At 37.5% G+C, this 62127-nt stretch overlaps 4 protein-coding genes across 12 annotated transcripts; all 4 read right to left on the bottom strand.

The window, feature by feature from the left end:
- Window positions 1-60: 60 nt before the first annotated feature.
- On the bottom strand, window positions 61-13778 carry LOC117287940 (E3 ubiquitin-protein ligase Midline-1-like). Of its 4 annotated transcripts, XM_033768585.1 has the most exons (3): window positions 4632-4689; window positions 1994-2305; window positions 61-1009 (listed from the first exon to the last, which is right to left on the bottom strand). In XM_033768585.1, the coding sequence occupies exons 2-3, from the start codon at window positions 2289-2291 to the stop codon at window positions 477-479; spliced, it is 831 nt and encodes a 276-aa protein (XP_033624476.1). In that variant the 5' UTR covers window positions 2292-2305; window positions 4632-4689; the 3' UTR covers window positions 61-476. The 4 variants fall into 4 exon arrangements, with proteins under 4 accessions (XP_033624476.1, XP_033624475.1, XP_033624474.1 ...); XM_033768584.1 differs by lacking the exon at window positions 4632-4689 and adding an exon at window positions 13761-13778 and having other exon boundaries at window positions 61-2305; XM_033768583.1 differs by lacking the exon at window positions 4632-4689 and adding an exon at window positions 13019-13075 and having other exon boundaries at window positions 61-2305.
- A 7169-nt stretch (window positions 13779-20947) lies between these two features.
- Window positions 20948-26716, bottom strand: LOC117287937 (E3 ubiquitin-protein ligase TRIM71-like). The gene is made up of 2 exons (XM_033768573.1): window positions 26633-26716; window positions 20948-23461 (listed from the first exon to the last, which is right to left on the bottom strand). Exon 2 carries the CDS (start codon window positions 23445-23447, stop codon window positions 21492-21494), a length of 1956 nt encoding a protein of 651 aa, XP_033624464.1. The 5' UTR covers window positions 23448-23461; window positions 26633-26716; the 3' UTR covers window positions 20948-21491.
- Window positions 26717-30155: 3439 nt separating this feature from the next.
- Window positions 30156-55535, bottom strand: LOC117287939 (tripartite motif-containing protein 55-like). 2 transcript variants are annotated; one of them, XM_033768580.1, is made up of 2 exons: window positions 53828-55532; window positions 30156-33704 (listed from the first exon to the last, which is right to left on the bottom strand). In XM_033768580.1, the coding sequence occupies exon 2, from the start codon at window positions 33688-33690 to the stop codon at window positions 31873-31875; it is 1818 nt and encodes a 605-aa protein (XP_033624471.1). In that variant the 5' UTR covers window positions 33691-33704; window positions 53828-55532; the 3' UTR covers window positions 30156-31872. The 2 variants fall into 2 exon arrangements, with proteins under 2 accessions (XP_033624471.1, XP_033624472.1); XM_033768581.1 differs by lacking the exon at window positions 30156-33704 and adding an exon at window positions 45193-47336 and having other exon boundaries at window positions 53828-55535.
- LOC117287938 (tripartite motif-containing protein 45-like) lies at window positions 38764-47332 on the bottom strand. 5 transcript variants are annotated; one of them, XM_033768577.1, is made up of 2 exons: window positions 47323-47332; window positions 38764-41614 (listed from the first exon to the last, which is right to left on the bottom strand). In XM_033768577.1, the coding sequence occupies exon 2, from the start codon at window positions 41612-41614 to the stop codon at window positions 39782-39784; it is 1833 nt and encodes a 610-aa protein (XP_033624468.1). In that variant the 5' UTR covers window positions 47323-47332; the 3' UTR covers window positions 38764-39781. The 5 variants fall into 5 exon arrangements, with proteins under 5 accessions (XP_033624468.1, XP_033624470.1, XP_033624469.1 ...); XM_033768579.1 differs by lacking the exon at window positions 47323-47332 and adding an exon at window positions 41996-42397 and having other exon boundaries at window positions 38764-41415; XM_033768578.1 differs by lacking the exon at window positions 47323-47332 and adding an exon at window positions 41996-42397 and having other exon boundaries at window positions 38764-41419.
- Window positions 55536-62127: the final 6592 nt, after the last annotated feature.

Genomic DNA, 62127 nt, shown 5'->3' on the forward strand with positions numbered 1-62127 from the left:
AATACAGGATACAATGATGTGATTTGTTTGTGAATGTCTCATGTCGTTTATGTTTGTGTAAATTTTGTGTAAATTGGGTCGAACAGATCAGTTGAATTTTAAAAAATATAAAAACGAGAAACTTTTTCATTTATATTTGTTGACAGCTATTTGTTGACAGCTGTTTACAGCTATATCGATCTACATAATATAATGAAACAGCTTTTCATTAAGTTCAAGCTCCACTCATCAATTCTACGCTTTTCTTTGTGCAGAAGTGTCCCCAATTTCTATCTCGCTCTAAACTTCATTATAGGTCATTTTAGGTGAAGTATTCTCCTTGGTCTTCATGTACATTATTACAAACTGTGTCTGCTATTGTAACGTTGTCAATCTGAAACCTGGAAATTGATCGTTGCTACTCCCAATCAATGCGTTTACTGGTTTTTTTTCTAAGATCATTTATGTGTTGTCTTTATGAACCAATGGGTTTTCATTTAACGTGTCACGATTCTGTGATAAATAAAAAGGGTAGACGCCCAAAAAATTGTTTTTTCTATTACTAACTTACCCTGTTGGGTACATGTGATTGTGTCCCCATCAGTCTGATTGATATTGATCCATTCAACATGTGTGCCCTGATCTGCACTAAGATGTTGGATTCTTTTAGGATAAAGTACATAGATATCGCCCCCTGTGTCACAACATAACCCTTTATCACATTCGGTAATTGTGGTTTCAATTTTCTTATTACCTTGATAATCAACAATTATGAGCTTCTTATTGCAAGTATAAATGATTCTCTGGTTACTCACGGCCATGTACTTATCAATCCCTGGAGCAGACAGTGTTCTGATGAGGGATCCATCGGGGTTGTGTAGAGAAACCTCTCCCTTGTCTTTATAACCCACTGCTATCAGATTGTTCTCATCTACTGCAAGGCATGTGGGTTTACTGCCAGACTCTTTACCTGGAGTGAACTGATGAAGAAGCTGAAACTCCTTGTTCAATGTCTTGACATTAGGATTGTCTAGAACAATGAGATGGTCTTCATTATTTACTGCAATAGCAGTGGGTCTGGATATATCTTTACACTTAATTTGTGAGATTGTTTTAAAATCCTTGCCAAGTTGGCGCAGTATGTTAATTTGTGAACTCGATACAGTTACAATATCACCGGTGGAATAGGATGACATACAGCGAGCAGGCACTTCCACTTCACACATTAATTCCCAGTTTTCTTTGTTAAGAAGTGTCCCAAGTTCAACCTCATTCTCAACTTCACAAAAAGCAATAAAAGAGAGGTCATAGGTCAACTCTTCTTCTTGGTCTTCATGTACAATGACATCATGTTCATATTTGTTGAAAAATTCTTGTCTGTTCTTTAAGATTTCCAGACGATTGTTATTAGTCATTATGCCGTGAGTGTGAGACATTGTCTTCTCTGCAAATTGCAATTTTGCCAGATTCTTTTCCTTTTTTTGGTACATCAATTTGGCACTTTGTTTTAATCTTATTTCTTCTCGTCTAGTTTGTTCAAGTTTCTGTTCTGTATGATAAGAAATATTATTATTTGTTTCTTGAAACAAGCAGCTCAGTCTCTTGCGCATTGCAGCTATATTGAATTTGCTTTTTTGCAATTGTGCGACACCATTGCTTGCTTCAGTTTGACAAATTTCAACAGCTGTTAATAAATCAGTCAGATTGTGCATTGGCTGTTTATGCTGTTGAACGGCACAGAGTTTACAAGTGAGTTGCTCACACGTCATACAGTAGAGGCAGAGCTCTTGAATGGGATGGATGTCACATCTTGAGATGTTCATCTTTGATTCAGTTTGGGTTTCATCAACTTCTTGCAATTCAGCCAAAGTTTTGATCTCATGATTCTTCAGTGCAGCTAAACGTTGGTGTGCTTTATGACACTCCAGACAGAGATAATGTTCACAATTAAAACATTGTGAAATTGCCGCGTTTTCCTCATCACAAGCCTGACACATGACCTTTGACTCTTCACCTTGTGGAAGCTGTTCCTGTTTGTTGACCTCCTCCACTAGGGCAATCAGTAGGTAGTTGCTTTGTAATCCAGTCACTCCATCGAGTGGTAAGATGGTTTCTTTCTGGCACAGAGGACATTTTAGTTTATTAGTGTCAGGATTTTGAGTTTTCTTCAGTTCTTGGAGACATTTGAGGCAGTAACTGTGTGAGCAATCCAGGTTTTTGGGTTGATTGTAACGAGTGCAGCAGATGGAACACTCCAAGTGTCCCAGTATGACTTTACTGAGCAGTGGATCTGTTGAAACTCCTTCCGCCATCTTGAAATTGTGATCTGAAGAGATTTATAACGATATAGAAAAACATTTTGAAAACAAATTTAAAGCATTTGTACTTTTTGTGACACAAAACACATTGTCCACAGATTTCCATTAAACTTATTCAGTTTGAAAGATTACTTGCTGAGGTGCTGTAGATTTTGAGAAACGAGTAAAACAATGGCACGAACATAATTTCCGTCTCAGTTTTACCATGTAAAAACGTATTTACCAGTTATGGTATATCAGGGAGGTTTCGCACGGATACACATACGCATACATTTAGCTATCCGTAACCGTTAGCAGCCTTTCTGTTATTTTGCAATCCCACAGTTTTGGTGGCGCTTTTTTCGACACTATGCACTAAACTTTTCGTCTTTTAAAGTCTTTAGAAATCTAAAAAAATTACACGTTCATGTTCAATGATTCTTTTTAAAACCAGTATAAAAGCTGGAAGTTCACGTGTTTTTTACGGCTTAAAAAAAAAAGATATGTTAACAATTAAATACGAGAACGATTTAGAGTTTTGCAAAATGGAAAAGTCCTTATGGTTTGCAGCAGTCTTTCTAGAACACTTGTGGTGATTCTGAAAAGAACCAAATGGTCGTTTATAAACCATCGATGTTTATAAACCTGTTTCCTTTATGTCACACCAACACTTTCAAATGTGGCTGCCTGGTCACCTAAGAGCAATCAACTCAACAACAGAAATTGTGTCAAAAAAATAAAATAAATATAAATAGGTTGAAAACAAACTAGGATAAAGGAGAAGCGATAACCCGTGATGCCCTTTGTGTTAATTCGACCCGGGATAACGTGGTATTTGCTTTTACCATACTAAAAGTTTGTCTGTACACAGGTTAGGGAAAAAAACAAAATTAAGCAAAGCTTAATGACATTTATGGACGCTGGTCGTTGATCATTTACAATAGGCAAAGATCAAACTAAGGCAGTGGGGGAAAAATAAAGTAACAAACTAACTATGCCTAAAACTTGTGCCAGCTAATGGGTGGTTACATAACCTGTAAGAATTGGTAAAGCAAAATACAAAGGCGGTGATTAAGGAACTGAAGTACGAAGCAGTAAGGCTTGGTTGCCATTAATGGAACCGGTATGGGAATTTCCCCGCTTTTCCCCTTGAAGGGTTTTTCCGGGTTTTTTGCCCATCCCATCTTAAGCAAATAAGTGTAGTACTTGTTGAATGTCGAGTGTACAAGATAGTGATATGCTTCAAACATAATAATAAAATAATAATAATAAGACTTATAATGCGCACATATCCACCCTGCTGGGTGTTCAAGGCGCAGTAAAACCAAAAACAAAACAAAAACAAAACACAACACAAAGAAAAACAGACACAACAAAATTAGTCATTGAAAAACTGTGACATAAGATAAGTTTTGACAAGAGACTTGAATTTTGCAGTACAAAGACAAGATCGAAGATTAAGTGGTAGAGAGTTCCAGATGCGTGGAGCGGCTGAAGAAAAAGACCTGTCACCCTATGAGTGTCGAGACTTGGGTTCAATGAGGAGAAGCATAGAACTTGATCGAAGATTCCTTGATGGAGTGTAAACTTGAAGCAGTTCAGAAATATAGTGGGGAGCCTTGCCATTAAGAGCTTTGTGGACAATGAGCATCAGCTTGAAGATGATTCGTTGAGAGATAGGGAGCCAGTGTAGTTGTTTCAGAATGGGGGTGATAGAACAGGATTTTCTAGACAGTGTCACAATGCGGGCAGCAGTATTTTGGAGCCGTTGAAGTCGGGAAATCTGGTTGTTAGGAAGACTGTAGAGAAGAGCATTGACGTTGTCAAGACGAGACGAGAAGTAACAAATGCGTGAATGACCTTTTCAGTGGCACTTTTGTCCAAGTACTTGCGAATCTTACCTATATTCCTGATGTGATATGATGACAAACGAACAATGTTGTTGATGTGTGGCTGAAGTGTCATCGATGAATAAAAAATAACCCCTAAGTTATTCACCGACAGCGCGCGCACCGACTCACCTGACTTATTCTCCGGGGCGGTGAGTGGACTATAAGTCAGGTGAGTCGGTGCGCGCGCTGTCGGTGAATTGGCCGCGGTGTGCGTGAAAAGGAAACGAGAAACGTCTTGCACCAAGACTAGTCCTCCAACTAAAGTATTGAAACAAACAGTTGGTTCCAACTAAACGCAAACAATCCCTGTGGATATGAGAGTCCTTTTAAGAAATGCTGATACAAATACATTGTGCACACAAATCGTCTTTCCATTCAAAGGCATTTGTACACTAATATTGATGTTTTGAAGAGAAGAAATGGTGATTGAAATGTCCAGTCTTTTTCCGCAGCGAAGACTTACCTTTTGACACAGAATCAAGTCCCTTTTCTAAACACAGATATCTCCCTGTCTTGTGGTGTATTAGTCAACTATGTCTTGTCGCTGCTGACGTTATAAGTGTGAGCTTACACGCACTCTGGTTGAAACTAGTGGGGCTATGGGAGTGTCTGCATTGTTGCTCATGTCTGTAATTCCCCATCTCTATTTATAGATTGCTGGCTATCGAAGTGTGTTGTTAAAGGCGAAGTACGACATCGGTTATTTTGAGGGGTGACCACACTGGTTATAAATATATTGTTCACAGTTATAGAAATAAGTCTGTCTGACTGTCAGAGTCGCGGAATGAGCGTAGGGCCTACAATACCTATACAAATCACTTCTGATGCATGTCGATTGGCATTTAAAAATAAAAATGCTAAAAGATGCAATTAAGCAATCTCTGGTGAAACATCATTGTTCGTTGTTTTCGTTAAAACATGACTATTGTTAGATAAATAGACACAGGGTGGTTGTATGATGTTTGATTGAAAACTAAGGATAATATTGCTCTGTTTGATTTCGAACGAGTGAAAAACAAAACCCACAAACGAAACAAGAATAAACTTCCCCTTTAAGTCACATGATTCTTAACATTGACCTCTTGTGACCTTATACTGGATCAACATTATGGGCTTGCAGTGTTTGATGTGCTTGCATGACATGTATAGTGATGTGACTGTACATGCACATAGTACGTCCAAAGTTCTCTCAAACCAACTAACTTTGTTTAGAATCAAGAATGTGATTCCTGTTTTGCGGGGATCGCTTCATTTTTCTGAAGAGCCTTTTTTGAACCTGAGTCAGTCGACAAATAAAGCATTTCAAATCTTGCAATTATTATTTATACATTAATTAAAAGTGTGAACACAGATTAACCACACGAATATATGTAGACTCAGTCTACTGCGTTGACACTATTGAGTAGGACCCAGAGAGGGAAAACCTGCATGTCTGTAGGTCTCCCAAACTATCAAAGGAAACCCACCCTTGGTAATTGGCTTTTATACAGCCTATATACACACCCCGGTAGAAATGTGCAGGGTACGGTATTTACAAGTGACACCACTTTTGTTCAAACTCACATATATTTTGGGATCTTTATTGTTCAATGATGCTTTTTCAACATGATTCTAGGAAACTGTCTGCAACGGTAAAATTACAGCATACACATATTCTTTTCCAAGTTGTATTTAATGTTTTACAATAATTAGTACAATGAGTTCCATACCTGATTGAGAAATCTAATACAACATGTTTACAACTCAAAACAGCGATCATGAAACAAACTGTAGCGAATGGTTTAGCCTTTCAATAAAGAGCAGTTTGCCAACAATATCCATTGACTTTTGACATCCTTTAAATAACTAGAGTATACAAACCGGTAACTTGGTAGGTTCATAGATGTGTAAATACTTAAAAACATTAATGACCATTGACCATAACAGCTTACAAGAAAAAAAATGCAGCCGTTGATGTAAAAATTATTTTAAGAAAGGATTCCCTTCGAGGTTATGGTTTGAAAATTTGTTTCAACTGAAACATTTGAAGCTGAGAAACGATTCTTGCATGAACCGTTTCTCAGATGTCTGAGGATTGATGTCCGTTTGCGAACTGTGGTAAGAGATGCAGTTGGTACCCGCTGTCATCTCTCTTAACGTGGATGGATTTGACTTTCATGTGAATATACTGGGGACATTTTCGGCGGCCCTCTCAACAAGTAGACACTGACAAATCAGCTGAACCTTTTACATTGTCCCTTTTTTTTCCGTCATAACTTCGGGCCTTTGTCGCACGGCCACGACCCTGCCGTTTTTTTGTTTTAGCTATTGCGGATACGTGGTTATCTACGCCTTATTATTCGGTGAGCGCTGAAAATTGTACTCTTAACCGATTTACCGCATGGTTGTTGAACGCATGCTTCTTTAGTGCTTCTTTGACAAGAGAATACGGTCATCAATAATATCTTAAAACATTGTGCTGTTTTTAGTAACAAAATGTTTTCAAAAATGAAATTTGACAGCCTTAATAAATAAAAAATAGACACACAGGTTAATAATTATATGCTTTTGAAAATAAAAAGGAGATGGCATTCACAGGCTTTCGTAAAATTAAACGGTTTTCTCCTTTTCTTCTATAAGAAGAGGTCCTCCTCATTTAACTAAGTCCGGTACTTGGGTACATTTTGTAACAGAAAACTACAATGTCCACAGAATTTACATTAAATGGGCACAGTTTGAGGTGCTGAAGTTTTTGAGAAGAGAGTACAATTTCACGAAAGTAATTGTTGTCTCAGTTTTAACTTATATAGCCTAAAACGTGTTTCAGTAAATACCATAACTGGTTAAAACCTTTACGTGCTGAAATAATGTTCGTGATTTAGGTCGTATCAGGGGGGCGTGCACGCGTTTCACAATTTTATTTTAATGTTACCTCCTTTAAAGCTCAGTAGAATCAGTTACTGTTACGTACTATTAATAGAAAGAGTAATTAAACTGGTGCGTTGAATGCAAAATGGTTACAGTAGTAACAGTAATTCATCGCCCAAACGTTTTTTTTGCTGAATGGCGCCCTCTTTTTGTGGTTGATGACATGAAAGCCAGACACCCAGACTCCATGAGCACTAACTGATGCTAAGCTTAGGTGGGTATCTGTTTATCCGCGCACGTGTGCTCCCACTTGACGAAGTGGTGGGCGGCAATGGAACTGTCAGGAAATGGTTTGGGCTGAATCCGAAAGGTAAGTGAGTAACTGAAGTAATTGTTTGTTCGTTAGTTTGTTTGTTTGTAAAGATGATGTGCAAGTCGTTCCTATACATTTGCTGAACAACATAATACATAATTGCTAAACCAAAGTTCAAGCACGACAGGAGTCAAAAATAGTGCAATACATGACAGGTTAGACCAGAGTTGTTGAGCGCAATCTTTAAAGATGGTCTTTTTGAAATTTGCGCAAGCCTGTTTTGAAGTTTGCATGTGCGCAATTTTTTTAACTGAAGTGTGCCTATTATATCCAGAAATTGCGCAGCTGGGATACAAATTGTACAGGAACTACACAGTTTGCGTTACAAACAATTATGACAAAGATCGCGCAGTGTTCAAAGTTTGCGTCCGAGCTACCCCTGCTAAAATTTTAAAATCATGCACCCTTTTGTTGACGAAGCTGGAAATCGAACCAAGTAGTGACGCCCTCTGTTGTTTGAATTGATCCATTTGGTGCGACCTACCAACGATGGATAGTGACTCATTATGTAGACTGGGCCCCTGTCTTTATCCGCAAGCATAAAGACAGATCCCTTCTGGCAGATCCAGTGATTCCATTGGATACAATGATATTGGATAAACGTGCACAGCGACATGAGCTTTTCATCGGGTGCGTTCGTTTAGCTTCCCTGGGTCGACCCCGGTGTGTGGCGTTTTATTTATTTTTTAGGACGAACGTGTGCAGATAATTACCCACGTTCGTCCTGGAAAAAAACCCCGCCACACTCCGGGGTCGACCCAGGGAAGCTAAACGAACGCACCCATAGATGCCCAAACACTCCTATCACGTCCACCATCCATAGAGTTTGACTGCGTATCTATATGTGAAATGATCGTATGTCAAGGGTAAATATACACGCCGGTTTTGAGGCAGGTGTCTGGCGTTATTCACGAGCCTCGAAGTGTGACGTCAGATGTTCAGGCTACTGTTGTTGGAATTGGTTCATGCGAAGGTCTTGAAACCAAGACTAGCTTTCACTTGGGTGCTGTCTGATCAAGTCAAAAGTAAAAAGGATTACAGCACCAATGGATCTAACGGCTACATTGGCTGGTATAAGTATTCTGGCTGGTGGTAAGCGAGATTGTTTGTGCTTAGTTACTTTGTGTGCATAATCAGCTACAACCTGAAATTGGACCTTATAATTATTATCTTATTAATCTCCTGACGCACAATTTAATAAACAGGAAAATATTAAAAGACATTATGGACATGAATAAAACATGGCTGTTAAGGTTTCAACCAAACAAATTTCATTAGTACGACCAATCCTGTGAACATTATTTTTATGAAAGAAGGTAGCTTTATATTGTCAACAAATTTTGACCGTAATTTATGTTGTTTTGGGGGGGTTCATTTAGCCAAATTGCACTAAACAGTGTTTCATCCATGGGACCATATTATTTACAAGAAACAAAAATGATCTTTGAAATCAGTGTAATTGTTTTTCTTTTATTCATTTATTTAGCCATTAAATGTCTTTACTTCAAGTTATAATATTTACAGTGTTAACAAAAAAGTTTAAAGAATTTCTGAAAAAAATGTAAATGTAAAGATAAGTCACAGCTGTCATGTTTTCCTAAAAGTAAGTGACATGTGTGGAGTCCATACAATGGGTCAATATACACATCTAAAATATATAATGTAACATGGAACACATACCACATGTTTCTATATTAATAGACTGAACCAAACAATAGTAACAATAGAAAGTACTGAGTATACAGTGCTAACACACATCGGTGTATGGGTAAAAACAAACACAACCAAAAACACACCATTTATAATATCAATGCATGTAATGCTTTTAAAACAGTAAAACCAGTGACGGGGTTTTTCACTATTTTTTAGTGAAATGTCAAACAAAACAAAGTCACGGGACAAAATGACTGAAGTAAAATGTGTAAAGGCTTATGTTGTTTTTGTATGACAGCATGAAGTTTACGTATGGAATGAAATATCCTATAAATTAATGTGTTTAGTTGCAGTGTCCTAAGCGGTACGTCTTTGCTCCATTAGTTCATAATAGAAAAATACATTCTTTAAAACCATATTAATTAATGTCAACTAAAACACCATCAACCAACCTGTTAATTTATCATAGTATTAAGTGAACATGTTTGTTATTATTATTTTTTTCAATATAAAATATTGCCTCTAATGTGTCTGCTGCCTATATTTACCCAGCTATAAATCAAAATAATTACAAAGAAAGTTTCAGGAGACTATTCTACATCTTTTTATCATGAGACATTGTGGAGAGAGAGATAGATCTACATTATGTAATTTCTTATTATGTTGAAATAAATTCCCAATTTGATACATTTCGGTTTTAGTATTAATCAAAACTGGGGCCCAATTTCATGGCTCAGCTTAACGTAAGCACAGAATCGGCGCTTACGGAAGCAGGGAATTCTGTGCTTACGGCAAGCGTACTACACGGGTTAGCGGCGAATTTTGGCTTCCGCGCGTGCGAACTCCACGTTAGTCTACGCTTACAAGACGTAAGCTGGGAATCGTGATTGTAAGGGAAGAATTTGGCAGAAGCAGGGCAATGAAATTGGGCCCGGGTCGTATGAAGTGAGTGAAATTGTGTTAATGACCACACTTCGCTTATGTAGCTACACTGAGGAATCCTTTACAAAATATTAATCCCAAATACAGGATACAATGATGTCATTTTGTTTGTGAATGTCTCATGTCGTTTATGTTTGTTTTAATTTTATGTAAATTGGGTCGAACAGATCAGTTGAATTTTAAAAAATATAAAAACGAGAAACTTTTTCATTTATATTTGTTGACAGCTATTTGTTGACAGCTGTTTACAGCTATATCGATCTACATAATATAATGAAACAGCTTTTCATCAAGTTCAAGTTCCACTCATCATTTCTACGCTTTTCTTTGTGCAGAAGTGTCCTTAATTTCAATCTCGCTCTAAACTTCATTATATGTCATTATAAGTGAAGTATTCTCCTTGGTCTTCATGTACATTATTACAAACTGTGTCTGCTATTGTAACGTTGTCAATCTGAAATCTGGGGAATGTTGATCATTGCTATTCCCAATCAATGTGTTTACTGGAATTCTTTTCGGAGACCATTTATGTGTTGTCTTTATGAAATGATGGGTTTTCATTTAACGTGTCAGGATTCGGTGATAAATAAAGTGGGTAAAAGTTTCCCACAAAAAAGACTTGTTCGCTATTACTAACTTACCCTTTTGGGTACATGTGATTTTGTTCACATCAGTCTGATTGATATTGATCCATTCAACATGTGTGCCCTGATCTGCACTAAGATGTTGGATTCTTTTAGGATAAAGTACATAGATATCGCCCCCTATGTCACAACATAACCCTTTATCACATTCGTTAATTGTGGTTTCAACTTTCTTATTACCCTGATAATCAATAAATATGAGCTTCTTATTGCAAGTATAAATTATTCTCTGGTTACTCACGGCCATGTATTCATCAATCCCTGGAGCAGACAGTTTTCTGATGAGGGATCCATCGGGGTTGTGAAGAGAAACCTCTCCCTTGTCTTTATAACCCACTGCTATCAGATTGTTCTCATCTACTGCAAGGCATGTGGGTTCACTGCCAGACTCTTTACCAGGAGTGAACTGATAAAGAAGCTGAAACTCCTTGTTCAATGTCTTGACATTAGGATTGTCTAGAACAATGAGATGGTCGTCATTATTTACTGCAATAGCAATGGGTTTGGATATATCTTTACACTTAATTTGTGAGATTGTGTTAAAATCCTTGTCAAATTGGCGCAGTATCTTAATTTGTGAACTCTTTACAGCTACAATATCACCGGTGGAATAGGATGACAAACACCCAGCATCAGCTTCCACTTCACTCATTAATTCCCATTTTTCTTTGTTAAGAAGTGTCCCAAGTTCAAACTCATTCTCAACTTCACAAAAAGCAATAAAAGAGAGGTCATAGATCAACTCTTCTTCTTGGTCTTCATGTACAATGACATCATGTTCATATTTGTCAATCAATTCTTGTCTGTTCTTTAAGATTTCCAGACGATTCGTTTTAGTCGCTTTGCCTTGAGTGTGAGACATTGTCTTCTCTGCAAATTGCAATTTTGCCAATTTCTTATCCTTTTTTTGGTACATCAGTTTGGCATTTTGCTTTAATCTTATTTCTTCTCGTCTGATTTTTTCAAGTTTCTGTTTTGTATGATAAGAAATATGATTATTTGTTTCTTGAAACAAGCAGCTCAGTCTCTTGCGCATTGCAGCTATATTGAATTTGCTTCTTTGCAATTGTGAGACATCCTTGCTTGCTTCAGTTTGACAAATTTCAAAAGCTGTTAACAAATCAGCTAGATTGTGCATTGGTTGTTTGTGCCTTAAGTCTGCACAGAGTTTACAAGTAAGTTGCTCACACGTCATACAGTAGAGGCAGAGCTCTTGAATGGGATGGATGTCACATCTTGAGATGTTCATCTTTGATTCAGTTTGGGTTTCATCAACTTCTTGCAATTCAGCCAAAGTTTTGATCTCGTGATTCTTCAATGCAGGAAAACGTTGGTGGGCTTTCTGGCAATCCAGACAGAGATAATGTTCACAATGTAAACATCGTGAAATTTCCGCGTTTTCCTCATCACAAGCTTGACACATGACCTTTGACTCTTCACCTTGTTGACACTGTTCCTGTTTGTTTACCTCCTCCGCCAGGGCAATCAGAAGGTAGTTGCTTTGTAATCCAGTCACTCCATCGAGCGGTAAGATGGTTTATTTCTGACACAAAGGACATTTTAGTTTATTAGTGTCAGGATTTTGAGTTTTCTTAAGTTCTTGATTGTAACGAGTGCAGCAGATGGAACACTCCAAGTGTCCCTGACTGATCTTCACTGACTCTGCAGTAAAACCTTCCGCCATCTTAAAAGTTTGATCTACTGAGAGTTTACAGATATAGATTACCAGTTATTGAACAAAGTAATTAATCACAAATGGGGAATTTATCTCTGTAAAAAATTTTCCACCTTGTTTTCATTGATTAACAGTTTCTTTTGCAATTAACAACATTGTCATGTTTGATAGAAATTCAATCTTATTATAGATTGAATCCAAAGGAATATTTTTGATTGAACAAAAATGCAGTTTCAAATTCTTTTGTAAATATATTTCAAAAACTTGTATGTAGGTCTTAATATAAGAAATATCTTGGCGCCCAAGTAGTTTGTTATTTTGTGCTATGTTGAGATACACAAAGTAAGAAGATTGGTCTTTGACAATTACCAATAGTGTCCAGTGTCTTTAAGAAATTAGTAAGACAAAATGTTTGTAAAAGTAGGTCAATTCACGAGATATAACATGAGTAGTGGCTATACCTGTTTATTTTAGAGCAATCAGTCAAACCGAGCAATCTCGCTGGTTTGGATTGGCAGAGGTCGTGGGTTCGAATCCCCGCCGAGTAATAATGTGCCTATGAATGATTTATTTTCACAGAACTCGGGAAAATATTGAGTAGGCCCTCTTTACCTACGTCGCGTAAATACCAAATAGTATAAGATTGTATACACAAACCATTTTGAAGGGAAGAAATGGTGATTGAAATCTTCACTCTCTCCTCGACGAGGACTTACCTTTTGAGACAGAATCATGATCCTTTATCCTATAAGAAAACCCTAGATTTGTCCCTGTTCTTTACTGTATAAACAAACCGTAATGGAGTATGCGTACTCCACACTGTAGTTGAAACCACTGCACGTGACTATACGGAGTGCCGGCATAATGTGTCTCATGTCTGTAATTATAGAGCCGACTATGACGGCTTGAATGTTATTATGTTAAGTAGGCCTACCTACAACTCAATGCTGATGCATGTTGATTGCCATTTTATTATAAAAATGTTGTTAACTTGCACACTATGTCTGGCAAAATATCATTATTTGTCCCTCGCTATAAATATGACTGCTTAAAAAACAGTCACAACGGGATGGTTTTATGGTTTGTGTATAGAATATTAGGAGATGTGAATTGCTCCATTTCTTTGTAAAAAAATCAAACAAATCCATACTCTCCGACGAAACAATGACGCACTTTCCCTTTAGATCACATGATTTGTAACATTGACCTCTTGTGACCTCATATTGTGATCAACATCAGAGCATGGGATTGATTGTTGTATAGCTTATGATAGAGGATATAGAATCGAGAAGAGAACCATGCATGTGTGACTACTCAGGGATGCGATTGAAGTAGGGGGCATCATTTTTTCCATGAGCCATTTTTTAACCCAATTGAAATTCGCGATAATTATTTCCCTCTTTTGAAGTGTGCACGGTACAACAATAATGATACGTAGAAATGGTTGATTACTTTTACCTTCTTGAGTAGGGCCTATAGAGGGAACACTTGCACTTGATGAGTCTGTAAAGGTCTCTCAAATTATTCAATGTAACCCCACAGTTGGAAAAATGGATTTTTATACAAATTGAAATGGCGTTGGGAATGACCCCTTGTTGTTGATTAGTAACCGGTGGAGGGCGCTACACAGATTGTTTGTGCGGCTATATGGAATGACTGGGCAAGTCTTCACATATGGATTGAAACAATTCATATATTGTATTTGTATGACAACTCTTATCCAGTGGGTAACTACCTTAAGTTCTTGGAGACATTTGAGGCAGTAACTGTGTGAGCAATCCAGGTTTTGGGGTTGATTGTAACGAGTGCAACAGATGGAACACTCCAAGTGTCCCTGACTGATCTTCACTGACTCTGCAGTAAAACCTTCCGCCATCTCGAAATATATTGATTTATACCTGTATATAAAGACACATCATAATAAACAATACATAAACGTGTTTACTATGCTAACTATATGCACCGCTACTTCCTTAAAGGTACAGGGATTTACCCAACCTGAACTTTAGCAAAACAACTATTAGTAATTTCCACACATTGTATTGTATGATAAATCAAACTTAGCTTAGACACAATTTTAACGTACCGTGTACTGCTTGAAGTAGGAGAGCTAATTTGACAGGCCTTTCCTCCCGTCTTGAAACAACAGTATGTGGACGGGGCGTTGCTCGTGCCTGTGAACTCCAAGATCAATAGCGGCTATTGTTATACAAATTATAGGGCTGCATGTTTGACGTTGACCTTGCAGAAATTAACCAGTTTTTGATGTAAACTACAATGTGTATGGACTAGTGCGTGTATGTCATTTTCATTGTGATGTGGGGATACACCCATCACATTATTTTGTTTGCATAAATTGACACCATTTGGTGTTTGTTGAAAAACAAATGTATCCATGATTTTCACACTTCAAGTTTGGAGCTGAAACAAACACTTATGTAATTAATGTTTTGTAAAACATTGTGCATAAAGATAACGGATTACAATTTTCGAACATTTCTGCTTAAAAAAACCCTCAAAAAATCACAATGCAGTGACCAAATAAACCCGAATAACTGACTTCTTGGGATACATGAACCAGCTTTGAACAATGTAAACTGTCAATATTGTCTTTGCCCAGTGGATTGTTCTCTTTACCCAGGGGGTATGGGTATCCATAGACTAATAAATTGTGTACGACCAAGTCTTTGTAGCGCCAGTTTATCCTAGGTATTACTGTAGTGGATACGTTCCTTATTCTACCTCCATGTTTTTAGACCAGTCATGTAAAGTAGTCCTATAAGGGAAGTACTCTTACACGGCGCGCAGCGATGGGTTTTGTACGTAGCTCTGCCAGTTCCATGAGATGAGACTACATTAACGCGGTGTAGTACATGTTCAGGATTATTTCAAAAAGGGAAAGAGAAGCCCGAATTATTAATTATTTTAACGCCATTTTGCATATCCCCCTCCCCCGAGGAGGATTATTTTAAAAAGCGTCCATAGGAAAAGTTCATCGTTCGCCCTCTAACGGTTTTGCTGAATGGCGCCCTCTTTTTGCAGTTAATGACTTGAAAGCCAGACACCCAGACTCCATGAGCACTAACTGATGCTGAGCATAGGTGGGTATCTGTTTATCCACGCACGTGTGCTCCTTACTGTTTACTTGACTTATTGGTGGGCGGCAATGGAACTGTCAGCATGCTGTCAGGAAGTGGTTTGGGCTGAATCCGAAAGGTAAGTCAGTAACTGAAGTGTTTGTTTGTTCGTTTGTTTGTTTGTCTGTTGGTTTAGGTGATAAGTCATTCCTATACATTTTGCTGAACAACATAATTGCTAAACCAAAGTTCGAGCACGACACCAGTCAAAAAATGGTACACTATCAAAGAGTTGTTTCGCGCAATCTTTGAAGATGGCCTTTTTCGAAATTGGCGCAAGTCTGTCTCGAAGTTTGCGTGCGCGCAATTTTTGACCTGAAGTGTGCCTAATATGCATTTAAAAATTGCGTGGCAGGGACACAAAACATACACGACCTACAATGTTTGCTTTATTATGAACATTATGACAAAGATCGCACAGTGTTCAACGTTTGCGACTAGCCCTGCTCAAATTTTCAAATCATGCAAACAGAAACGGAGTTTATGTGATGTGCCTGTGGCCTGCACCCTTTTGTTGAAGCTGGGAAATCGAATAAGACCCTCTGTTGTTTGTAGCGCCCTCTGTTGTTTGATTTCATCCATTCGGTGTGACCTACTGACGATGGATATAGTGATTCATTATGTAATAGGAGACTTTCCAACGCTAGGTGGCAGCAGACATACCGGGTAAATTTCCATTGTTTTCGTAGTTCTGAACATGCGCATAATTCTGAGAACAATGGATTTACCCGGTAAGTCTGCTGCCCTCTATCGTCCCAGAAAGTCTCCCATTGGAACTGGTCTTTGCGAAGGTCTTGAAACCAAGACTCGCTTTCACTTGGGTGTTGTCTGACCGAGTCAAATGTAAAAAGGGGTACAGCGCCCATGGATCCAATGACTGCATTGGCTGGTATAAGTATTCTGGCTGGTGGTAGGTTGCTTGTGCTTAGTCATTTTGTGTGCATTATCAGCTACAACCTGAAATTGGACAGTCAGATATCATTTTTTATTCCATGTTTTAAAACTTGATTGGCTCTGCTTATGTAGGCTTTAAAGTGTGAGCAGATAATACAAAAGATAGTATCGTGGTAATTCAGCCATTACCATGACCATTACCATGTAAAACTGTTGAGATCATGAGATGTTCTCGTCTCGGCAAAGCCACTAATCCACTATACTGTAGATTGAGCTTTGTTTTGGGGATTGTTCAGATCATGAGATGTTGTCGTCTCGGCAAAGCCACTAATCCACTATACTGTAGATTGAGTTTTGTTTGGGGGATTGTTAAGATCATGAGATGTTCTCGTCTCGGCAAAGCCACTAATCCACTATACTGTAGATTGAGCTTTGTTTTGGGGATTGTTAAGATCATGAGATGTTGTCGTCTCGGCAAAGCCACTAATCCACTATACTGTAGATTGAGTTTTGTTTTGGGGATTGTTAAGATCATGAGATGTTGTCGTCTCGGCAAAGCCACTAATCCACTATACTGTAGATTGAGCTTTGTTTTGGGGATTGTTAAGATCATGAGATGTTGTCGTCTCGGCAAAGCCACTAATCCACTATACTGTAGATTGAGTTTTGTTTTGGGGATTGTTAAGATCATGAGATGTTGTCGTCTCGGCAAAGCCACTAATCCACTATACTGTAGATTGAGCTTTGTTTTTGGGATTGTTAAGATCATGAGATGTTCTTGTCTCGGCAAAGCCACTAATCCACTATACTGTAGATTGAGCTTTGTTTTTGGGATTGTTAAGATCATGAGATGTTGTCGTCTCGGCAAAGCCACTAATCCACTATACTGTAGATTGAACTTTGTTTTTGGGATTGTTATAGGGCCAAAGATGCAGATTTTATTGACACTATCTAAAAGGGGCTAGGCAAATAAAACATTCTTTGTGATGTCTGATTTTCATTTCATTTCATTTATTTATTCCACCAGGATAAAATGCAAAGTACAAAGCTATAAGAACGGTAAAGAATGTGAGAATAGCATACAAAACAAGAAGCACTGACTCTTGATTGATTAAAAAAAAAAGTTAACTTAACTATTATCAAATTAATCTCCCGATGCACAATTTATTACAGAAAAAAAATGTTAGAGGCCGTAATGGACACTAATAAAACATGGTCTTTAAGATATCAACCACAAATAAATCCCCATCTCACTGTACACAGAGAAGCGTAGAAATCACTCTCACTAAACAGCGTTATAATCAACATCAACGACAAATCTTGTGAATTTTTTTTATGATGTTAGGGAGGTTTATTTTTTTCAACAAATCTCGTCTTTTGTCATTTATATTCTGTGTTTTTAGGTTGTATTTAGATTCTGAACATACCATAACGAAACGGTGTTTCGTTGGAGTCTACTTAAAAGAACCTAAAATATTTCAAATCAAGTCTTAGTTGTTTTTTCACAATTATTTTAAAAAGACCATTTGTTGTCTTTATTTCAAACAAAGCATTACTTCAAAAGTTACGTAGGTTAAGTCAGAGTTGTCTTGTTTAACTAAAATATATTTTGTTAACCAAATTATTTAAGTCTTATTTATTTTTCCCCAATTATTTAAACAAGACCATGTCAGAGTTGAAAGTCAGAGTTGTCTTTTTTGACCAAAAACACCAAAATAACAAAGTGGTCCCAAGCTTTAAATTTGAATGTACCGTAGGATATCCATTTAATGTTTACCTTAATTCCAATAATTCCATAAACCATCAGTCAATCTTAATAGAAATGTTTAACAAGGAATAAATGGAGCTTGTCTATAAAAAGGACATAATATTCGTTTAAACTTGCTTAAATACATGCCAGTATATACAGCTGCTTTTATATTAGCAACAATCTTGCATGGCCTACTTCGAGGCACTCGACAAATATCACATCACTGAAGAAGGCATTATCATAAATGACGCATTATGAAACATGAAACTCAATGTGCAAATTAACGACATTATTAAATAAAAACAAAGCCTTTAATTTGAAATTATTATTTCTAAACGGCCCAAAAATGGAATTTTAATTCTACTTTCTCCCAGCATACTTTTAAGACACTTGAAACTATTTGTAATTGTCAAAGTCCTCTCACTTGGTGTATCTCAACATATATGCACAAAATAACAAACCTGTGAACGTTTGTTTGCTTTCAGATGCGAGACCTAACAATCTAATTCTGAGGTCTCGAAAATAACTTCTTTCGCGAAAACTACCTTCAGAGGGAGCCGTTTCTTACAATGTTTTAAACAATCAACAGCTCTCCATTAATTACTACCAAGTAAGTTTGTATGTTAACAATTATTTTGAGTAATAACCAATAGTGTTCACTGCCTTTAAGTGAAATTCAGTTCACAAATTAAACTTGTCACAGGAGGTATCTGTTGTTTCTCATTAAAAAAAAACCTGTCATCTTATTGTTCCTAAAACCAAATACACCGGCCAGAATCACATCAAGGAGGACACTGACCAGGAGGGTCTTTTTGTCCAACACTTCACCTGTGTCTTGAGCATGTATGGCGATAGCCATCTCTTGGTTCATCCAAGGTTTAAACAATTTGAAGAACTGGTTTAACAAAGAATTTGGTCATACAGTACGAAGCAATAATCATTTTACTTTTTAAAACTTAGTTTTTACAGTATATGTTTCCATGGATGTGTATAACACGACGGCTGTAGTTCGTTTGTTTACAAAAGGTTAGTGTATCTTTTTGTAGTCATATCCCAAAGACATAACGATACTTTTGTCAAAATGCAAGCAAGTACAACTATAAATGTTTGCGAGCTTAGATTGATTTCAGCTTGAAATTACAAACACCAATGCGCTGTGGGGGCGAACCTAGGTTATCCTACAACTGCATTATTTACATCAATTTAACACATAAGTTTCATGCAAACTTCACATTTTAAAAATACCCCTCCCCCTAGAATAAAACAAATTGTAACTAGACATGATGGCATTTGTGCATAGCTGTTTCGTAAAAAAGAAGAAAAAAAAAGAAATCAAATTTCTCATCTGAGTTTCAAATTTGTTGTGCATTCAAAGCAATTTGCCGAATGTGGCATAAATAAAAAATAATTTGGAATATACCATGTTCAGACAGCAATTTATGTGTTAAAGGTGCAAAAATGGGAAAAAATAATTAGAAAAAATCATTTATTTACAATACACAAAACGGTTTATTCAGGCATTTCGTTTTGAAATGCTGCCCTCTGTGGTGAAGCTGGTGTAAGCTAATGCTGTAATGTTCAAAGAAAAGATTTTGGTTTGCAATTAGTTTAGATTTTTACCCATTTTCTCTCCTCTGAAACCCTTTATTAAAAACGTTTATTTGACCATACAAACAAGTTTTGCATCTCGATTGAAGCTTTGTTCTAAACATGCTTTGTAAAATTATTATTGCATATAAAAAGTACATTTTTTTATACTTGATTGTAAGGCTTGACTTTAACCTCAAAACTAGAAATAAACTGTAAATGTTCATAAACAAACCTACACAGTGAACTGTGATTGCCACTCGTAAACAAACCACTGTTTTTCTTATTAAAATTAATGTTAACATTCATTGCAATCTACTCGTTTCAGTTTACAAGTCAACCAAGTACACTTGTTGTCATTTCATCGCATCAGGGAATTTTAACTTATAGTTTACTTGTATTTGTCTACATTCTTCAAAAAAACTAGAAGACAAAAGTAAACAGAGCGATGAGTTACATGAGACTATAAATGCTAGAGCATGTTTGTGTTTTGGGAAAACAATGTGTTTTATGGGTAAGTTAAGTTGTTTTCTCTAATACTCATTACCAGAAAAGACAAAGCTGTTAATGTTTAATATAGGAGGATAGTTGAATAACCAGTCATTACAGAATTTACACTGAAATGTTTATTTACAATAACTCATATGAGCTTCCGGAATTTAAACAAAAAATGTTCATACTTAAAAGAAACATGACACTATAGAGCTATGTTTTTGTGCAAAAATGCGATGCTATATAACAACATTTTTTTTTTTTTATCTTTAAAATAATTAAAGATATAGTGTCTGCCATGGTGTTAAATATAAGTGGATGTTTACTGCGTTAACTGTATACGAATAGTTTTCTTTTTACAAATGGTTCGTTAAGAGATCCTATGCTTTTGTATTTACATAAAATAATGATTCACAAATCTTTCAACAAAATCGTTCCTTAGATGTATTGTTTCTCATTTTAAAAACATCAAGCTTGTTTGAGTGCGTAAGAAAATACCCGCCACAATAATTGTGCAGGTTGAATGGAATTAAATTGAACTGAATTGAATAGAACTGAATTGAATCGGTTTATAAGGAAAAACCTTTCACAGCCAATGGTCAATTTGAGAATCTTTAAAAAGTGAAAAAGTACCGAATAAACAGCAAAGCAGACACATACACCATTATTACAAAAATGCAAGTCAATATAAACCACAAGTGAAACTGACTGGGTAAATTTTGAAATTATTTTTGGGGTTGAACAAAGAATTGACTAGAGTGGGATCGAACCAACGACCTCCGGATTAACGTGTAATCCGGAGGTCGTTGGTTCGAATCCCACTCTAGTCAATTATTTGTTCAACCCCCAAAATACAAGTCAATACAACATGAAGGATCTACAGTAGCACGATCACACAAACAGTAAAAACAGTCAACGTTTAAAACAATATTCAACAGCATGAACGAAGACAACGTATGCAACACTGGGGAATACCGCTTTGAAACAAGGAGAAAAACCCTAAATTCTTAAAATATTGATTTCACGAAATCTGCCATTTATATTCTAAAGGAAACATTTTGCTCTGATTGGTTTAGATTGCTAGTAGAGGAACTAAGTTCAGCGACTTCAATATAAGATCAATAGGGACTGAGCTTTTTTTGTAGCGCTCTATTCTTTATTTGGGCAGTGTATTTGGCGGGAATCTGACAAGTTAAAGGAAGCCAGTCATGGTACCGGGATGGCGGTATACTTAACTCTCTCCGGCGAACTTTACCCAAAGAGCAAGTTGTCTTTGCTCTTAACCAAATAACAAGGGTCTTGAGAACTGTTTTCCGGTCTGATCTCTTACTAGACTCTTTGATATAACTTTGTGCAGTTCTCGCCAACCACTGCAAGGTGACCACGGGGAGTGTATGTGACGTCATGGAAGGTATCATTTGAACGGGCTAGGATTGTGGGGTCAGTACCAAACCTATAATGACAAACGCAGTACAGCTTGGGTTTCTGAACTAATTGAGCTGTACCGAAAGATAAACCCTGAGCCTTCGCGCTGGATATTGAACCGGGACGCTGAAGGGGCTGTCGTCCTCCACACTCTTTATTAGGCACTTTATTTAATTCATTGATGTCAGGTTTTGGATCCCCCTCATAACCAACATAGACATCACCAACTTTATCACAACAAATCCCATACGTAGTATCATCTTTATATGCACAGAGTAACCGTCCTTCGTGTGTTGTGTTATTTATATCGAGACACATAAGTGCACTACGCGAGGTGTAAATGATTCTCTGGTTATTCATGGCCATGTACTTACCAATCCCTGGAGCAGACAGTGTTCTGATGAGGGATCCATCGGGGTTGTGTAAAGAAACCTCTCCCTTGTCTTTATAACCCACTGCTATCAGATTGTTCTCATCTACTGCAAGGCATGTGGGTTCACTGTCAGACTCTTTACCTGGAGTGAACTGATGAAGAAGCCGACAGTTGGACCCAAGAGTCTTGACCGTTGGGCCGTCCAAGATAATGATATGGTCATCTTTATTCACAGCAAGTGAAATTGGGTTATTTAGGTTTCCACGAAACCATGACTGACCGTAAATGTGTGAAACTGTCCCCTCTGAATTTATTTCAGTGAGTATTGTATCTTTGCCTTTACCCACTACTAACAGATCCCCTGTGGAAAATGTTCCAATACATTCTCCGCCCAGTGTGGTATTCACCTTTTCCTGCCACTTTTCTGTGCGCAGAAGTGTCCCGATCGTACATCCACTTTCCCTGAAACTTAAGAAGGACAGATCATACGTCAAATCTTCAGCTTCTTCATCTATGTTGATGTAGTCATGAAGATGTTTTTGTCTGTTCTTAAGTATTTTTAGACTATCGCAAGCTGTGTGGGGAGATTGTACTATCTTTAGTGACTCATTTGCAAAAATAAGTTTTGCTAATATTTTACCCTTTCTACTGCCTGCATCTGAAGCCTCTTGCAAAAGGTTTTTCTCCATGTTTCTGATCTTTGAAATTTCTCTCTCTGCTTTTTCAGAAATGTGCCTCTTTGTTTCATTGATCATGATACCAAGATTATGTAACAAAAGCTCCAATCTACTGGTTAAGTTACAACTACTTCTATCTAGCAGAGAAGCACTATCTATAATTTCTCGAATGCTTTTTTCTGTAGCACTCTTTATATCAACGATTGTGTGAATTGGTGCCCGGTGCTGTTTTGCACATACTTTGCAGATTAGTTGCTCACACGTCATACAGTAGAGACAGAGCTCTTGAATGGGATGGATGTCACATCTTGAGATTGTCATCTTTGATTCAGTTTGGGTTTCATCAACTTCTTGCAATTCAGCCAAAGTTTTGATCTCGTGATTCTTTATTGCAGAGAAACGTTGGTGTGCTTTCTGACACTCAACACAGAAATACTGTTCACAATTCAAACATCGTGAAAATGCCGCGTTTTCCTCATCACAAGCCTGACACATGACCTTTGACTCTTCACCTAGTGGAAGCTGTTCGTGTTTGTTGACTTCCTCCACCATGGCAATCAGAAGGTAGTTGCTTTGTAATCCAGTCATTCCATCGAGTGGTAAGATGGTTTCTTTCTGGCACAGAGGACATTTTAGTTTATTAGTGTCAGGATTTTGAGTTTTCTTAAGTTCTTGGAGACATTTGAGGCAGTAACTGTGTGAGCAATCCAGGTTTTTGGGTTGATTGTAACGAGTGCAGCAGATGGAACACTCCAAGTGTCCCAGGATGACTTTACTGAGCAGTGGATCGGTTGAAACTCCTTCCGCCATCTTGAAATTGTGATCTGAAGAGATTTTTAACGATAAAAACATTTTGAAAACAAAATTAAAGCATTTGTACTTTTTGTGACACAAAACACAATGTCCACAGATTCACATTACACTTCAACAGTTGGTAGAAAGCTTCGCTTCAAATATTACTTGCTGAGGTGCTGTAGTTTTTGAGAAATGAGTAAAACAATGGTCTCAGTTTTAGCATGTAAAACGTAATTACCAGTTATGGTATATCAGGGAGGTTTCGCACGCGAACGGATACGCATGCGCATACATTTAGCTATTTGTAACTGTTAGCAGCCTTTCTGTGGTTTTGCAATCCCAAAGTTTGGGTGGCGCTTTTTTTGACACTATGCACTAAACTTTTCGTCTTTTAAAGTCTTTAGAAATCTAAAAAAATTACACGTTCATGTTCAATGATTCTTTTTAAAACCAGTATAAAAGCTGGAAGTTCACGTGTTTTTAACGGCTTAAAAAAAAAGATATGTTAACAATTAAATACGAGGAGGATTTAGAGTTTTGCAAAATGGAAAAGTCCTTATGGTTTGCAGCAGTCTTTCTATAACACTTGTGGTGATTCTGAAAAGAACCAAATGGTTGTTTATAAACCATGGGTGTTTATAAACCTATTCCCTTTATTTCACACCAACACTTTCAAATGTGGCTGCCTGGTCACCTAAGAGCAATCAACTCAACAACAGAAATTGTGTCAAAAAAATAAAATAAATATAAATAGGTTGAAAACAAACTAGGATAAAGGAGAAGCGATAACCCGTGATGCCCTTTGTGTTAATTCAACCCGGGATAACGTGGTATTTGCTTTTACCATACTAAAAGTTTGTCTGTCCATAGGTTAGGGAAAAAAACAAAATTAAGCAAAGCTTAATGACATTTATGGACGCTGGTCGTTGATCATTTACAATAGGCAAAGATCAAACTAAGGCAGTGGGGGAAAAATAAGTAACAAACTAACTATGCCTAAAACTTGTGCCAGCTAATGGGTGGTTACATAACCTGTAAGAATTGGTAAAGCAAAATACAAAGGCGGTGATTAAGGAACTGAAGTACGAAGCAGTAAGGCTTGGTTGCCATTAATGGAACCGGTATGGGAATTTCCCCGCTTTTCCCCTTGAAGGGTTTTTCCGTTTTTTTTGCCCATCCCATCTTAAGCAAATAAGTGTATTACTTGTTAAATGTCGAGTGTACAAGATAGTGATATGCTTCAAAATAATAATAAAATAATAATAATTAGACTTATAATGCGCACATATCCACCCTGCTGGGTGTTCAAGGCGCAGTAAAACCCAAAACAAAACAAAAACAAAACACAACACAAAGAAAAACAGACACAACAAAATTAGTCACTGAAAACCTGTGACATAAGATAAGTTTTGACAAGAGACTTGAATTTTGCAGTACAAAGACAAGATCGAAGATTAAGTGGTAGAGAGTTCCAGATGCGTGGAGCGGCTGAAGAAAAAGACCTGTCACCCCATGAGTGTCGAGACTTGCTTCAATGAGGAGAAGCATAGAACTTGATCGAAGATTCCTTGATGGAGTGTAAACTTGAAGCAGTTCAGAAATATAGTGGGGAGCCTTGCCATTAAGAGCTTTATGGACAATGAGCATCAGCTTGAAGATGATTCGTTGAGAGATAGGGAGCCAGTGTAGCTGTTTCAGAATGGGGGTGATAGAACAGGATTTTCTAGACAGTGTCACAATGCGGGCAGCAGTATTTTGGAGCCGTTGAAGTCGGGAAAGCTGGTCGTTAGGAAGACTGTAGAGAAGAGCATTGCCGTTGTCAAAACGAGAAGTAACAAATGCGTGAATGACCTTTTCAGTGGCACTTTTGTCCAAGTACTTGCGAATCTTACCTATATTCCTGATGTGATATGATGACAAACGAACAATGTTGTTGATGTGTGGCTGAAGTGTCATCGATGAATCAAAAATAACCCCTAAGTTCCGAGCTTTCAGCGAGGGAGCTATCCGAGCATCACCGATGGAGATGTATGGCACTGAAACCTTAGTTAACTGTTGACGTGACCCAAATAAAAGGAACGCTGTCTTATCATCATTTAACTTCAGGAAGTTTTGTTGTGTCCAACGTCGAATCTCTTGGATGCATTTCTCAAGTCTTGCAATAGATACATTGGCGTTTTCTTGAGAAGATTTAAACGTGATGTATAGCTGAGTGTAGGTCTGCGTACACATGGTAATTCAGATTACAGGATGTCACGAATCGGTAAAGTGTATAGCGTAAACCACTGCGGGCCGAGTACCAACCCTTGTGGCATATCCTCATATATCATATACCTCATACTAGTTTATATTGTTTTGTAACATAAATGTGCATATTTATTGTATTGTATTGTATTGTATGACAGTATTGAAATAAATCTTACTGAATTTTTAAAGGGTCTGTAAACGTTCGGTAATGAGAATTAATGGCAATAAAAGCTTACTTGGTAAGAAGTACCGCAGCTTTGGAATGTATAATGCTGTTTGAGAAACTTTTCACTTCGAAGTACTGCGGAGGGAATGGAAACATTTATCACTTTTTGTCCCCAGACAAGTTTGAAACTGAGAAGCCTTACTATGACCTTTACGTTTCTCAGATTGTGTATTCCAATTGCAGATTATTCTAAGTTTCTCTGTGGGTATAAACCGCGGCCCCAAATGTCCAGGAAAATGTAAAAAATGCAGCCACACATTTTGAAAAGAAATTTCCACAGTTAAGTTTCATTGGATATACCTACAAGTCCTCCAAAAGTCTTGGTGCAAGACGTTTCTCGTTCCCTTTTCACGCACACCGCGGCCAATTCACCGACAGCGCGCGCACCGACTCACCTGACTTATTCTCCGGGGCGGTGAGTGGACTATAAGTCAGGTGAGTCGGTGCGCGCGCTGTCGGTAAATTGGCCGCGGTGTGCGTGAAAAGGAAACGAGAAACGTCTTGCACCAAGACTAGTCCTCCAACTAAAGTATTGAAACAAACAGTTGGTTCCAACTAAACGCAAACAATCCCTGTGGATATGAGAGTCCTTTTAAGAAATGCTGATACAAATAAATTGTGCACACAAATCGTCTTTCCATTCAAAGGCATTTGTACACTAATTGATGTTTTGAAGAGAAGAAATGGTGATTGAAATGTCCAGTCTTTTTCCGCAGCGAAGACTTACCTTTTGACACAGAATCAAGTCCCTTTTCTGAACACAGATATCTCCCTGTCTTGTGGTGTATTAGTCAACTATGTCTTGTCGCTGCTGACGTTATAAGTACGAGCTTACACGCACTCTGGTTGAAACTAGTGGGGCTATGGGAGTGTCTGCATTGTTGCTCATGTCTGTAATTCCCCATCTCTATTTATAGATTGCTGGCTATTGAAGTGTGTTGTTAAAGGCGAAGTACGACATCGGTTATTGTGAGGGGTGACCACACTGGTTATAAATATATCGTTCACAGTTATAGGAATAAGTCTGTCTGACTGTCAGAGTCGCGGAATGAGCGTAGGGCCTACAATACCTATACAAATCACTTCTGATGCATGTCGATTGGCATTTAAAAATAAAAATGCTAAAAGATGCAATTAAGCAATCTCTGGTGAAACATCATTGTTCGTTGTTTTCGTTAAAACATGACTATTGTTAGATAAATAGACACAGGGTGGTTGTATGATGTTTGATTGAAAACTAAGGATAATATTGCTCTGTTTGATTTTGAACGAGTGAAAAACAAAACCCACAAACGAAACAAGAATAAACTTCCCCTTTAAGTCACACGATTCTTAACATTGACCTCTTGTGACCTTATACTGGATCAACATTATGGGCTTGCAGTGTTTGATGTGTGCATGACATGTATGGTGATGTGACTGTACATGCACATAGTACATCCAAAGTTCTCTCAAACCAACTAACTTTGTTTAGAATCAAGAATGTGATTCCTGTTTTGCGGGGTTCGCTTCATTTTTCTAAAGAGCCTTTTTTGAACCTGAGTCAGTCGACAAATAAAGCATTTCAAATCTTGCAATTATTATTTATACATTAATTAAAAGTATGAACACAGATTAACCACACGAATATATGTAGACTCAGTCTACTGCGTTGACACTATTGAGTAGGACCCAGAGAGGGAAAACCTGCATGTCGGTAGGTCTCCCAAACTATCAAAGGAAACCCAGCCTTGGTAATTGGCTTTTCCACAGCCTATTATATACACCCCGGTAGAAATGTGCAGGCTAAGCTATTTACAAGTGACACAACTTTTGTTCAAACTCACATATATTATTTTAGGATCTTTATTGTTCAATGATGCTTTTTCAACATGATTCTACAAGGTAAAATTACAACATACACATATTCTTTTCCAAGTTGTATTTAATTGGTTTTACAATAATTAGTACAATGAGTTCCATACCTGATTGAGAAATCTAATACAAAATGTTTACAACTCAAAACAGCGATCATGAAACAAACTGTAGCGAATGGTTCAGCCTTTCAATAAAGAGCAGTTTGCCAGCAATATCCATTGACTTTTGACATCCTTTAAATAACTAGAGTATACAAACCGGTAACTAGGTAGGATCATACATGTGTAAATACTTAAAATCATTAAAGACCATTGACCATAACAGCTTACAAGAAAAATTGCAGCCGTTGATGTGAAAATAATTTTAAGAAAGGATTCAACTGAAACATTTGAAGCTGAGAAACGATTCTTGCATGAACCGTTTCTCAGATGTCTGAGGATTGATGTCCGTTTGTGAACTGTGGTAAGAGATGAGGTCGGTACCCGCTATCATTACTCTTAACGTGGATGGATTTGACTTTCTTGTGAATATACTTCGGGCCTTTGTCACAGGTTAGACCAGAGGTGTTGAGCGCAATCTTTAAAGATGGTCTTTTTGAAATTTGCGCAAGCCTGTTTTGAAGTTTGCGCAAGCCTGTTTTGAAGTTTGCATGTGCGCAATTTTTTTAACTGAAGTGTGCCTATTATATCCAGAAATTGCGCGGCTGGGATACAAATTGTACAGGAACTACACAGTTTGCGTTACAAACAATATGACAAAGATCGCGCAGTGTTCAAAGTTTGCGTCCGAGCTACCCCTGCTAAAATTTTAAAATCATGCACCCTTTTGTTGACGAAGCTGGAAATCGAACCAAGTAGTGACGCCCTCTGTTGTTTGAATTGATCCATTTGGTGCGACCTACCAACGATGGATAGTGACTCATTATGTAGACTGGGCCCCTGTCTTTATCCGCAAGCATAAAGACAGATCCCTTCTGGCAGATCCAGTGATTTCATTGGATACAATGATATTGGATAAACGTGCACAGTGACATGAGCTTTTCATAGGGTGCGTTCGTTTAGCTTCCCTGGGTCGACCCCGGTGTGTGGCGTTTTACTTATTTTTTAGGACGAATGTGTGCAGATAATTACCCACGTTCGTCCTGGAAAAAAAAACCGCCACACTCCCGGGGTCGACCCAGGGAAGCTAAACGAACGCACCCATAGATGCCCAAAACACTCCCATCACGTCCACCATCCATAGAGTTTGACTGCGTATCTCTATGTGAAATGATCGTATGTCAAGGGTAAAATTACACGCCGGTCTGGAGGCAGGTCTCTGGCGTTATTCACGAGCCTCGAAGTGTGACGTCAGATGTTCAGGTTACTGTTGTTGGAATTGGTTCATGCGAAGGTCTTGAAACCAAGACTAGCTTTCACTTGGGTGCTGTCTGACCAAGTCAAAAGTAAAAAGGATTACAGCACCAATGGATCTAATGGCTACATTGGCTTGTATAAGTATTCTGGCTGGTGGTAAGCGAGATTGTATGTGCTTAGTTACTTTTTGTGCATAATCAGCTACAACCTGAAATTGGACCTTATAATTATTATCTTATTAATCTCCTGACACACAATTTAATAAACAGGAAAATATTAAAAGACATTATGGACATGAATAAAACATGGCTGTTAAGGTTTCAACCAGGTTTCTCGTCTCACTAAACCCGGAAGCGTACAAACCATTTTCATTAGTACGACAGATCCTGTGAACTATATTTTTATGAAAGAAGGTAGCTTTGTATTTTCAACAAATTTTGACCGTAATTTATGTTGTTTTGGGGGTTTCGTTTAGCCAAATTGCACTAAAACAGTGTTTCATCCATGGGACCATCTTATTTACAAGAAACAAAAATGATCTTTGAAATCAGTGTATTTTTTTTTCTTTTATTCATTTATTTAGCCATTAATTGTATTTACTTCAAGTTACAATATTTACAGTGTTAACAAACAAGTTTAAAGAATTTCTAAAAAAAATGTAAAGATATTTCAGGTCACAGTTGTCATGTTTTCCTAAAAGTAAGTGACATGTGTAGAGCTCCATACAATGGGTGAATATACACATCTAAAATACATAATGTAACATGGAACACATACCACATTTTTCTATATTAATAGACTGTGAACAAAACATAGTAACAATAGAAAGTATTGAGTATACAGTGCTAACACACATCGGTGTATGGGTAAAAACAAACACAATCAAAAACACACCATTTATAATATCAATGCATGTTATGCTTTTAAAACAGTAAAACCAGTGACGGGGTTTTTCACTATTTTTTAGTGAAATGTCAAACAAAACAAAGTCACGGGACAAAATGACTAAAAAAAAATGTGTAAAGGCTTATGTTGTTCTTGTATGATAGCATGAAGTTTACGTATGGAATGAAATATCCTAGAAATTAATGTGTTTAGTTGCAGTGTCCTAAGCGGTACGTCTTTGCTCCATTAGTTCATGATAGAAAAATACATTCTTTAAAACCGTATTAATTAATGTCAACTAAAACACCATCAACCAACCTGTTAATTTATCATAGTATTAAGTGAAAATGCTTATTTTTTTTTTGTTATATATAAAATATTGCCTCTAATGTGTCTGCTGCCTATATTTTCCCAGCTATAAATCAAAATAATTACAAAGAAAGTTTCAGGAGACTATGCTTGAGTAGGCCTGTTTTGCAATAATTATGTACAACAGTTTCACGATCAAATGAGTTTCCCCGAAACAAAGTTTTGTGTTCGAAACAAATCCATAGAATGCATTTTGATTAAGAGTTCTGGTGTATTGAGTTTAATAATTATAATAATTAAGCATACTGTTTACAAAAAACCTTTATAAGTAATATTAATCGAACTTCTCTCTTTCTCTGTTTTTTTTTGTACACTTGATTACACAAAGCATGCTTTGTCATGCCTACAGGATACCATATTGTGGTCATGCAAATTTCATACTCTCAAACATTTAGATTAGTTTTATAAAGCTAATTTCATGCAAAGCAAGAGCTTTTTGTTTTAGGTTTGAAACAGAATCTCCACTGAATGGAGATAAGTTGTTTCTTGTTATCACACTGTTGATTGTTCCTCATCAAAGACGGCTTTTATTTGGTGTAATTTGAAGTACATAGTTGCCTCTTCATAGAACAAGAGGACAACAAATTAACATCTTTTTATGATCAGACATTGTGGTGAGAGAGAGATAGATCTTCAAAATGTGTTATTTCTTATATGTTGAAATAAATTCCTTACATTTTGATACATTTCGGTTCTGGTATTAATCAAAACTGGGGCCCAATTTCATGGCTCTGCTTACCGTAAGCACAGAATCGGCGCTTACGGAAGCAGGGAAGTCTGTGCTTACGGCAAGCGTATGTCACGGGTAAGCGGCGAATTTTGGCTTCCGCGCATGCGAACTCCACGTTAGTCTACGCTTACAAGACGTAAGCGGGGAATCGTGATCGTAAGGGCAGAATTCGGCGGTAAGCAGAGCCATCAAGTTGGGCCCGGGTCGTATGAAGTAAGTGCTGTGTTTATGACCACACTTCGCCTATGTAGCTACACTGAGGAATCCTTTACAAAATATTAATCCTAAATACAGAATACAATGATGTTATTTGTTTGTGAATGTCTCAAGACGTTTATGTTTGTTTTAATTGTGTTTTATTTTGCGTAGAACAGAGCAGTTGAATTTTTTAAAAATATTTAAAAGAGAAACTTTTGACTTATATTTGTTGACAGCTATATATCGATCTACATAATAATAATGAAACAAGCTTTTCATCAAGTTCAAGTTTTACTCCACTAATCATATCTATATTGTTCTTTGTGCAGAAGTGTCCCAATTTCAATCTCGCTCTAAACTTCGCACAAAGCAGTGAAAGAGACATCATTATAAGTAAAGTATTCTTCTTGGTCTTCATGTACATTATTACAAACTGTGTCTGCTATTGTAACGTTGCCAATCTGAAATCTGGAAATGTTGATCATTGCTACTCCCAATCAATGTGTTTACTGGTTCTTTTCTGAGATCACTTATGTGTTGTCTTTATGAAATAATGGGTTTTCATTTATTGTGTCACGATTCTGTGATAAATAAAAAGGGAAGACCCCCAACACAGAGAACATAACGATATTTATTTTTGTGTATTACTAACTTACCCTGTTGGGTACATGTGATTGTGTCCCCATCAGTCTGATTGATAACGATCCATTCAACATGTTTGCCCTGATCTGCACTAAGATGTTGGATTCTTTTAGGATAAAGTACATAGATATCGCCCCCTATGTCACAACATAACCCTTTATCACATTCGAATATTGTGGTTTCAATTTTCTTATTACCTTGATAATCAACAAATATGAGCTTCTTATTGCAAGTATAAATGATTCTCTGGTTACTTATGGCCATGTATTCATCAATCCCTGGAGCAGACAGTGTTCTGATGAGGGATCCATCGGGGTTGTGTAAAGAAACCTCTCCCTTGTCTTTATAACCCACTGCTATCAGATTGTTCTCATCTACTGCAAGGCATGTGAGTTTACTGCCAGACTCTTTACCAGGAGTGAACTGATGAAGAAGCTGAAACTCCTTGTTCAATGTCTTGACATTAGGATTGTCTAGAACAATGAGATGGTCTTCATTATTTACTGCAATAGCAGTGGGTCTGGATATATCTTTACACTTAATTTGTGAGATTGTTTTAAAATCCTTGCCAAGTTGGCGCAGTATGTTAATTTGTGAACTCAATACAGCTACAATATCACCGGTGGAATAGGATGACAAACACGCAGTATCAGCTCCCACTTCACTCATTAATTCCCATTTTTCTTTGTTAAGAAGTGTCCCAAGTTCAACCTCATTCTCAACTTCACAAAAAGCAATAAAAGAGAGGTCATAGGTCAACTCTTCTTCTTGGTCTTCATGTACAATGACATCATGTTCATATTTGTTGAAAAATTCTTGTCTGTTCTTTAAGATTTCCAGACGATTCTTATTAGTCATTATGCCGTGAGTGTGAGACATTGTCTTCTCTGCAAATTGCAATTTTGCCAGATTCTTTTCCTTTTTTTGGTACATAAATTTGGCACTTTGTTTTAATCTTATTTCTTCTCGTCTAGTTTGTTCAAGTTTCTGTTCTGTATGATAAGAAATATTATTATTTGTTTCTTGAAACAAGCAGCTCAGTCTATTGCGCATTGCAGCTATATTGAATTTGCTTCTTTGCAATTGTGAGACACCATTGCTTGCTTCAGTTTGACAAATTTCAACAGCTGTTAGTAAATCAGTCAGATTGTGCATTGGCTGTTTATGCTGTTGAACGGCACAGAGTTTACAAGTGAGTTGCTCACACGTCATACAGTAGAGGCAGAGCTCTTGAATGGGATGGATGTCACATCTTGAGATGTTCATCTTTGATTCAGTTTGGGTTTCATCAACTTCTTGCAATTCAGCCAAAGTTTTGATCTCATGATTCTTCAGTGCAGCTAAACGTTGGTGTGCTTTATGACACTCCAGACAGAGATAATGTTCACAATTCAAACATCGTGAAATTGCCGCGTTTTCCTCATCACAAGCTTGACACATGACCTTTGACTCTTCACCATGTGGAAGCTGTTCCTGTTTGTTTACCTCCTCCACCAGGGCAATCAGAAGGTAGTTGCTTTGTAATCCAGTCACTCCATCGAGTGGTAAGATGGTTTCTTTCTGACACAGAGGACATTTTAGTTTATTAGTGTCAGGATTTTGAGTTTTCTTAAGTTCTTGGAGACATTTGAGGCAGTAACTGTGTGAGCAATCCATGTTTTTGGGTTGATTGTAACGAGTGCAGCAGATGGAACACTCCAAGTGTCCCAGGATGACCTTGACTGACTCTGCTGTAAAACCTTCTGCCATCTTGAAAGTTTGATCTACAGACAAATAACAAATGGGGAATTTATCTCTGTAGAAAATTTGCCACCTTGTTTTCATTGATTAACAGTTTCTTTTGCAATAAACAACATTGTCATGTTTGATAGAAATTCAATCTTATTATAAATTGAATCCAAAGGAATATTTTTGATTGAACAAAAAGGCAGTTTAAATTTCTTTTGTAAATTTATTTCAAAAACTGTTATGCATGTCTTAAAATAAGAAATATCTTGGCGCCCAATTAGTTTGTTATTTTGTGCATATGTTGAGATACACAAAGTAAGAAGATTGGTCTTTGACAATTACCAATAGTGTCCAGTGTCTTTAAGAAATTAATAAGACAAAATGTTTGCAAAAGTAGGTCAATTCACGAGATATAACATGAGTAGTGGCTATACCTGTTCATTTAAGAGCAATCAGTCAAACCTGAAATCGTGCAATTATGACGCAGGGGGCGCAACCGGAACGACGCCATTATGGCCATATCTCTTAACTTGACTCGTGGGATATTTTCAGTTTATATAGGATAGGCATCCGTCCCTCAATACTGACGATGGACTACGCCCGGGGGGTTGTCATCTCTAGTTTATATACACGTACAAGTAATTGTACATTTAATTACATGTAGATGTATGTATGTTCGGAAATAAACAGGTTTTATGCAATTAATTATTCAATCAAAAGTTGTATAGTTCTCTGAATAAAAGCGTCCATTTAAGAAGGCCTGTGAAATAATTCTGCACTCAAATTTATTTAGTAATATAAGAGTCTATTTAAAAATCGCGCTACAAATAAAATATTATACCAACCGAGCAATCTCGGTGGTTTGGATTGGCAGAGGTCGTGGGTTCGAATCCCCGCCGAGTAAGTGTGCCTATGAATGATTTATTTTCACAGGACTCGGGAAAATATTGAGTAGGCCCTCTTTACACACGTCGCGTAAAAACCAAATAGTATAAGATTGTATACACAAACCATTTTGAAGGGAAAAAATGATGATTGAAATCTTCACTCTTTCATCGACGAGGACCTACCCTTTGAGACAGAATCGAGTCCTTTATCGTATAAGAAAACCCCTAGATTTCTCCCTTTTCTTTACTGTATAAACCGTAATGGAGTATGACTGCGAGCTTATTGCGTACTCCACACTGTAGTTGAAACCACTGTACTGGGACTATAAGGAGTGCCGGTGTGGCGGTTTCAACTTTCCGCCGTGTTCAGTTTTCCGAATGACCTAATACGGTTACATTACGTCATGCGATGCCTGCGCACAGCAAGCGAAAGTAGTCCATTTTTAGTGCCGTATTGAGTCATCCGTGTTACTCTCCGGTCATGGCGGCGTCCACGAGTACAACGAGCGGCGAACGCGTGGATCGTATGAGAGAATTTGGTGTGAAAACCAAGCAAATTATCCTGTATTTATACCGAACGAGCGTCAGAGAATCAGAAGAACTTTTTATTATTCTGGTTTAGTTTATTTAATTTATTTATTACCGTTTTTTATTTTATTTTATTTGTTTAGTTATTTTTTTTATTTCACTGAACTACAGTACTTGCCAGGGTACTCGCGGCGGTATTTTTGTCTGGCTACGTCACCCGGAAAACTGAACACGCCGGAAAGCTAAAACCGTTCGAACAACGTGTTGAAATGTCCGGCTACGTCACCCGGAAAACTGAACACGGCGGAAGACTGAAACCGCCACACCGGCATAATGTGTCTCATGTCTGCAATTATAGAGCCGACTAGACGGCTTGAATGTTATTATGTTAAGTAGGCCTACATACAACTCAATGCTGATGCATTGATTGCCACTTTAATATGAAATGTTGTTAACTTGCACATTATGTCTGGCAAAATATCATTATTTCTCCCTCGCTATAAATATGACTGCTTAAAAAACAGTCACAAGGGGATGGTTTTATGGTTTGTGTATAAAATATTAGGAGATGTGAATTGCTTCATTTCTTTGTAAAAAAATCAAACAAATCCATACTCTCCGACGAAACAATGACGCACTTTTCCTTTAGATCACATGATTTGTAACATTGACCTCTTGTGACCTCATATTGTGATCAACATCAGAGCATGGGATTGATTGTTGTATAGCTTATGATAGAGGATATAGAATCGAGAAGAGAACCATGCATGTGTGGCTGCTCAGGGATGCGATTGAAGTAGGGGGCATCATTTTTCCAATGAGCCATTTTTTAACCCAATTCGTTTGGCACAATTGAAGCAATTGAAATTCGCGATAATTATCTCCTCTTTTGAAGTGTGCACGGTGCAACACTAATGATACGTAGAAATAGTTTATTAATTTGGCCTTCTTGAGTAGGGCCTATAGAGGGAACACTTGCACTTGATGAGTCTGTAAAGGTCTCTCAAATTATTCAATGGAACCCCACAGTTGGAAAAATGTTTTTTTTATACAAATTTGAAATGGCGTTGGGAATGACCCCTTGTTGTTGATTAGTAACCGGTGGAGGGCGCTACACAGATTGTTTGTGCGGCTACATGGAATGACTGGGCAAGTCTTCACATCTGGATCGAAACAATTCATATATATTGTATGACAACTCTTATCCAGTAGTTCGTATTGGGCAACTACCTAAATTTTCTTCCTCCATGCTATAGTAAACGCCGCATATTAAGAAATGTCTAAACAGAGTAATTGTATAGCGTTTTCATCCTCCGTAAGAAATGTGTATGCGACGTTTTGTACACTAACACTTTTTTTAATTTCATTTATATTTTCCAATCTTTATTCTTCTTTTTGTTTGTTTGATAATCTTTCTATTGAATTATCTAATTAAAATGTTAAATTACAGTGTACACACAGTTTCCCCTTATGTTTACAAATCTTTAATTCACATGGTCATTTTTTTTACAGCAATTAGTACAATAAGTCCTATGATTATGATACAAAAATCACGTTTACAACTCAAACAGCGACCATGTACCTATTGGTTCGTCATTTGAAAAGTTTGCCAACAATATCCATTGACTTTTGACATCCATAAAATAACTGTGGAGATACCAACCGGGTGGGTTCATAAATGTGTAAGTACTTAAAAGCATTAACCACATACAAACTTACTCGGTAAAAAGCTTTGCAGCTGTTGATGTATAAACTATTTTGAAAAAGGATTCACTATTGAAGTATGTTTTGGAAATTTGTTGCTCCTAAATTATCTGAAAATGAGAAACGATCCATGCATAAATCGTTTCTCAGATGTTGGGTTAGTGTCTGCTGCGAATGCTGTGGCAAGAGATGTGGTTGGTACCCGCTGTCACCTTTTGCTAAACTTGGATGGTGGTTAATCAAAAATATCGTGGCAGTGTTGTTGCTGTTTTCTCAGCAAGACGACACTGCAAATTCAGCTGGTACTTATATTGTATTTTTCTTAAAAACTTTGCCTATAAATCACCATTACGTTGCCCAAAACAATCTATGATCCTACCTTTAAACAGTAATAAAAACAGAAATTTACAATGTAAATTTTTGCCACCACAGTGAATGGCCCGCTTAAAACGCGACTACACCATAGTGTGGTAACTGTTGGTAGACCAGCACCTGTACATTGATAGACTAATGCAGGCACTTCGTGAGTTAACAAACATTTGAATTAACTTTGAATAAGTCCAAGTCGGTTATTGGAATTATGCGAAAATATTAAACAATTATATTTTACATAATAACTTATAAATGAACTTATTGTTTGACTGGTAAACTATACAGCATTTCACGCAAACATTTCATTTAGGCCTAAGATGTAAACGCGCGACATCTTTGTTTTCAAACATTGCAATGATATGAACAACTATATTATATGCAGAGGGAACATCATTAGAGTATAATTGATAATATTATATTCTACTGGAACATTCCTTTGAGTAAGATAGCAAAATGTTTAGAGGTAAAGGATAAAATTGTCCAGAAATGTATGAAACGGTCTAAATGAGAAGTCTCACAATCAGTGTTAAAATGATTGTTCCCTTTGTATGTTCATGCATGTCATTGTAATGTTTGAAAATAGAAACGTTCACGTGTTTACAACTTGGGCCTAAATGAAAGTATGTTTGCATGAAATGCTGCAGATGCTCAACTGATTTATCGAAAAAGCACATTCTTAATAACGCCATCAGTTAATTGATCAATCTATTAAGTAACTGTGCATTATATTATGTTATGTAACATTAAACCCGAACGGTATTCGGAATCATTCGTAAATAGTGCGAACAAAACCGTCCATCAAAGTTAGTCGTTTTCCCGGTAAACTGTACATTTCTCGCAAAGATGTCATGGGTAAGTTGTGTGTAAGGATCATTTCACACGAGCCAATTTACAGGCAACCAGTTCCAGGCAATCTCAAAGAAGATAATTCATTCACATTTGAATGTCCACATACATCCCTTGGGAATCGTAAGACATTATTTGCAAAATGACTCATGTGCTACTAAGGTGGTCCTGTAGCATGCACTGCAGTTGGTTGCTTCCAAATTGCCTGTAAAAGTTGCCTCGTGTGACTAGGCCCCTAAGTACGCCGTCGATTTCACAAAGAGTTAGGACTCGTCATATCTCGAGTTAGGACTCGTCATATCTCGAGTTAGGACTCGTCATATCTCGAGTTAGGACTCGTCATATCTCGAGTTAGGACTCGTCATATCTCGAGTTAGGACAGTGCAGCCCCCGATTTCACGAAACTCATCGCAAGTAGCGACGCATCGTAGGGTTTTCGATGCGTCGCACACCTAAGACACGTCGCGGCTGCGACGAGTTCCACAATACATTTCACCAAACACGTCGTAAGCGCGACGAGTCGCAATACAAACTATTTTCACTCTTAATAAAAACAACCTTTTGGACGAGGATGAACTGCTAAAGTTCTGCGGCTGTTTTATGTTGTGTACAACTTGGTCATGAAACAGTCGTGTGTTATAGTTCATTCAAGATGGCAGACACTACACCGTTTCGGACTAGTGTTTAGGTATTTTTTTTGGGGGGGGGTTATAATTATTTATTCGTTTAGTTGTTTTAGTTTGTGTGTGTTCGTTTGTTATGCGTGTGTTTGTTTTCTTTTCTTTTACCCGTCCTTTTTTTTTTTTTTATTGGGGGGGAGGGTAACTTTCCATTTGGTTGTCTAGTGTCTTCCCGATTGGTTCACGGAAGTTACGTGTGGTAATTGTTATGTTCTTTCATGCATTTTGTGCGTAAAAAAATGAAACATCGCATTCTTACGACGGCCCTATGGGTCGTCGTAACTTACGACGTGTTCTTCCTCGTTGTCAAGGAACTTGCGACGCATCCAACGCATCGTAACTTTGATGAAATCGATTTCATACGCATTGCAACTTACGACGTGTAACCGGTCGCAACTTGCACTTGCGACGCGTCGCAGCGCTTCGTGAAATCGGGGGCTGGGCTGGCTAAGTCCTAAGATTAGTCTTAAGTTAGGAAGAGTTTTGTGAAATCGACGGCTGACCTTTTAAACTCACTGAACAATTCTAACGTTCGTTAAAGTAGTAAAAGTAGTAACGGACAAATTATTGATTAGAGTATAAGATAATTATATACGGATCTAATTCCTTTGTAGGCTGTTTGAGCATGATAGTAAAACTTTCAGAGGTAAACAATAAAATTGTCCAGACATTTAAGAACATTTCTAATTGAAGAGTCTCAGTCTACTGGTGGTCAACTGATTTTTCGAAAAAGCGCATTCTTCTAAAGCTTTCTTAATTATAATAGTTCAAAACATCATCTGCCCCATTATGTCCGCCTTTGTTATCCAGTTATTTATGAAGTAATCTTTTAAAAGTTAAGTAAGTTTCAGGTAGTTGTCATTTTTTACTTTTTCAGTACAAGATCAGAATAATCTTTCAAGATAAAAATGTCTTCTCTCAGAAGTTTTGGTGAAAGTTGGTGGGTCGTCGTTATAAAAAAGATTATTATCAAACCCTGTAATTTTCTTTTGGGAATGTCTCGTTACGTTAATGCTTGTTTTAATTTTGTCTTATTTTGGTCAACCAGAGCAGCTGAGTTTAAACAAAATAATTATATCGAAAATGGACTTTAAGCTAAAGTGTTAACACCCTATGATATATGTTTACAGCTTCATACATCAGATGTTTAACTGCTATCGTATCATTATGTGTAAAGGTTATTGGGCCTAAGCTCAAACCCAAATCAACAAAAAATACCCATCCAACATGTGCGCCTATTGCACTAAGATGTTGGATTTTACCATCATAGTGAAGTAAATATATATCACCTGAATTATGATCACAACATACCCCTGTAATTTGCTGCGGTTTTTCTTGTTCTAAGATCTTATTACCTTGATAATCAACAAATATGAGCTTCTTATTGCAAATATAAACGATTCTCTGGTTACTCATGGCCATGTACTTATCAATCCCTGGAGCAGACAGTGTTCTGATGAGGGATCCATCGGGGTTGTGTAGAGAAACCTCTTCCTTGTCTTTATAACCCACTGCTATCAGATTGTTCTCATCTACTGCAAGAAATGTGGGTTCACTGTCAGACTCTTTACCTGGAGTGAACTGATGAAGAAGCTGAAACTCCTTGTTCAATGTCTTGACATTAGGTTTATCTAGAACAATGAGATGGTCTTGATTGTTTACTGCAATAGCAGTGGGTTTAGAAACATCTTTGCACTCAATTTGTGAAATTGTGTTAAAATCCTTGCCAAATTGGCGCAGTATGTTAATTTGTGAACTCTTTACAGCTACAATATCACCGGTGGAATAGGATGACAAACAGTGAGCAGGCACTTTCACTTCACACATTAATTCCCAGTTTTCTTTGTTTAGAAGAGTCCCAAGTTCAACCTCATTCTCAAATTCGCAAAAAGCAATAAAAGAGAGGTCATAGGTCAAACATTCTGCTTGTTCTTCATGAATTTTGATATCTCTGTAGCTGTGGAGAAGTTCCTGTCTGTTCTTTAAGATTTCCAGACGATTCACATCAGTCGTTTTGCTGTGAGTGCGAATCGTCTTCATTGTCTGCTCTGCAAATTGCAATTCTGCCATTTTCTTATCTTTTCTTTGGTACATCATTTTGGCTTTTTGTTTCAATTCATTTTCCTCTTGTTTGATTTTATTGAATTTCTGTTCTGCAATATGTGAAATATTATCATTTGTTTCTTGAAACAAGCAGCTAAGTCTCTTGCGCATTGTGGCTAACTGTCCCGCCATTTTAAATTTGCTTTTGTGCAATTGTGAGACATCCTTGCTTGCTTTACTTTGAAAAATGTCAAAAGCTGTGTGTAAATCAAAAACATTGTGCATCGGCTGTTTATGCTGCAAAATTGCACAGAGTTTACAAGTGAGCTGCTCACACGTCATACAGTAGAGGCAGAGCTCTTGAATGGGATGGATGTCACATCTTGAGATGTTCATCTTTGATTCAGTTTGGGTTTCATCAACTTCTTGCAATTCAGCCAAAGTTTTGATCTCGTGATTCTTCAATGCAGCTAAACGTTGGTGTGCTTTCTGACACTCCAGACAGAGATAATGTTCACAATTAAAACATTGTGAAATTGCCGCGTTTTCCTCATCACAAGCCTGACACATGACCTTTGACTCTTCACCTTGTGGAAGCTGTTCCTGTTTGTTGACCTCCTCCACTAGGGCAATCAGTAGGTAGTTGCTTTGTAATCCAGTCACTCCATCGAGTGGTAAGATGGTTTCTTTCTGGCACAGAGGACATTTTAGTTTATTAGTGTCAGGATTTTGAGTTTTCTTCAGTTCTTGGAGACATTTGAGGCAGTAACTGTGTGAGCAATCCAGGTTTTTGGGTTGATTGTAACGAGTGCAGCAGATGGAACACTCCAAGTGTCCCAGGATGACTTTACTGAGCAGTGGATCTGTTGAAACTCCTTCCGCCATCTTGAAATAAAAAGCTGTGTCTGTCTAGTGAAAAGACAAAAGCGGACCTTAGTTTACTGAAGGACAAAGATTTCATGTTTTCCTCTTTCGTTCCCGTCGTAAAACCCAACCGTTACATTAATCCAATCAACATCCACCCACTCCTCAAAAGTTTGATTGTTTTTCGTTTTGCCAATTGCTTCACTTAGCCCATGTGGATTCATTTTGAAAAGCAAAACCAATCAAAAGACTCTTTCATAACTGTACATAAAGTTCAGTAAAAAAAACACATTTCATCCAAAACACAAGTTTGTTTGACTTTCTTGGTCTCATCAAACTGTATCACACAACCTATGGCTTTATGAAAATGAAATAAATGGAGTCAAATTAATCCCAACCTACCTTGTCTGCTTCAAAAAGGACAGCTACATTTCCTGGCTGCTTTCATGTTCTATGGATTCCCGTCATTTGAACTGTAATGGAGGGATGACGACGTTGAAATTACCCATGCATGTGAATTCCAGGATCTTGATGTAAAATAGCACTCTGTTGTTACGCAAATAGCTGCACCTTTTGTGTACCATTGACCTTGTATTTGGGCTGTATGACATTTCTGTTTTGATAACACACCTATGTATGGATGAATGCAGTATGACTGGTAAACATCACTGCGCTGTGGGGGTGAACCTAGGTTATCCTACTACTGCATTATTTACATCAACACACAAGTTTCATTCAAACTTTACATTTTAAAAACACCCCTGCCCCTAGAATAAAAAATTGTAAACATAAAGAACGGTTGCAAAATATGTGAACATTCTCACATGAGGATAATTTTTTGCATTATTCTTTTGTTCGATTTATGTTTCTCTCCAATGGAATCATATAACGAAAAAATCTTACAAACACATGTTTCTTCAATTCGATCCATGCTAGATTTATTATACTTGTCTGTAGCATTACAGTGACTTGTAAACATACAGTTGTTAACCTGATTACATGGAGGGCTAGTGATTGATAAACATTACCTCATGCTGGAATTTGCCGTTCAGTTTAAAAAGGAAACTTGGTAATGATTGAATTACACAAAGTATAGTTTATCCTACAACTGCATATATTTATTTACATACATTACACAAACAGAAAAAAACAGTTTTCAGTTATAAATAAACAAGCAACCTGTTGTCATTTCAATGGAGGTTCCCTACAGCTACTAAACCCCGCCCCTCCCCTTCTTTCTAGAAAACTACGTCACTTCCGAGGGAGCCGTTTCTCACAATGTTTTATTCTATCAACCTCTCCCCATTACCTGTGCCAAGAAAGGTTTTATGCAAGTAGTTATTTTGAGTAATTACCAATAGTGTCCACTGCTTTTAAGTGTCGCTGCCAGTTTCATTGAAAAAGAGAGAAAACAGAAAAAAGAAAGGTGCGTTATACTCGAGACAATATCTTTAGCATATTTTTTTGTTTGTTTAGGAAAACCTTTCATATAGATCAATTAATTAGTTTCTTCTTTTACTTATTACGAGACAACAGTAATATACAGTTTTTAATTTGACTATTGTGGATGGTTGACAACTCATCTATTACAGAATTAACAATGAAATGTTTATGTACAACAATCATAATGAGCTTTAGAAATGATGTCACATATACAGCTACTGTGCAATATCATGCTGTATTATAACCAAATTGTTTAAAGTCTTTGAATTCATTACACTAACATAGACTAACCAACGTTCTGTCTGACAGCCGATAAAATATAAGTAGATGTTTAATGGTTAACTGTATACAAATAATATGTTTATAAATGTTTCGTTAACAATCCTTATGGTTTTCAGTTTTACTTGTTCTGTATACATCAAAGTGTTTCAAATCCTTTAAAGGCACTGGACACGTTTTGTAATTACTCATCATAAATTAGCATCAACAAGTACTTGGTAACGGTCTGCAATCATTTTAAGGATATAAATAAAACAACACATCACAGCCAAGGGTAAATTTGCGAATCTTTAACAACATGAACAGCATTTGTTTGTAAACAACCAGCAGACAAAAACACCATGGGTCGATTTCACAAAGAGTTTTGACTCATCTTATCTCGAGGTAGGACGAGATAACAACTTAGGATTAATCTGAAGTTCTGCATGCTACAGTGCAGGGTTGGGACTCGTCCTAAGTCCTAAAATTAGTCTTAAGTTAGGAAGAGTTTTGTGAAATCGACGGCTGATGCAAGAATGCAAGTCGTTACAAACGTAGGATGAACAACATGAACACATACAACGTTTGAAACAGAGGGGACACGCTTTGCAACAAAGGAGATCAAACCCTCAATTCTTAAAATATTGATTTTACGAAATCTACATTATCATTTCCCTATTAAGGAAACACTATGCTCTGATTGGTTTAGATTGCTGTTTAGCAGAGGAAGTGAGTGCAGAGACTTCAATCAGTAGGGTGCGTTCGATAAGCTTCCCTGGCTAGAGCTGCCGCGGTGCTCACTCGGCATGAGTCCCTTCATGACAAGAGATAATCGAACGATCACTCACCAATCGTGGTGACGTCATGCACCTGGGGCCAGCCCTCAAGCAGGGGCCAGCCCCCAAGCAGGGCGCTTGAAGCTGACCCAGGTGAGCCTCTGGAATGACGTCAAAGCTATTCGAACGTACCAGGGGCAGACCGGGGTCGACCCAGGGAAGCTCATCGTTGATTACGCAAAACTAATGGCAAGGTCATGTACATTCCATACTCCCAAACACTTAGATTAGTTTGACTTAGCCTATTTCATGTAAAGCAAGAGTTGCTTTGTCTTATGTTTGAAACAGAATATCCACTGAAAGGAGATAAGTTGTTTCTTGTTATACACTGCTGATTTTTCCTCGTCAAATATTTGACTCACATAAATGGCCGACCGTGTGTGTCAACGAGGTAAAAGGAAAACCACGCAATTTCGAGGCGTGTTTGTGTACGATCATTGTATGCTACTCTTAAAACATCTTTCTAACCATTATATAACTAATATATAACTGTCTAAATCATTGTAAACTTTCATATCCTAAGATACTAAGTAATACTATAAACTACTCATAATTTGAATATAATTATCAAACTTTGTAAATGAAACAAATGTGTGCAAATTATGCATTTTATATAACAAGCGGTTACAAACGCTTTTCATAGACCAACTCTTCCGATCCAAGGCAACGTGTTCCTTTAAGGTCTGGTAAGAATCGAAGCCGAATCGAAGCCGAATCGAAGCCGAATCGAAGCAAACTCTTGCGGCGTGGGTTGGTGTCTATATCTGAATGTTTATGTACAATCTTCACAAACCTAGCATAGTATATACACAGATGGCAGTCAACAAAATTAGAACTGCCTAACAGTTTGGAATTTTTTGACAGAAATCCAAAAACGTTTTCATACAATATTGTTGTTAGTGTTGCTCACTCTGTCCAGAAACAACTGTTGTTTCCCACACCCCCCCCCCCCAAAAAGGGGGGAAACACATAAAATTAATGATTGACGGAAACGTATTGCCGACAGACAAATATAAAAAACCCTACATTTATTGTGTACGTACACGATAATTCAATGTGCAAAAGTATCACATTTTTCAAACAAATCAGAACTATTAAAATCTCAATTTGGGGAATGTGTTATAATCTTCATCATGACGAGAAACCACTGAATGAAACATGCATGAATAAGTCATTTTGATAATGCTGTTATACACAATGTCATACAGAATCGACGGAGTTTCTAAGTGCTCACTTACTTGGTACCATTTTGTGTTTGTTTCACAGTGTCCTCGAAGACAACGATGCAATTTTGTTCTTGTAATTAATTACAATAATGTTTGTTCAAAGGTTTGTTTTATTTTGGGGTCAAACGGGGCAGTTGAGAATAATATATTTTTACACCCTATGAAAAACACTTACAATATTACCAGATTGCTTGACTGCTAACTTACCGTGTTGTGTAAATGCTATTGGGCCATTATGAATGTCATTGCCAAAATTGATCCATTCAACAAGTGTGCCCATTGCACTAAGATGTTGGATTATTCTATAATTTACAAGTAAATAGATGTCACCTGCTTTGTCACAACAAACCGCCAGAATTGGATATGATGTTTGGTAGTCTATGATCTTCTTACCATTCAAATCAATACAATCGAGCCTGTTGTTGTAAGCATAAATGATGATACTCTGGTTACTCATGATCATGTACTGATCAATCCCTGGAGCAGACAGTGTTCTGATGAGGGATCCATCGGGGTTGTGTAGAGAAACCTCTCCCTTGTCTTTATAACCCACTGCTATCAGATTGTTCTCATCTACTGCAAGGCATGTGGGTTTACTGCCAGACTCTTTACCTGGAGTAAACTGATGAAGAAGCTGAAACTCCTTGTTCAATGTCTTGACATTAGGATCGTCTAGAACAATGAGATGGTCTTCATTATTTACTGCAATAGTAATGGGTTTGGATATATCTTCACATTTCAATTGTGAAATTGTGTTGAAATCCTCGCCAAATTGGCGCAGTATGTTTATTTGTGAACCCAATACGGCTACAATATCACCATTGGAATAGGATGATAAACACGCAGCATCAACTATCGCTTTACTCATTAATTCCCATTTTTCTTTGTGCAGAAGTGTCCCAAGTTCAACTTTATTCTCAACTTTGCACAAAGCAATAAAAGAGAGGTCATAGGTCAATTCTTCATGGTCTTCATAATTGACATCTTGTTCATACTTGTGGAGAAGTTCTTGTCTAATCTTTAATATTTCCAGACGATTCACATCAGTCATTTTGCCCTGAGTGCGAATCGTCTTCATTGTCTGCTCTGCAAACTGCAATTCTGCCATTTTTTTATCTTTTATTTTGTATACAAGTTCGGCATTTTGTGTTAACTGCACTTCCTCTTGTCTGATTTTGTTGATTTTCTGTTCTGCATGTTGTGAAATATCATTTTTTGTTTCATGAAACAAGCAGCCTAGTCTCTTACGCAATGCATCTAATTGTCCCGCCATTTTGACTTTGCTTTTGTGCAATTTTGAAATATCCTTGCTTACTTTAATTTGGCAAATGTCAAAAGCTGTTATTAAGTCAGCTAGATTATGCATCGGTTGTTTATGCCGCATAACTGCACAGAGTTTACAAGCGAGTTGCTCACACGTCATACAGTAGAGGCAGAGCTCTTGCATGGGATGGATGTCACATCTTGAGATGTTCATCTTTGATTCAGTTTGAGTTTCATCAACTTCTTGCAATTCAGCCAAAGTTTTGATCTCATGATTCTTTATTGCAGCTAAACGTTGGTGGGCTTTCTGACACTCCAGACAGAGATAATGTTCACAGTTCAAACATCGTGAAATTGCCGCGTTTTCCTCATCACAAGCCTGACACATGACCTTTGACTCTTCACCTTGTGGAAGCTGTTCCTGTTTGTTAACCTCCTCCACTAGGGCAACCAGTAGGTAGTTGCTTTGTAATCCAGTCACTCCATCGAGTGGTAAGATGGTTTCTTTCTGACACAGAGGACATTTTAGTTTATTAGTGTCAGGATTTTGAGTTTTCTTCAGTTCTTGGAGACACTTGAGGCAGTAACTGTGTGAGCAATCCAGGTTTTTGGGTTGAGTGTAACGAGTGCAGCAGATGGAACACTCCAAGTGTCCCAGGATGACTTTACTGAGCAGTGGATCTGTTGAAACTCCTTCCGCCATCTTGAAATTGTGATCTGAAGAGATTTTTAACGATAAAAACATTTTGAAAACAAAAATTAAAGCATTTGTACTTTTTGTGACACAAAACACAATGTCCACAGATTCACATTACACTTCAACAGTTGGTAGAAAGCTTCGCTTCAAATATTACTTGCTGAGGTGCTGTAGTTTTTGAGAAATGAGTAAAACAATGGTCTCAGTTTTAGTATGTAAAACGCATGCGCATACATTTAGCTATTTGTAACTGTTAGCAGCCTTTCTGTGGTTTTGCAATCCCAAAGTTTGGGTGGCGCTTTTTTTGACACTATGCACTAACATTTTCGTATTTCAGAGTCTTTAGAAATCTAACAAATTACACGTTCATGTTCAATGATTCATTTTAAAACCAGGATAACAGCTGGAAGTTCGAGTTTTCATACGTGTTTTTTTACGGCTTAAAAACCCCGATATTTTAACATTTAAATACGAGGAGGATAGTAAGATATATAGTATATATAGTAAGATTTGCAGTTTTTCTCGAACACTTGTGGTGATTCTGAAAAGAACCAAATGGTCTTTTATAAACCATGGATGTTTATAAACCTTTTCCCTTTATTTCACACCAACACTTTCAAATGTGGCTGCCTGGTCACCTAAGAGCAATCAACTCGACAACAGAAATTGTGTCAAAAAAATTAAATAAATATAAATAGGTTGAAAACAAACTAGGATACAGGAGAAGCGATATAACCCGTGATGCCCTTTGTGTTAATTTGACCCGGGATAACGTGGTAGCTTTTACCATACTAAAAGTTTGTCTGTTCATAGGTTAGGGAACAAAAACACCTTGCTAAGGCCTAACCCACCTAGTTGAGCTGTAAATGGCACTCTTTTAACATTTGTCTCATCACAGTCGCCATAACTGTGATGGGACCGATGTTGAAAGAGAGCCATTACCAGCTCAAACCATGGAGGAAAGAAGAGAAGGAGCTCGAACGACCCGCAAAACCGCAGAGTAACAAAAGAATACTCTGACAATGCCCCTGTCTGGCCAGTGGAAAAAGATGGGAGACCTTCAGCTGGACGGCCGATTAACGAGCAGGATTAGATCTCTTTTTACAGAACGTGCGCCGCCGCTCTGCACCGTTGCCTTCGTGTAAAGTTGAATCATTGGAGACAAGAATTGTGATTATACACGGTTTCATTTACCGTTTGTGGTGTTTCACGGAAACATCGTGGCATATTTTTACATTTTTTGTGACTTTCCGGTCACTAGCGGTGGTTCAAAATTTGGGTATTATCACACGAGGGTGGTTGGTATTCAATTGTGTTTTTCGATTTGGTGAGCACAAGTGTACACAATTTTTATCAGGTCTCAAAAAAGTTTTTTTTTTTTCTGTAGTATATCCATACGACATACGACACCATAGTTGAGTGAAGAACCAAGCGCGCACGCACAAACTCACATATGCCAGGTCGCCCATTGTCTGTATAACGGTACCACGGGTTCGACTTTTGAAGTCCCTTCGTTGGAGCTCCTTCTCTTCCTTCCTCCATGCTCAAACAGGCGGGCGTGCTAAGGCCTAGTGATTTGACTGAGCGCCTGACAGCAGCCACTCAAATCAGCTCTGTGTTTGTTTGCTAATTTCTTAGTATATTGCTCAATTTGTGTTCTTATTTTTATACAACTGGATTTGTTACTACACCTGGAATCTACAGGACCTTTTCTGTGTATCCTGGAGTCATCTGAATTGTGAAAATAGTGTTTTTCTGTTGGAATTGTTCACTGTCTCAGTTGAGAATTCTGGTGTATAAAGCTTACACACACTTAGGTGGCTGCATCCTGTGCAGTCATCCACCTAGTCCATGGACATTGTTCGCCCATCTGGGGACAATGGAGGTAAGTATCCTTTTCATTCTTTCCCTGCTTGCTAGACCATTGTACTGTACTGACTCATCTGTGGTCAGCTTTGTTCCATCAGCATCAATTGTGTCTGGTGCTTGCATCCTGCCAAAGACACATCTAGGGCTCATCCACCATCGAAGATATCTGAAATGCCCTGTTTCTTACTATGACAACTCCCCAGCCACTTTTCATTTGGAAATTGTGATTTTTGGTGACATTGCTGTAAATCCCGGCCCTGAAGGTGTCAATAACTCAAACTCAGCAGAAGCTAGTCCAAACTCTGCAAATTCCTACTCACGAAACAAGCTTCTCAGTCTCCGTTATGCCCCATCCACACGTGCTACAACTCTGCTGCCTTCCTGTACATTATCATTAAAGAACCTTGGCCTTTTTGTTAATCCCAGCACTGTTTACCGACCTACACATCGTGGTAAAAAAGCTGGTCGCCGTAGAACTGTTCATAAACCCCCCGTACCCGAAGTTACACTCCCATCTGTTCCAGTACCAGTGACTCACGCAAAATCTCAACTCGGCCTTTGTGTTATAAACACACAATCCATCTGTAACAAGTATGACGATTTTGCTGAATTTGTTCTGCAAAAAGATCTGGACCTTGTTGCCGTTTCAGAAACATGGCTGAGACCAGACGACAACTTAACATGTCGTCAGTGTACCCCTGCAGGCTACTACTTTCATCACATCCCAAGACCTCACAAGACTGGCGGAGGAGTTGCAATACTGTACAGATCTACTTTATCCGTCTCTGTGAAAAGTAATGACGTCCAGTACACAACTTTTGAATCTCTTCATGCTGAAGTTTCCGGAAACTCTAAATCTGTTCGCCTTATCATTGTTTACAGACCTGAAAGGGATTCAAACGGCCAACATGTGACTTTCTCAAGTTTTCTAAGGGAGTTTGAGAATTTGATTTTGGAATATCTGCTTCATCCATCGGAAATCATCATCACAGGCGACTTTAACATTCATGTTGATGACATCCACAACACCAATGCAAACCAGTTTAAGCATCTACTTCAGGCTTTTGGTACTACCCAGCATATCAAGGAGCCGACTCATCGTCTCGGTCATTGCCTAGACCTTGTCATAGCTCTTGAAATCTCCCCACCAATTGTCACAAACTTTGTTATTCTACCTGGATTATCGGACCATTATGCAGTCATGTGTAACTTGAGTCTGTCCCAACCGTTACTATAAAGAGCCGACAATGGAAACATGTGAATCCTACCGAAGTGTTCCGTGACATAGGCTCCCATTTAGCAAATCTAGAAGTTGATCACGACTGCTTGGATTCCTATGTCAGCCAATATAAGAGTACAGTCAGTGACATCTTGGATAAATACGCACCTTGGAAAACGAGATCAGTCAAGGTCCGAACTGAAGTCTCCTGGTTCAATGATGATATTCGTACAGCGAGAAAGATCTGTCGTCAAATGGAGCGGATAATTGGTAAGTTGTTGCTCAAACCCAAAACCCCTGTCCTTCCATCCACTCACAATGACCAGGACTTAGCAAATGAGTTCCAGAAATTCTTTGTCACCAAGATTTCAGACATCCGCTCATCATTTTCATCAGTCCCTTACAACGTGCCGCAGACATTGCCACAACTTAAACCAGAGTGTAGACTATCTGTGTTTGAGCCTGCGACTGTTGCTGAGATTCAAAGGGTTATTATGAAATCTCCTTCAAAATCCTGCTAGCTGGATCCAGTGTCAACATCCATGATAAAGCAAAACATCGATATTTGTGTACCCTACATCACTAAGCTTGTAACCGAATTCCACAGTTCCGGTTGTTTCCCCGATATCCTCAAAGTTTCCTACATCAGGCCGCTCATCAAGAAACCAAACATGGACAAAGAGATATTCAAAAACTACAGACCGGTTGCAAACTTAAAATATCTTGGAAAAGTCATCGAACGAGTAGTGTCATCACGTATTTCTGATCACAGTCATACTTTCAACCTGTCCGACGTGTTCCAGTCAGCATAAGCCTTTCCATGGGACCGAGGCTGCACTAGTCCGTGTGAGCAACGATATTCTCTCTTCTATGGACAATGGTAACCTTACAGCACTAGTCCTGCTAGACTTGCGTGCTGCTTTGGACACTGTTGATCATCACATCCTTCTCTCTCGGCTCCAGAATCACCTTGGCATTGAGGACACAGCCCTAGCATGGTGTAAATCGTATCCCCACAATAGAACTCAGCATGTATGTATTGGCACTGCGATATCCGACCCTGTTGTTTTGAACTACTCTGTGCCACAGGGGTCGATACTCGGCCCGCAGTGGTTTACGCTGTACACTTTACTGATTCGTGACATCATCCTCAATTTTTTATCTGAATTACCATGTGTAAGCAGACGACACTCAGCTATACATCACGTTTAAATCTTCTCAAGAAAACGCCAATGCATCTATTGCAAGACTTGAGAAATGCATCCAAGAGATTCGACGTTGGACACAACAAAACTTCCTGAAGTTAAATGATGATAAGACAGAGTTCCTTCTGTTTGGGTCACGTCAACAGTTAACTAAGGTTTCAGTGCCATACATCTCCATTGGTGATGCTCGGATAGCTCCCTCGCTGAAAGCTCGAAACTTGGGGGTTATTTTTGATTCATCGATGACACTTCAGCCACACATCACCAACATTGTTCGTTTGTCATCATATCACATCAGGAATATAGGTAAGATTCGCAAGTACTTGGACAAAAGTGCCACTGAAAAGGTCATTCACGCATTTGTTACTTCTCGTCTTGACAACGGCAATGCTCTTCTCTACAGTCTTCCTAACAACCAGATTTCCAGACTTCAACGGCTCCAAAATACTGCTGCCCGCATTGTGACACTGTCTAGAAAATCCTGTTCTATCACCCCCATTCTGAAACAACTACACTGGCTCCCTATCTCTCAACGAATCATCTTCAAGCTGATGCTCATTGTCCACAAAGCTCTTAATGGCAAGGCTCCCCACTATATTTCTGAACTGCTTCAAGTTTACACTCCATCAAGGAATCTTCGATCAAGTTCTATGCTTCTCCTCATTGTACCCAAGTCTCGACACTCATGGGGTGACAGGTCTTTTTCTTCAGCCGCGCCACGCATCTGGAACGCTCTACCACTTAATCTTCGATCTTGTCTTTGTACTGCAAAATTCAAGTCTCTTCTCAAAACTTATCTTATGTCACAGGTTTTCAATGACTAATTTTGTTGTGTCTGTTTTGTTTGTGTTGTGTTTTGTTTTTGTTTTGTTTTTGGTTTTACTGCGCCTTGAACACCCAGCAGGGTGGATATGTGCGCATTACAAGTCTTATTATTATTATTTTTATTATTATTAACCTAAAACCTAAATGTTGTCATTAAGTTGCTGCTTGTTAGTGAACCATTGTGTACGTAATATATCATACACCTCATACTATATTGCTTTTGTAACTTTGTGCATATTTATTGTATAATGTATTGCATGACAGCATTGAAATAAATCTTACTAAGTGAATCAATATGTGGTGAAGAGGTTTTGAACTAGTGGTTTAATCCCAACGAGGCCTGGTTCTTGATAATTTTGCCGGGGAGAAGTCGAGGTAAATTATCAAGAACCAGGCCTCGGCGGGTTTAAACCACTGGTTGAAAACCGATTCAACACACTTTGATTCCATTCATAAATACCTTTTCGGTCAAAAACATCATCACTTTTTGGTCAAAAAGTAAAATAAATGCAAGAATTATAATTGTTCAATAATTTCTTTCAGCACAACACCCCTCCAGCTATGAAATGGTAAAGCCCTCCGCCGCCCTCGGGTACGTAAACAGCTCCTTCTAAGGGAATTCTGTGCCCGTCGCGCGTATCGCGTGATGTTGCACAAATGTTTCAGCCGTTGCTCTCGACCAATAGGAATGAAGAAACTGTCTTATAACAACAGGGGCAAGCTCGCGTCCATGTTTCAACACTTTTTACTGGTCATAAACAAAGGTTTATACACACCCACGTGACGCGCTCTCCACCAATAGGAATAGAGAAACTGTCTGAGGTATTTATGAATGAATTTTTAAAGGGTCGTTCGGTAATGAGAATTAATGGCAATAAAAAACTATCTTGGTAAGAAGTACCGCAACTTTGGATAGTACCATGCATTTGAGAAACTTTTCACTTCGAAGTACTGCGGAGGGAATGGAAACATTTATCACTTTTTGTACCCCAGACAAGTTTGAAACTGAGAAGCCTTACTATGACCTTTACGTTTCTCAGATTGTGTATTCCAATTGCAGATTATTCTAAGTTCCTCTGTGGGTATAAACCGCGGCCCCAAATTTCCAGGAAAATGTAAAAAATGCAGCCACACCTTTTGAAAAGAAATTTCCAGAGTTAAGTTTCATTGGATATACCTACAAGTCCTCCAACGAAAGTATTGAAACAAACAGTTGGTTCCAACTAAACGCAAACAATCCCTGTGGATATAAGAGTCCTTTTAAGAAATGCTGATACAAATAAATTGTGCACACAAATCGTCTTTCCATTCAAAGGCATTTGTACACTAATTGATGTTTTGATGTGAAGAAATGGTGATTGAAATTTCCACTCTTTCCTCAGCGAAGACTTACCTTTTGAGACAGAATCAAGTCCTTTTTTGAACACAGATATCTCCCTTTCTTGGTGTATTAGTCAACTATGTTTTGTCGCTGATGTTAACAGTGTGAGCTTATAGGCACTCTGGTTGAAACTAGTGGGGCTATGGGAGTGTCTGCATAATGTTGCTCATGTCTGTAATTACCCAGGTCTATTTATAGATAGCTGGCTTTTGAAGTGTGTTAAAGGTGAAGTACAGCATTGGTTACAATAGTGAGGAGAAATATTACCATACTGGAAACATCATACGTTCACAAATAAAGGAATATTTCTGCCAGATTGACAGAGGCGCATAATGAGCAAATTGAAGTACATACAAATTGTTTCTGATGCATGTCGATTGGCATTTCAAAATAAACATGTGCTAAAAAGATGCAAGCAATATCTGGTGACACACAATCATTGTTCGTTGTTTTCGTTAAAACATGACTAATTGATAGATAAACAGACACATGGTGGTTGTATGATGTGTGTATTGAAACTTGAAGGGGTGAATCGCTGTAGTGTAAAAAAGGGAAAAAAATCTAAGGAAACAGCTTGATCTGCTAGTTTCACTTTAAGTCACATAATTATCAACTTGACCTCTTGTGACCTCATACTTGGATCAACATCATGGGCTTGTTTGTTTTACAGCTTGCATGAACCGTATAGTAGTAGTGTGACTGTAGGCTATACATGCACACAGTAAGTCCAAAGTTCTCAAACCAACTGACTTTGTGATAGAATCGAGAAGAGAACCATGTTTGAATACTCGGGGTAGCGGGGATGCTTCGTTTTACTGAAGAGCCTTTTTTGAACCCGAGTCAGTCGGCAAATAAAGCATTTCAAATTTTCAATTATTATTTACATGTTAAAGTTTAAAAAAAAATTAACCGCACGAACACAATAATAAAATGTAGACCTTGTCTATTGCGTTGACATTATAGAGTAGGGCCCAGAGAGGGAAAACCTGCATGTCGGTAGGTCTCCCAAACTATCAAAGGAAACCCAGCCTTGGTAATTGGCTTTTCCACAGCCTATTATATACACCCCGGTAGAAATGTGCAGGCTAAGCTATTTACAAGTGACACAACTTTTGTTCAAACTCACATATATTATTTTAGGATCTTTATTGTTCAATGATGCTTTTTCAACATGATTCTAGGGAACTATCTGCAAAGGTAAAATTACAGTATACACATATACTTTTCCAAGTTGTATTTAATTGGTTTTACAATAATTAGTACAATGAGTTCCATACCTGATTGAGAAGTCTGATACAAAATGTTGACAACTCAAAACAGCGATCATAAAACAAACTGTAGCGAATGGTTCAGCCTTTCAATAAAGAGCAGTTTGCCAACAATATCCATTGACTTTTGACATCCTTAAAATAACTAGAGTACAAACCGGTATTAAACTAGGTAGGTTCATAGATGTGTAAATACTTAAAAACATTAATGACCATTGACCATAACAGCTTACAAGAAAAAAATGCAGCCGTTGATGTAAAAATTATTTTAAGAAAGGATTCCCTTCGAGGTTATGGTTTGAAAATTTGTTTCAACTGAAACATTTGAAGCTGAAAAACGATTATTGTATGAACCGTATCTCAGACGTCTAAGGATTGATGTCCGTTTGCGAACTGTGGTAAGAGATGCGGTTGGTCCCGCTGTCATCTCTCTTAACGTGGATGGATTTGACTTTCTTGTGAATTTACTGGGGACATTTTCGGCGGCCCTCTCAAAAAGTAGACACTGACAAATCAGCTGAACCTTTCACATTGTCTTTTTTTCCCGTCATAACTTCGGGCCTTTGTCGCACGGCCACGACCCTGCCGTTTTTTTTTTAGCTTTTTTAGCTATTGCGGATACGTGGTTATCTACGCCTTATTATTCGGGTAGCGCTGAAAATTGTACTCTTAACCGATTTACCGCATGGTTGTTGAACGCATGCTTCTTTAGTGCTTCTTTGACAAGAGAATACGGTCATCAATAATCTTAAAACATTGTGCTGTTTTTAGTAACAAAATGTTTTCAAAAATGAAATTTGACAGCCTTAATAAATAAAAAATAGACACACAGGTTAATAATTATATGCTTTTGAAAATAAAATGGAGATGGCATTCACAGGCTTTCGCAAAATTAAACGGTTTTCTCCTTTTCTTCTATAAGAAGAGGTCCTCCTCATTTAACTAAGTCCGGTACTTTGGTACTTTTTGTAACACAAACTACAATGTCCACAGAATTTACATTAAACGTGCACAGTTTGAAGATAATGACAGTATAGAAAGCTTTACTTTTACTTGCTGTTGAGGTGCTGAAGTTTTTGAGAAAAGAGTACAATGTCACGAAGTAATTGTTGTCTCAGTTTTAACTTAGCCTAAAACGTATTTCAGTAAATACCATAACTGGTTAAAACCTTTACGTGCTGAAATAATGTTCGTGATTTAGGTCGTATCGGGGGGGGGGGGGGCATACACGCGTTTCACAATTTTATTTTAATGTTATAGTTATGATAAATCAACCCTTTGTTTCCTTAACCGCCACTTTTAAAGGCTCTGGACACTGTTGGTAATTACTCAAAATAAAATTTGTAACCATAGAACTGTTGATAGTATTTATTGCTTTTTATTCATTGGACCCCTTATTTCACATGTTTGCTGTTTAATTGTGTGCATAATGTTGAGATACACCAAGTGAGAAGACATTATTCATTACCAAAGGTGTCCATTTGCGTATTGGTGTTAAATACACAACTTTTACACGTCTTTCAAGTATTTTAAGAGAAAATTTCAGATCGTTATGGCATCAGACAGTAGCCACTTCCCAGTTATTATGTAGAGAGAACAATCCATTCGGCAATCAGAGGGGGTTAGAGAGGGAGGACAAAATAAAATAAGTTAGCCTTCAAATGTAGATCCAAATTCCATACGTTTTTTTTCGTATGGAATTAATGATGCAGGAGGATAGCCATATGGTGGCATCCCATAAATTTTGTTCGTAAATAAGGATTGTATAATAATAAACGTATTTTTAACGCGCCTTTTCCAAAGGATACAAAGTGCCAACTATTTGTACTGCATTTGTACCTAATCCTTACAGCACACAATGTAATGGTTTGCAAGATGCTACGGCGCATACAGCAGTCACAGCAAGAAACACTGTGCGGATCCTTTCTCTTTTTGATAAGTGCGTGTACATGTACTGGGTTCTTTTACATGTGTTACACTACACATAATACCAACGGCTTCACGTCCCATCCGAAGGGCAAAGCAATGGTTAAGTGTCACGGCTTGGGATTCGAACCCACACTCTGCTGATCAGAAACACCAGAGTTTGAGTTTGGTCGGCCAGATCGGCCACGACACATCCACGAATTGTATGCAATATTTGCCTGAAAAGGGTTCTAAATGAGGAAGTTGACAAAGTCATTTTTAACTAGAAAAGAAGGTGAGACAGAATCGAGTCCTTTATCCTAAGGAAACATACAGATTTCTCCCTTTTCTTTGTTGTAAACTGCGACACTGGAAGCTTACTATACGCACTCTGGTTGAAACTACTGGGGCTATGGGAGTGTCTGCATACTGTTGCTCATGTCTGTAATTTCCTTGTTCTATTTATAGACAGTCGGCTTGTGACGTATGTATGTTAAAGGCGAAGTACACCAATGTTTATTGTGAAGGGGGAAATGTGACCACACTGGTAAGTATTACGTTTCATAAAGTAGGAATAATTCCGCCTGACTATCAGAAGTGAGGATGAAACACATACCAACCACTTCTAACGCATGTCGATTGGCAATTTGAAAGAGAAAAAAAAACATAGTTAGTTTTAGCTAAACAGTTGCAAGCAGTGTACTTTATGTATAAATCCACCATGTTGTACATAAACTGACACACATGTAGAAGTTTGAGATCGATTGGCCATCTGGGTCACGAGAAAATAGTGAGAAACCCGAGTAAACATTTTGCATCACATCGATTAGAAAATAATAAAAAATAACAAAACTGGTCAAAATTGATTAAATCACAAGGGGTAGGTCCAGTACTTCTTATCAGATCGGGTAAAAAACAAAAAATCACATGGGGTTTCATCACGCATTTTCTTAAATTTGGGGTAAAATTTTTACAAAACCACAAGAGGTATGTTTGTCAACCCCACAGTCACGAAATTTGGGTAAAACAAAACCTAGAACTTGGCAACCCTATCATTAATGCTAATTCTGTCTCTTAAAAAATGGAAGAAGTCACAAGGGGTAAGTCCAGCAGTTTTTTTTTTATTTGGGTATTAAAAATGTACAAAATCACAAGGAGTAAGATCCGTCGCTTTAAATTGTTATAAAACATTTACTGAATGATCAAGGGGTAAGTCCAGCTTTTCTAAACATTTTTTTTTTAATAATTAAAGTAAATCACGAGGGGTACGTCCAGCATTTTTTTATGTGCAAATTATGTGTCCTTCAAAAATGAAAAAAAGTCACAAGGGGTAAGTCGACCAGTTTTTTGTCTTCTAAATTTTTGTCAACATTTACAAAACAAAGGGGTAAGTCCAATTTTTTTTTTTTTTTTTCAAATCTGGGTCAAAAGTTTACAAAATCACAAGGAAAAAGCATTTTCACTGTTGGGGTAAAATTTACAAAATCACAAGAAGCAAGTCACGAATTTCCAACATTGTTTACCAAGTTTGGGTCAAAAAGTTACAAAAATCACAAGGGATAGCCGTTCCATCAAATAATAGTTTAAAATTGACAAAATCACAAGTGTTAAGTTCAGCATTTAATACAGTTTGGGTCAGAAATGAATAAAATCACACAGGTTATAGTTCAGAATTGTTTTAAAATTTGAGTCAAAAATTTACAAAATCACAAGTTGTAAGTCCAGCATTTGTATCTAACTTGGGTTCACATTTAATTAAGATGTGCTTTAAAGTGAATTAAGAAACATCATACTGAACCAAAAAATACTTCTGCTTCGGTAAACTATCTTTAATAGATAAACATTTTCCACAATTCCAATTGATTAGGAACAAGTTACTTGCTGCACTGAAAACCTTTTTGATAAACCTGGAACAAAACCAACCAACCTGAAAACTCCATATTGCACTATCTATATGAGTGTCATTTAGAACAACACTTCATCATAATTAAGCTCCATTTTCCCCCTCACTTCTTTACACGTAGCATAAAGGCAATTTAAAGGTCTTAAAACCAACATGACACAAATATTCAGTATAACACTTAAATACGTTATTTGAGATTTCAGAATAAAATTTTGCTTCACTCCATGTATAGATAAAAAGTAAAGTTAAATTTTTACACCTAAACAATAACTTGAAAAATGAGAAAAACAGTTTGGCTTCTCAATACACGTATATATATAACAGACCATAAAGTTGAATACATAGTTGTTAAAGGGAAGGTATATGTGATTTGGTAACCACTCGTAAAACTAATGGCACACAAACTTACGTAGTTAGAAGAACAGCAGATTTGATAATATAAAGCATTTTGAGAATCATTTCACTTTGACGTAATGTGGTTATGGATAAAGATATATAATAGATGTTAAATTTGCATCGGGGATAAAGAATATTAATTTTGGTTTTTACCCATACACCGATGTGTGTTAGCACTGTAAAAGCTAAAGAGTTCTAATTACCAAATATTTTAATTTGACAAACGTTACTGTCAGAAATGTTTTTCAAATTGTGTATTCCAATTGCAAATTATTCTTTGGACTAACCCGCTACAATTTTTCAGCAATATCTAAAAATGTCTACCACCTTTTGAAATGAAAAATTATTGCCCGATGCCTATCTACAATTATACAGGATTAAAACAATCGAACGAATAAAAACAAAAAAGTTACGCTCCATTTAACGATTAAACAAACAAACAAATAAATAAATACCTTTTGTGTCTAAATGCTTTGGTGTTGGGTTGTAATAATAATACCTCACGATGATGTATTAACAAAAAAAAATTCAAATGTTACTTTAAGTCTCATTTATATTTCAATTCATACTTAACCTATAGAAACCTTCTCCTTGTGCTTGTTTAAAAAAAAAACTAATCTGTTTTAACCTCTGAGACATGCAGTAATTACATAGTATTATTTCATTTGTATTTTGTCAAGAAAATTCAGCACAAATCTGAGCTGATGGAAAGAGATTCTAAAAACACTTAAATATTGACCCCTCTCACAAACATCACATGTCAAACCTGATAATGCAGGAGTCAAATTGCACATTTTATAGAAAATGTTGCGTCACCTAAAGTGCGCACTAAACTATATAACACACAGAGACATTGATTACAAAAATGGCCACACCAAGGTTATTGTCCTGATGACGTAATGGCCCATATTCATAAAGCCTGTAAGCAGAAACATACTTGCTAACCATAGACAAATGTTGCTTAAAAGGGAAGGTGTACCGTTGGTAATTAATGACTCTTAAAATTAATGAAATAACATATACTTAGTTAGAAGTACAGCAGCTTCGATAGTGTTAACACATTTTAAGAATTATTTCACCTTAAAGATGCTATGTCAGAGTTTTGGCCGATTTGACCCCAAAATTTTACAGTTCAATAGATATTTTGATGGGGGTCGAGAAAGCTACTAGCTTTCATTTGAGCCATTGCTCGAAAAAGTCCGCCAATTATTTAATTAGTAGCAGTGAAATAAAATGCTCAAAATTAGTTTTTGTCGTGATCCCGACAATATATCACGTGACCAATGCTTATGTGTTTTGTAAGAAACGTTTTAAATTTTTGTCATGGTTCCTGACCATTAAAAGTAAAAGGTAAACTTTTTTTTAGTTAGAGCAGGTGATACTCTTTGAAATATCATTCACTCAAAAAAATCTATTTTTTTAATGTTTGGGGCAAAAAATCTGACATAGCATCTTTAACGTACTGTGAATTTAGAAGAATATAACAGTTTTTAACCCCCAAATTAAGAAGAAGAGAAGAGTAATCCATGCCTTTAGTTTAAATGAAATGTTCACAGGTTACTTTATCTTTATTGGATTAAAACAATCACATTGTTCCAAAACCAAAGGTATTTTGTTTCCTTTAACAGAAACTGGTTACCAGCAAAAATTCTATCAAATTAACATTTAGCAACTGGTGTCCCACTAATTTTGGGGCTTAATTTGACATAAATACAATTTTTGTTGTTTCCCTTTTCCTGGGTTGGAAACATTTCTACTCTGAGACCAATTTAAGAACTGACTCCGCGGTAGTACAGTTAATCACGATACTATAAGCTAAAGTAGTAGTCCCAGCCTATTTTCTATACCATCCGCCCGGGTAATAGTTAAAAAGCAGGACAGCTCTTTTCAGAATGCGGTAGTAGAGTAAAGCAAGACAGTTCTCTAACAACAAACTCTACCCTGGAAAGTAGATACACACATGGTGTTATCACAAACCAAATTTATTGACACCTCACCATGCAATGCCTCAAATCCTATATTTCTACTCTTGTAATTATATCTCACTTTTATTATGCCTGTTTTATCAAGTGTTTAAGTCTTATGTAATTTGTCCCTGCTTTGATGGATAAACAAAAAAAGCCCCAAACCATTTGCTAGGCAAATTTTTTTCTAAGCAATTTTTTTTTTCTAAGCAGTATTTCTGCTTAAAGGCAGTGGACACTATAGACCTTATGCATTGATGTCATCCAGCCGCCATCTTTGAGGTCAAACGGTGACGAAACAATCGAAACGCACATAGATTGGCCAATGAACAACCTCCTTTTGACCTCAAGGCGAGGGCGCCGTACTGAAATGACGTCATGTGCATAAGGTCAATTGGTAATTACTCAAAATAATTATCAGCATAAAACCTCACTTGGTCACCTGTAATGGGGAGAGGTTGATAGTATAAAACATTGTGAGAAACGGCTCCCTCTGAAGTGACATAGTTTTCGAGAAAGAAGTAATTTTCCATGAATTTGATTTCAAGACCTCAAGTTTAGAATTTGAGGTCTCGAAATCAAGCATCTAAAGCACACAACTTCGTGTGACAAGGGTGTTTTTTTCTTTCATAGTTATCTCGCAAATCCGACGACCAATCCAGCTCAAATTTCACAGGTTTGTTATTTTATGCATATGTTGATATTCACCAAGTGAGAAGACTGGTCTTTGACAATTACCAATAGTGTCCACTGTCTTTAACAGCTTTATGAAATTAGGCCCAGGTGATCTGGGTCAGTTTCTAAACACAGTTGACTCAATTATAAAGGAATACACGAAAAATGCAGATACGCAGATTTGGCTTGAGATATTAAATA

Source organism: Asterias rubens, chromosome 3, assembly GCF_902459465.1.
Source record: "Asterias rubens chromosome 3, eAstRub1.3, whole genome shotgun sequence".
Taxonomy (NCBI): domain Eukaryota; kingdom Metazoa; phylum Echinodermata; class Asteroidea; order Forcipulatida; family Asteriidae; genus Asterias; species Asterias rubens.

Bases quoted from the DNA above. Each gene is read 5' to 3' on its own strand.
- LOC117287940 (XM_033768584.1), bottom strand. From the start codon at position 2,291: ATGGCGGAAGGAGTTTCAACAGATCCACTGCTCAGTAAAGTCATACTG.
- LOC117287937 (XM_033768573.1), bottom strand. From the start codon at position 23,447: ATGGCGGAAGGAGTTTCAACCGATCCACTGCTCAGTAAAGTCATCCTG.
- LOC117287939 (XM_033768580.1), bottom strand. From the start codon at position 33,690: ATGGCAGAAGGTTTTACAGCAGAGTCAGTCAAGGTCATCCTGGGACAC.
- LOC117287938 (XM_033768577.1), bottom strand. From the start codon at position 41,614: ATGGCGGAAGGAGTTTCAACAGATCCACTGCTCAGTAAAGTCATCCTG.